Genomic DNA, 72,089 nt, shown 5'->3' with positions numbered 1-72,089 from the left:
TTTTTGAGCCTTGTCTGGCAAATTAAAACTATGTGAACTTAAATTATTATCTGAGATTGAAGGAATTGGAATAACATTATTATTACACTGCTCATTTTTTCCAATATATCCAGAAATAGACAAAACACTACAATCCTGGGTAACCGAAGGTACCTGATTTGAACATTGGCATTTGTTACTTAATGATTCAAAACGGGCCATATTGTATGTACCTAAGGCTAACAACTCTTCAGCCGCTATGATCTGATCATGGATCTGACTTTGAGACAACTCATATTTAGCAGTTATTTCCTGCAAGGAATTTTCCATTTGATTTAATTCATACTGTAAAATTTGTGTTTCATTTTCATATTTTTCCCTGGAATTTTCAAGTAAAGAACAGTAAGTGTTAACTTTTTTTATTAATAGTGACCGTTCTTTTCTTAAAGCCAGGTTTTGTTTATTTGTGCTATGAAATTTAATTAGTTTTTGAGTCTTTTTGATTATTTTTTTAATTTTAATATATTTTTTAATTTTATTGTGGCTATTAAAGAAAGTATGTCTAGATTGTGGCATAGCTGAAGTTTTGGTTGCACATGGGCTGTCACAAGTCAGATCAATGCAAAGCATTGGCGCCGGGACTGATGTGGAAGAGGCAAGCAGTTCATTATACAGATTGTTTGTATTTTGTGTTTCAAAATGTTGTAATTGTGACTGAAGGTCATTAATCGTTTACCGTACATGTTGTTCTACATCCTTCCTTATCTTTAATTGAAAAACCATTCAAATCGATTCAAGCGGATCGGACATTACCTCATACAAACAGACAGGCAAACAAAAGGAACAAAAATTAAAAAAAAAGAATCTGTCAGTTATCGGAGGTATTTGTGCAATTATTTGTAAACTATGATATCTGTAATTTATTATATTTCAATAACAAGACCACAAGACCCTTCAAACTCCAGTATTTCATCTTAGAATTGGAGATTCAGTGAACTGATATATTTTAATCAAACTAAATCTAACCTTACCGTTCAACATCTTACTCAATTTATACTTCGGGTAAGTTAAAATTGTGTAATTTCAAGTACGGAGGCCGTGGAGCAAGTTTGGTCTCTGGACGGCGCAGTAATTACGTTATCGCAGCGCCCCTCTAGTATTGATCATTCCACGTCACTTATTACAGACAAACTTACTTGTTTCCACCAACCAGCTGCTCGGAGGAGAGACGCTACAAGCAATTTTCAAAGTATAAGACCATTTGGTCAGAATAAATAATCATTATCCGGAAGAAGATGTGATGACAATATTTGATCAACAAACTATGTGATTTCCGTTTCAAAGGTTTTAGGCCTTCAGTTACTGGATGGCGTGATAATTACGTTTCATAACGACCTTCCTGTAGTAATAATTTTATTACGAATAAACTTATTTGTTGCCGCTAATAAGTCACTTAGGCGAGAGAAGTTAAGTGCAATGTACAGATGATGATCATATTATTTAGTCATTATAAAAAAAAAACATTTAATTAAAAGAATACTTATGACTTAGTTTGTCTAAAAAGCAAGACCATCAGAGAAATCTTTTTATGTATTGTCATTAACACTGTGTTTGTGTGTAAGTATGTTTGTTCCTCCTTTACGTTACGGCTAATAAAGCGATTTGGCTGAAATTTGGAGTGGAAATAGAATTTACTCAGGATTAATACAAAGGCTACTTTTTAAGGAAAAGTCCATGTTTCCTGTGGAATTTGTGAAAGACTTAATTTCAGTCGGACGAAGTCGCGGGCGTCCGCTAATATTGTATAAATAAAGACTGAAGTAATATTAAAAAACTGATTTTTCAAGAATAACTTTATATCAAAATAAAAAAGCTCTGAGGTACGCGATATTTTGAAAAATATAGTGGTAGAAGCAAAAACTGTATAATATATCTCAAACATTTCAACTTCCTTTCTTAAAACATGATGATTAATTTTTAAAAGTCAACTCTTTGTAGTGTTACTCGACGTTTGCCTCGAACCCCTATACATTTGTATAACTTTATTAAGATTTTAGAGACTTTCATGGAACTTTGTTTTATTAATTCCTTCAGTTCAAACATTTTAAGAAGATTAAAAGAACTTTTGGTAGGCTTGATAGAAGCTGGCGTTACTCTTCCTACCCATTATATTATTAATAAATATTATTTATTATTATTGTTATTTAGAAGTCTGATTTCTTCCTATTATCATGTTTCTACTATTAGGCTCATATTGTGTGCTATGAAAGCCCAGTGGATATAACCTTCGATTCGGAGGGCGTAGTTTCTAATCTGGTTCGAGGCATGCACCTTGTACTTTTCAGTTTTGTGCATTTTAACAAATAAAATCTCACGTGTCCTAAATGGTGAAGGAAAAACATCGTGAAGAAACGTGCATACCTAAGAAGTTTCTTAATTATTTAGCATGTAAAGTATGTTATTCCGTATTGGGACTATTAGCCTAACTCCTCTTATTCTGAGAGGAGACTCGTGATCAACAGTGAGCCGAATATGGGTTGCTAATTATGATAATGGCCACTCAAATACAATGGGATGTTAAGTAGCTTAATCCTACAAAGCAGCTGCAAATGTGATCAATTAACTATTATTACATTTAGGAAAGTACTTATAAAAATATAATAGTAGTCTTTATTATTATAAAAGAAGTATTTAATTATAAAATTAATCTTAAAGTTAAACAGAGAACTTAACAAACAATATACACAGAGTTTCTCTCGCATTTATAACATTACTACGGATTAATACTATTATTAACTTATTAACAACTTGAAACGTGGGTTTGGTAGGATTTTCGAGTTACGGGAGTAAAATCCAAACTTTTCGAAGCTCAGTATTCTAATAACGCTTAAGACATTGTTTACTTAATTCCCTTAGTACACGCTGACTTTTGTTATTAATAGATTAGACAGATTAAATATAGGATTAACCTTGAAGGTTGTTAATTTTAAGTTTGGAACAATACCTTGAAGGTAAAGTTGTATCAAGTCACTTAACCTTTCGGTTTAGTGTCGTATTGAATCAAATTTACATTTGAAACCTTAAAGTACATAGAGCTACCATAACTCAAAAATCCGTTTTGTATATTCGTAGTGAGTTATATAACTACTGTATCTTTCTGCTAGTACCTATTACAGCCAGCTGAAAATTATGTCAAGTGATCGGAAAAGTTTTCTCCATCTGACCGCCAAACTTCAGTTTGAAGATGGCACCTGATGATGATGATGACCTACAATATTTTTTTGAATTTCTTTCAAAACTTTTTATCGTTGAATCAACAAGATTTTTGGTTGATGAATGAAACCAAAACGGTAAAAAAAAATTGTATGATACACAATCGCTGCTTTAGTACAAAAATACATAAAATCTTTAACTATCCAAGAACAGACGATGGGAAAATTGTGCTATATTGAACTAGGTGTATTAAGCAATTTTTTTTTTCATCACATTCTCAAATACCGTACCGCAGCGTGTCTTGTACCACGGCGTAGCTCGTCGTAGCACCGCGTAGCGGAACGTAGTAAAGTGTAGCGAAGTGTAGTAAAGTGTAGCGAAGCGTAGTACCACGTCGTCGTCATCAACCCATATTCGGCTCACTGCTGAGCTCGAGTCTCCTCTCAGAATGAGAGGGGTTAGGCCAATAGTCTACCACGCTGGCCCAATGCGGATTGGCAGACTTTCACACACGCAGAGAATTAAGATAATTCTCTGGTATGCAGGTTTCCTCACGATGTTTTCCTTCACCGATTGAGACACGTGATATTTAATTTCTTAGTACCACGTAGTGAATCGTAATACCACGTAGCGTATTTTCGAGATTAGAGGTAATTATTTTCCTCTTTTCCCACTAGGAGATGTCCTGTTAGAGGTAATTATTTTACTTATTTTCCTAATAACATTAAATGAGACACTGAGGTATCATATAAATAATAACTAACTTAAACTAATTAAAATTATTCGGAGGCTCTTTGACATTGTTAGCAGAAAATTCTGCTATAACTTACTTTATATTAATTTTCTCCGGATATAACATTCTTTATTTAATTAATAACTAAATTAAAGCTGTTGTAAGAGAAACAAAAGTCAGCAGTAAAAATAACTTTGGTCTGCTGCAAATTCCGACAGTAAACTAAGGAAGTATGGAAGAGCAAGCGGCTATTAAGTCGTTCAAACTTTGCGGGAATCTTTGCCAACTTTTGCTAGCCTCATATTGGCAAGATTTGATCTAACACTTTGCAATTTATTACTCTTCAATTATAAAAAAGTTACATTTTTATTAAAATGAATGGTTCCTAATAAATTGACTTTGACGTCATGCGACTCGTTCTGTATCTTTTTTTTTTTTATTCTTTACAAGTTAGCCTTTGATTACAATCTCACCTGATGGTAAGTGATGATGCAGTCTAAGATGGAAGCGGACTAACTTGTTAGGAGGAGGATGAAAATCAACACCCCTTTCGGTTTCTACACGGCATCGTACCGGAACGCTAAATCGCTTGGCGGTACGTCTTTGCCGGTAGGGTGGTAACTAGCCACGGCCGAAGCCTCCCACCAGCCAGACCTGGACAAATTAAGAAAATCTCAATCTGCCCAGCCGGGGATCGAACCCAGGACCTCCGTTTTGTAAATCCCGCGCATACCACTGCGCCACGGAGGCCGTCAAAACATCGCTCTACAGTTCATGCGCTGTAGCATGGCGCGGGTGACAGTTCTCTGTATGACGTTCATAATATGTACGAATATCGTGAACCGCGGCAACTTTCAAGAGTGAAACGAAATGTCAACCGCACCATGCTACATTGTGTTTATACCAAGTATATGATTGTAATTTAAACAGCTTCAAAGCAAGAGTAAGCATTTTCTAAGTAAGCGCGCTCCAACTTAGACCGCATCAGGCTAAATTGTAGTCAAGCGTAAGCCTATATCGCATAAAAAATGTATAGCTCTATTCTGTATCGATATTTTTACAGCTTTAACGCGTCAGTGTCGAATTTTTCTCTTTCTATCACAGTCTAACGTGAAATAGAGAGAGATAAATATAGATATAATAGCGTCATTAGTTACATTCCTTTACGTTTATGAGTTGTGACGCATAAACAACTGAGCGGTGCCGCTCCAATGTCGCAACGTATTCACCCCTCCCCGCCTCGTCTCGGTGGTTGCAAGTCCGGTGCGACGCCGGAACTTACTTACTACCTTACTACAATATATAAAGACAAACCGTCAAAGTCAAACTTAAAATTCATGGCATATTATACATGTATCTTTGAAACGTCTGGTTATGTTATGAACTTAAAGTCAAAGAGATTTTACTGATTATTGGAAATGCGCCATGGTCCGAGAAGAGTCAACAAACTCAGGGTTATTTTTTTTTATCATTTCACAATGTTTTTTTAAAACTAAGTAAAGTAACCAAACATAAAATAGTGCATTACATTTCTAAGCTTTTTTATCGTATATATGATAATAAACACTTTAATAAGAATATTTTCAACATTTTCTGGGAATTAATGCAAAGTCATAAAAGTACTATAACAGCTTTTAATCACACTTATTTGCTATAGGTATTTTTACATATTGTAAAGAAGTGTGGGAGTTTATAGTAAATAGATATAATTATATACTTAAAAAGGGTGCAAACTTTCCTTTCCTCATATCAATAACTAGTAGACACCGCGCGGTTTCACCCGCGTGGTTCCCGATCCCGTAGGAATACGGGGATAAAATATAGCCTATAGCCTTTCTCAATATTTTTTTTTTTTTAAAAGAATATTTGCCATATTTTTTATAATATGACCAACATTCCCATTCCCCTCCAACTAGTCGGGAAAGACTGTGCTAAGAGTGGGTACGACAATAGACCAACGGGGCGGGGATCGAACCACCACCCCTCGGTGATGAGTCCGACCGCTCTTACCGTTAAGCTATTGAGGCTTAATGGGCTATCTATCACTGAAAGTATTTTTAAAATCGGACCAGTAGTTCCTGAGATTAGCGCATTTAATCAAACAAACAAAAAACAAACAAACAAACTCTTCAGCTTTATAATATTAGTATAGATGTATTCGGTCTTGTAGTAAATTCGTTCAATAAGTTAACAGTATAGTCTTGCGGGTAGCTAATATTCCCTTATTTTCGAAAACAGATGGTCCAATTTACAATTGTTTAGGCGTCCACGTGGTTTTCATTATCTACCCGCATTGGCCTACCGCCAACCGCTCGCTTGAGTGCAGTATACTGTAGAATGTACTCCAAAACATATTATTAGCAAGTGTTGCCAGATGACACTTGGAAACGCAATATTGTATTCAGATATTCAAGAAAACGAGCTATATCGTTATCTTTGTGTGTTCGAAAGTAAATATTTCGCTATACTATAGTTTTAAGATTCAAAAATTCTAAATTCTAAATTATTTTTTTCAAGTAGGCTCAGTTTACAAGCACTTTTGAAACGTCAGTTAACTATTTTGTAAAGATTCTACCACCAGTTCGGAAGGCAGGTTATGTTGAGAAGAATCGGCGGTATTATAATTTACAATTGATAACAACATTACAATTTCTTATACTTTTACTTCCTGCTTGTAGGTGGAAGCTGACCCAATGGCCTCCAAGCACCTTTATTATTAAGGTGTAGTAACCTCGACTAAGAAAATGTTTTTAACACATTGCTTTAAGATGTGCATTGGCAGGTCCATCACAGTCTTGGAGATCTTGTTATAGAAGAGCACACCCAAACCTACAAAAGATTTTTTTACTCTTTGGAGACGATATAAAAATTTAACAAATACCCTGTATTTTTTAAATTTTAATGATGCGTATCTACAAGAGTGGGCCTGAAATGGACCATCTTCTTTATATTTAAATCCAAGTTTTTGTTACCAGGTCGTCCAGGACCAACAGTAATATGGCTGATCGACGGGACACCGGCACCACAGTACTTAGGCGAAAAGACAGACACACACGTCGTGGTGAACAAGCTGGACATACCACACGTCAAGCGAAGCCATCTCAACACCACCTTCAAGTGTCGCGCCTCCAACACGAACCTCGTCAGTCCACAAGAAAAGAGCGTTAGATTGGAAATGAATTGTACGTATGTATTATTATCAATTTTTTATGCACCTCTATCTTTCTCATTCTATAATTTCGTGTTAGACAGAGAGAGGTAGAGGTGAATTCGAAAGTCGCACTAGTGATTTATAAAACCATCGTTATGGAATACGACGGTACATTACGACAGTTGCGCACCGTCGTAATAGTACGTCAAACGTTGACGCGGCGTCGATGTTTTTTCCATTTATTTAAAACCAGCCCGTCCCATACCGATTATAAACTAATGATTTTAAACTTATTTCGTGGTTGTTCATTATGAATGTTATTTAAACGGGTACATACCACGATAAAACGACGAGATTTTTATTGTCGATATTTCGACCCAGTTGAATGGATCGTGGTCACGACGGGACTGAAGTTGCGAGATGAGAAGTGAAGTCAGCTGTTAGGGGCAGAATCGATCTACCCTCTTTCTTGTTCTTTTTCTTTTTGCCCCGTCAGCCCGTCCCGTTCCCATTCCCGAAGGAATACGGGTGATACTAGATAGCCTTTAGCCTTCCTCAATAAATGGGCTATCTAACACTGAAAGAATTTTTCAAATCGGACCAGTAGTTTCTGAGATTAGCGCTTTCAAGCAAACATGTCACATGTATAGATAACGCTAACTGACGCCGCGCGGTTTCACCCGCGTGGTTTCCGGTTCCGTAAGAATACGGGGATAATATATACACTATAACCTTCCTCGATAAATGGGCTATCTAACACTAAAATAATTTTTCAAATTGAACCTGTAGTTTCTAATATTAGCGCGTTCAACCAAACAAACTCTTCAGCTTTATAATATTAGTATAGATGCATGATTGATGACACAAGAAAGCGTTGCCTCGTCACAGTGACGTTTTAATCATTAATTGTTGAGACTGACTGTGTGCGTGCATCGTTCGTTGTTGCTCACAGAACAGAGATCGCTAAAAGCTAACGCTTTTAGCAATAGAAGTAGCATAGGGGCGTGGCCCGCTTACACCCGGGTGTGCGGAGCTTCGCAAGCCTATCCGCGCATGTACTAGCAGTCTTGTTTCGTTAAGTGACACGTTACGTCCTGCGGTTGTCAAATTCGGTAATTGAAAATAATTAAAAACGATTAGAAAAATGCTGTATTGTGCCGTTTTGGAATACCAAAATGATAGCCGCCACAAACATTTATCAAATTATGGTGTTTTGTACCATCGTTAAGACGTATTTTATTATATTTTCATTAAAATATGAAAAAATAATTTTACTCAAAGTCACAAACTAAAATGAACTTTACGTGAATAGTACTAAAGTTTACTTTATTTTAATACAAGTTCGATTTTCTCGAAGATTCTGTTGACACCAGTGGGCATACATTTACTGCGTCAACAACAACAACAAAACTATCATAAATCAAAAATTTACAAAAATGATTTTATTGCAATAATTCTTCTATTCCTAATTAAATGTATTAATTATTATTAATATTAATAATCCTTGTTATTTTATATTTAACGAAAACACCCATTAATTTTGCATAAAATTAAAAACAAGAAATTGTAACCATTTTAATGTTGAATTTTCATTGTTAACGTGCGAAATATAATCTAAACTGCTATATTCCGAGTTGCGCGTTGTCAGTCGAAAATTAATCACAAAATAATCTGTGTTACTTTTTAATTATATAAAAATATTTAGGAATGCTCCAGATTTAAATAAAGGATCATCATGTGAATTTTTAAATGAAAGTACCTTTTTATATTATTTAAAAACTGGTTGTTAGGCATATAAAATGTACCTAAACGAACATTTTCTTTTAACAATTTTAAGGTCAAAATAAACTCAAGAGACAGAGTGTTCGTTTTGCCTTTAGGTTCTTTAATTGAATTTCTCTGTCGGTCCCTCATGACTGACAATCGGTACTACCTTGGCGAGTCATCTTTCGATAAACAATGCTCCTCCATCGAGTACGGATACAGACCATCTAGATGGCACTATAAAATGTGTGGGCACCTGTTTCTATGAAAAGATCCGACCATCGGATTGGTGATCTACCTCGTGGCCGTTTTCCTTCAAAATACCACCACGATTCCACTGTTATGCCAGAGTTGTGAATTAATAAAAAAAAGACAGAAATGTAAGCGTCGAATACTTACGTGTACGTGTACATCACCGCAGTATAAAATAAATAAATAAAAAAACACAAGCGACGAAGGGGAATGTTTATTGATTTGAGACAGTGAAACAAGATTAATACGATCATTTTATTGTCTGCAATCAACAAATATACGATTATTTTATTGATTTCAAAGCCAAAGGTTTCAATTGAAAAGCAGCATATTTTATGCTTTTATTATCTCCTCTAGCATTCAGTTTATCAGAAAACTGCAAAACATTTTAAAAATATGATTTCAATGTATATATTATATTATGCTTTATATAAAATAAGAGGAAAAATAGACCAAAAAATAGTTATTATTTTTCTTGTTTTAGTTCTCCTGAAAAAAGTGTAATTGTGATTTATGTTAGTTTTGAATTTAAGCAGCTGCCATATGTCATTTAGCTATTCATTTAGCGATGTCGATAATAATATATCGATATTTTATATCTACTACTATTATATTATGATGACACGATAATGATGAAATTTTGGAAAACATTTTTTAAGAATCCGGAGAGGAAAAAAATTAATCGAGGCGACTAGGAAGCAAAATTTGTTTTATGCAAAACCGCATTCTAATTTGTTCCAAACATTTTACGCAGTCAGACGTTAATGTAAAGTGGAAACAGAAGATATTTAGTAGTCACGGCAGTGCCAAACAAAAAGATTTTTTTTTTCTAAAAGTCGTATTCGTGTCTTTTAGGATACAAATAAAATGACGTACTTAAAGTGTTAGGAACGTCAAGTCTGAGTATTTGTAATTGACCTATTGACTACTAACGGGTTGGAAAATAATCTACTGGTAACATTCATCATGAAACTCATTATAGTTAAATAGGAAATAATTGAGTTATTTTCTGCAAAAACCGACGAATTAAAAAAATATATACTATCGTGTTTTTTATATATTTAGGAATTAAGTTTACGAAATACTTAGAGCAGCTGGTCATGTGTTTCTCAAAACTTAAACGAACGAATTTCGACATTGCAATAATGTGTCATTGTGGTGTTTTTCTGATGATATCTAAAGTTGTCAGATAGGCATAACAATACTTGCAGTTTGGTCTATATTGTATTGGCAAATATTGTACAGTATACAAAAGAATAGTCATGTGAAAGATACGACGACACTGTACTATACAGTGTTTTATTTTTTATTATTTGTTTTTATATCACTTTCATTTGTTAGTGAAATTGTCCTGAGAAATTTGTGAAACATTGTTTAACATTGTTTATCATTGTGAAACATTGTTTAACATCCAAATCTGAGAGAGAATGTTTAAGACTATCGTTATTGCACATCCCTAGACAACATTAATAAAACAAAGTTAGGATCATTTTGAATCTTATTTATAAGGTAATAAAGCTTATATATAGAGACAACTAGTGACGAGTAGCGGTACTATAGATTTCATTCATGAATTTTCATTCAAGAATTTTCATTTGTTCTGAGACAACAGTAATAAATAATTTTTAACTCTAAAATAAGGGTAATATATTTCTTTTTTCACTAAATATTAAACAGCCAATTAAGTGAAGAGTTTATCAGTGTGATAAGTATTATTACACTATAAATGTGTTTGTAAGGCCACGCCCCCGGGTACGCTGGTTTCAATACAAACAGTTGGCACTTTATAAATCTAGTTACTTCTTATATCTGTGTTGTTGCTACATAGATGTGGTATAGAATGCGTTGGTCCGTTGCAGCGACGTAATTCAACGAACTAATGAGGCATACACACTATGTTGAGTATGTACAATCTCTTTATAACTCTATACCCACAGAATAAAGAACACAGAATGAGTATTTACAAGCCGCGCGGTGAGGCCGATGAAACCCATAAAAAAACATCGTCGTCTCCTTGACATCCGCATATTGAAACCTTTTTATATAATTTGTATTTCAAGATATAACACAAACAACAATTACGTAAATTGATATTATAATATACTAATAATCAATAATTACATATAAAAATACTCCATATTGTTTTTTTTCCTTTTGTGAACAGTTCTTAAAATAGTTAAAAACATGTGATGCCATTTTTAACCGACTTCAAAAATGGAGGAGGTTCTCAATTCGACTGTATATATTTTTTTCTTGAATAATATGATAAATTACTGATGCGACGCTTTATGTCGTACTGACTCGAGAATGTATTAGTTTTTGAGTTTGTATTTGGAACGGCTGTATCACTGCCGTGTTCTGTGCGCTCTATCTGCCTATTATTCTTTAATCTGTGTCTATACCAAAAAGATATGCAACTAACTCACACAAGCGGCACCAAAATGTTCCACATTTGTTCCAGTGAAACCAACACTAGTGCAGATACAGAGCAAGCCCGTGACGTTATCGTCGGAGCAACACGTCAGCCTGTCGTGTGTGTCGGAGGGGAGCCGCCCCCCCGCGCACCTCACCTGGTTCAAGGACAATAGGAAATTCAAGAGGGGAAAAGTTTGTACCGTTTATTTTATTTTAGGCTTAGAGCACACATGACGTTTTTTAAACGACGTTTTGCATACGATTAAAACACGCAAGAAACGAAAGACTATCGGCTCGTTGTAACATGCCATGACAACATATACGCAAGCAACGCTCAGTGAAAGCGCTCATCAAAAACGCTTATAGATAGGTTCTTTAAAAAACGTCAGAAAAAGTTAAAAGGGCTCAGAGACTGCGTTCATACTTCGTTTCTGTATTAACTTAATAGATCAAACACTCGTACAAAGCTAATTACGAGTATTGAAAATTCGAAATCCCCTAAGCATATTATTATGATTTTTTTATTAGCCTGTTTTTGATGGTATGGTATACCAAGATTCCCGCCTTTTCAAGCCAAGCCTGCAATTTGAATATACCTACCTAAGGCTCAATACCCTTTTAGGTAAATCCAATTTCAAAGAGGTGAGCTTCGGAAACTATAGGCATTAGTCGGCAGTCTTTGCAACATCTTTTCTTACTAAATTTTAAGAAAAAAGTCTTAGAGCCGATAGCAACCTCTTAATTCTATAAACGCGTGTTATCAAAGCGCGCGCTTCAAAACGCCTAATATGTACTTGCTCTTAGAGTCGTAAACTATCTTTAGCGACAACAATGTTAATGATAAGGATTAGGAAAAACATCTTGCCATACCCACTGAGGCACGAAAAATTACACCACCACCTGAATACTGTTTAGAAGTTCTTGGAATAAATCCCAAATACGGAATCGAACCCAGGACCTCAGATACAGTTACACAGACCCATGAGGATTCGTAACCTAATTACGCAATATTATATTAATAAGGAATATTAACTCCTTTTATATAGAGCAGTAGATTCATTTAGTGAATCACCAAAGGAAATGAAAAGGAACTTATTTCGTATAAACGGCGAAGCTTTTGGCAACTATAATTAAGCTCGGGACCGTAATCTTCTGCGGACGTTCTCAGTAAAGAAATTGAAATACGTTCGTATGAAATTAGGAGCTTTTATGTTTTAGGCCTTTGAATATCTTTTGTATAGGAATGGAAATTGCCTAACAACTGTGAACGTTTTCGTTCTTTGATAAGTTAAAAATAAGGTGTTTGCTCGTTCTTAAACTATATATGACATTTTATTTACCTTACCTTAACTAGCTTACAATAACCGGGAAAACGTTAAAGTGACTTTAAATACTGTCATCATCACCATCATCATATCAGCCGATGGACGTCCACTGCAGGACATAGACCTTTTTATAGGGACTTTCACACATCACGATCCTGAGCTTCTTGCATCCAGTGAATCCCTACGACTCGCTTGATGTCGTCAGTCCAGCTAGTGGGGGTCGACCTGCGTTTTCTAGTGCGGGTCGTGCCATTCTAGCACTTTGGAACCATCTAACGTCCATCGGCTCTCACGTGCCCCGCCTATTTCCAAGTCAGCTTCTCGACTTGTTGAGCGAAGTCGATGACTAGGTTGTGCTATGTTGGTCAAATATCTCGATGATCATCATTATTATCATTCATTGGACGTCCATTGCTAGACAATAGACATAGACCTCTTATGAGAGCTTCCAAACACCAGGGTCTTCAACCGTATGCATCCTGCGACTCTCTGTTACCTGTTTAGAGTCGTCGCTCCATCTAGATTTCCTCTAAGATATCAACCTTACTACCTCAAAAAGAAGCTGCAGTGATAGCCTGTACTATACTGGACTGGACTGAACTTTAGCAGCTAGATAGCGATTTACTTTTTTTTTTGTTTTCAGTTATTTTATACTTTGTGCTGTCGGGTTTTTTTATTTGTTTAATTAATTTATTTATTTCACACTTTTTAGTTACGATAGATGGTTAATTTCGGATTTATTTATTACGTTTATTACAAAGTACGATAATTTATACGTCCAACCGAAGTTAAGCAACTATTCAAAAAATTCTACGGAAAGCTCGGTGGGCAAATCTGACTCGCACTTAGCCGATTTTTGTTTTTTCTAATTGTAGTTTTTTTTTTAACATGGCCATGGTACACCATTTTAGAATCCTCACAAAAAGTTCTTGAATTTGACACCCATATTGCAATATTAGAAAAAAAAAATTTTTTCACCTCGAGTCTATAGCGTCTCACAGTCGTCTTGCTATTTTTTTTTAGTTTTACCTATATAAGAACACTTGGGTTATTGAGACAAATCTAAGGATAACCTAATTACGTAAATCCGTTCAGTGGTTTGGAAGATATGAGGTAATAAAAAATATTACATACATACATACATACAAGATACGCGCGAAAAACATTACCCTTCTTGCAGTCGGGTAAAAAATAAGGGAACTAATATTTTTTCTTCTTTTTAATTAGATAACAGATGCCATGAACGACACATGGGTCAGCAGCACTATACATTTCACGCCTTTGCCTGAAGATGATGGCGTCCAGATCAAGTGTCAAGCAGACAACAATGCGTTGCCCGGACAGAGTATAGAAGACTCCTTCAAGTTGGATGTTGTTTGTAAGTAAAAATTACTTAAACATTTCAAATGCTGAGACGTATCTAGTATTATACCCATGTACTCCTTTTATATTAGTTCGATAAAAATATCATCGCTAAAATGTTCAAAAATTTACCTATCATCGATATTTTAATTCCAATGATTAGTATTTCGAAACTTTAAACTACAGACAAATAGCTTAGCATTCCATGGATTCACCATGCGGTTTGGCAATTCTATCGTGTGGTAGATAGAAAAACTCCGAGAACAAGCCTTGTGATAAAAGGGTGCATAGTTAGAGCTTGTTCACAATCGATCTTCCCTTTTTTTTTATTCTTTACAAGTTAGCCCTTGACTACAATCTCACCTGATGGTAAGTGATGATGCAGTCTAAGATGGGAGCGGGCTAACTTGTTAGGAGGAGGATGAAAATCCACACTCCTTTCGGTTTCTACACGACATAGTACCGGAACGCTAAATCGCTTGGCGGTACGTCTTTGCCGGTAGGGTGGTAACTAGCCACGGCCGAAGCCTCCCACCAGCCAAAGCCTTCTACGCCCGTGTTGTTCTCATCAATTTGTCAAATTTGGTAAGATCGTACTAGGCCAGATTTTGATAGCCCTTCTAATATAGTAATAGCTATACTAACGGATTTAGGCAGGTAATAGAGATTCATAAAAACATCGTAACAGAATAGCTTAGCTACAGGTAACCCGCAAGCTCATCTGCTCGCTATACTAGTGATGAAAAAAAAAAACGAAAACATGTGCGTCTAGAAAGGAAAGCCAGGCAAAGTAACGCGCCGAACGCGTTACGTTATGAAGCAGTTTCCCTCCCATTAAGTCAAAGTCAAAGTCAAAATTCATTTATTTAGTTTACAAGCTCTTTCGAAAAGTCAGGTAATAATATTATAAACTTAAGATTAATCGAATCGAAAACTTAAAATTATAGTTACGAGGGTTCCAAACGCGCCTTGGTCCGAGAAGAGCCCACAACAAACTCAGCCAGGTTTATCCTTTTTTAGTTTATCACCATTTAACAATAGGTATATAAGTAGCCTGTCATGTAATACATTTCATTTCCAAGCAATTTTGTCATTTACGTAATCATTCATTAGAAATTATGACTTCGAAAAAAAATCCATTTTCTTTTTTGAGACTATCCCGTAAAATTGCAACCATGTGGCGACACCAAACGTCGCTAACGTTTGTCTTGTAAACAGGTGGGGCGAACAAATTGGGTCGGGGCTCGAGTTTCGCGTTTTGGAGGGGATTGTTTACGACTTTTCATATTTTGGATGATGTGGAAGAAAATATACGACTTACGTCGGCTTACCGCCCCACTCGCTGAATTGACGATAATGTGCGGCGTATTTCTTTGATGTTTATTTACTTCATAGTACAGTTCACTTCATCGTGAGGAAACCTGCATACCAGAGAATTTTCTTAATTCTCTGCGCGTGTGAAGTCTGCCAATCCGCATTTGGCCAGCGTGGTGGACTATTGGCCTAACCCTTCTCATTCTGAGAGAAGTCTCGAGCTCATCAGTGAGCCGAATATGGGTTGATAATGGTGAAAACAATTTAACACCCCAGACTTAAGTATAAGAATATCCGTCCATTGTGGGACCGTTCACCGTTTGAGACATGTGATATTTTTTTTAATGCATACAACTGAAACTTTGTAGGTGCATGCCCGGACCGGATTCGAACCCACACCCTAAGGAATTGGAGGCAGAGGTCATATCTACTGGGTTATCACGGCTATTAATTTCAATTTCATTCTTTTCAATTTCGTTTATAAATCGTGCGATTTTGCTCACAGAATTATGTTTATGTTAATTATACGAGTACATTCTTATTTCAAGTGAAAAGCAGCATTTCACTAAACATAGACATTATATACTTAAATATCTTACGATAACATTAAATACATAAGCGACGCGTCTGAATAGAATCAAGCAATTCAGGTGCTTCAAGGTATTTTGAAGATGGGCAACGAAGTTCCAAGCAATCGTCTTACTACATTACACATTAAAGTAAACACAATAAGATCTAGACAAGTCGTATGGAAGACAAATTTAATTAAGCCCCAGGCGGAGCGCTTCTGTTTATTGTTATGTCTATAATTGTACGCGTTTACTCCGAGTTTAACAAGTCCCAAGATTCTAGGCGTGAACGTTTGCGACGTCAGAACTCATACATTCCTGAGTGTAATGAACGATACTTCATTTTACTGTGTGTCTAACTTACGGGTAAAGATGAAATAATTAGTATTATTTTCTTAGCTGACGCCGCGCGGTTTCACCCGCGTGGTTTCCGTTCCCGTAGGAATATGGGGATAATATATAACTTATAGCCTTCCTCAATAAATGGGCTATCTAACACTGAAAGAATTTTTCAAATCGGACCAGTAGTTCCTGAGATTAGCGCGTTCAATCATTCAAACAAACTCTTCAGCTTTATAATATTAGTATACATTAAAGCTATAGCTCGTATAAAAGCTTCGTAAGTCCAGTGGTTAGCCTGTTAAAGATCATGAGGTCATTGTTTCATCTGAGATACTGCCCAATTCCTTTGAGATATAAGAAAACTTTTTAGATTTACAAATGGGTGGGATAGTTATTTTTTTTAGATCTACAAATGTATGGGATATACACACATACACTATAAGGAATACGTGTTTATTGCAAAGTTTGTAACGGTAATAGTGTTATAAACAACAATAGCAGAACGATAAGTTATTAAAACCAATATAACATACCTTTACATTATTTAATTACTATGTTATATTTGAATACATTTTAATGAACAAATATATCCAAAATGTTTGCACACAGCTGTCGTCTAAGTGCTCCGGGTTGGCTTATATAGATCACAGACGTATTACACACACTAAAGAATACGTGAATTAGTACAAAGTTAATAACGATAATAGTCTATTATGCAAAAATAACAAAACAATTAGTTATAAAACAATAAGTAATATAACAAACCTTTACAATATTTAATTTATGTCTTATATTTAAATACATTTTAATGAATAAATGTTTATCCAAGATTATACATTTAATTTTACACACAACCGTCATCTAAGTGCTCCGGGTTGACTTATAAAGACCACAGACATACACACACACACACTTTTAATAGAGGATTTCGCCTAGAGTGCATAAATGTCATATAATAAGTTATAAAAACCAATATAACAAACCTTTACATTATTTGATTTCCATCTTATATTTGAATACATTTTAATGAACAAATATATCCAAGATGTTTGCACACAGCCGTCGTCTAAGTGCTTCGGGTTGGTTTATATAGATCACAGACGTATCGCACACAGTAAAGAATACGTGAATTAGTACAAAGTTATTAACGATGATAGTCTATTAAACAAAAATAACAAAACCAATATAACAACCCCTTACATTATTTAATTTTCGTCTTATATTTGAATACATTTTAATGAACAAATGTTTATACAAGATTATACATTTTAATGAACAAATGTTTATTCAAGATTATACATAGTTATAAAAACCAATATAACAAACCGTTACATTATTTAATTTCCATCTTATATTTGAATACATTTTAATGAACAAATATATCCAAGATGTTTGCACACAGCCGTCGTCTAAGTGCTCCGGGTTGGCATATAAAGATCACAGGAGTATCGCACACACTCAAGAGAATACGTGCAGAGTTCATAAGTGGTAATGATAATTAAAATTAACACAGTTACGAGATGTGCAAACTGGTTGAGGGGAGCTCCTTAATTGCTTATTTTGCAGCAATATACGTTTAGCGAGTGTCTCGCAAAATTGAGAAGGAAATAGCAAGATATTATTGTTCTTATATTATACTAGCTGATGCCGCCTGGTTTCACCCGCGTTCCCGTAGGGGTATGTGGATAATATATAGCCTATGTCCTTCTTCGATAGATGGGCTGTCTTATACTGAAAATATTTTCAAATCAGACCAGTAGTTCCTGAGATTAGCGCGTTCAATCAAACAAACAAACTCTTCAGCTTTATATATTAGTATAGAGTATAGACTAGCAGACGCCATGCGGTTTCATCTGCGTTGTTTCTATTCCGTTGGGAATACGGTGATAAAATTAAGCCTATCTTCTTCAGAGATAAGATGAGAATTAGATTTTTTAAATGGGTCCATTAATTTCAGAGCCTATTAAGTAAGTGCAAACAAACAAACAATCAAATCTGTCTCAAGTAACTTAATAGAACCGTGATAGCCCAGTGGATATGACTTCTGCCTCCGATTCCGGAGGGTGTGGGTTCAATTCCGGTCCGGGGCATACACCTACAACTTTTCAGTTATGTGTATTTTAAGAAATTAAATATAAACTGTGAAGGAAAAACATCGTGAGGAAACCTGCATATCAGAGAAAATTGTTAATTTTCTGCGTCTGTGAAGTCTGCCAATCCGCATCAGGCCAGTGTTCTGGACTTTGGCTTAACCCCTCTCATTCTGAAAGGAAACTCGATCTCAGCAGTGAACCGAATACGGGTCGATAATGATGACTATGTAATCGATACTGAAGCCAAAATAGTTGTATTGTTTTTTGTTTTCGTCAATCTTGTATTTTATTCAAATTTAATACATGTATTCAAATGTAGTCACAAATTTTATTTAATTGCACCGCAGTTAGTGACGGGTTAAATCTTAAAATACTTATAGTACTGCGTAGTATTAATATTATAATTCCAGTTCAAGCCAGTCAGTTAGCTAGCAAAATCCGACTATGATTTGTGGTCCAATGTGCTCTTAGCTAATGATTGGCAAATTCGTGAATATTATGAGCGCGGCGATGACCTCGATTTACCTGCCAATATCCTACATTTCAATGGAGGTGACACATTCGTCGATTGCATTACTTAATAGCTCTATTTTGATCTCTCCATCTAGTTTCTATTTTGATGATCATACTCTGCGAAAGCTCTGGAGCCGTAATAGCCCAATCGATATGACTTCTGCCTCTGATTCTGAAGGGCGTAGGTTCGAATCCGGTCCGGGGCATGCACTTCCAACTTTTCAGTTGTGTGCATTTTAAGAAATTAAATATCACGTGTCTCAAACAACGAACCGACGACGACAACGACCGGGATCGCGAGCGCCGCACAATTATTTCGCCTCGCGAAGGATAGAGACGAGTTCAAGAATCTGACTGCCAACCTTCGCTAGTCGGAGAGGCACTTTAAGAAGAAGAAGAAACAACGAAGGAAAACATCGTGAGGAAACCTGCATACCTGAGAATTTTCTTAATGCTCTGCGTGTGTGAAGTCTGCCAATCTGCATTGGGCCAGCGTGGTGGACTACTGGCCTAACCCCTCTAATCCTGGAAGGAGACTCGAGCTCCGAATATCTCTTATAACTTCAAGGTGTGACTTACAAGAGCCGACATTTTTTGCTTATATCTTAAAAAAAAAACTTTTTACGTTTTCAAAAAAAACTGTAAAATTTTTACTTTAGAAAAGATAAAACTAACAAAAATCGGTTGTCTGTAAAGTCGGTTTACTGACTATGTGTATATAGTTGAACGTGACAACGTCTTAAGAATTAAATAAATAAAATACTGTTCGTTTTCTAAAATACTGTTTAATAATCTTCATAGACTAGAATATACTTTATTTCTTGTAAAAAAAGTTGGCAACCCTAGAGCGAGGGAACGACGCATGACGTCATTTTTTTTTAATTTTACAGCCGTCTTCGTCGAATTATACGACGTTGTCACGTCAAATAAACGATTTTTTTTTCACGTGCAAACATTATACAAAATAGCAAGTTGAAAACATCATACCATATAGAAAGCATTTTTTCTGAGAATTCGTTACCCTTTATTTGCCCCCCACCCCCCTCCCCCAACTAATTTTGATACAGGGCAAGGCTCAAGGCAACCCTCCAAGGCACGCTACGCCACTGACATGTGGTAACATACCAAAGACATTCTATGTAAATATAGAATGTCTTTGAATGCACTGCGTAAACTAGTTAGCAACTCTACACACATACACCCAGAAGACTACTTCGAAACGATTTATCGTATGTTTATTCTTGCATGTAAAGTTTGCAAACGATACTACATTTTACTTGCGCAATGAAGAATTATTGACTCAAGTTTCCCTCGGCTTAAAATCGGAGTGTGAACTATGAAAGCTGTATATTATCTTTATTTTAAGTGTTTAAGTTTTAAATTTACGATGTAAGATTCAATAAAAATACTTTCCTACTTACTAGAAAAAGGCTTCATTAAATAACGAAACTTACATAAAAAGGTTGTCATGTATCTCATTTTTCTGTCTAAATATATTTCCCTGAAATATGCATTTATATAATAAAAATCCCTTCAAATCGTAAATCAGAATCTTGTATAAATAGGTAAGTACTTTTAAAGAAAATTATAAGCATACAACATACATCTATACGAGATGAATAGCAGCTTTTTGCAAAGTAATTAAAATAATAACATAAGACATTAAAATGAATAAAAAACTATAACGTGATTGAATTGGCTTTACAATAACCAATAACCATTTATCTTTGCTCATCCATTAAAAAAAATATCAGCAAAGGTCTTACATAATCAGAAGTCATAAATATAACCTCAACAGACTCTAAAAAGTATGTCGTGTCCGTTACAAACTAGGAGTTCGAGGATTTGGAATTAAACACCTGGTGACTCGTATAAGATTTTATTCCACTCCTTAATCCAGGTATCAATACACACTTAAAAACGTAAGCAATTCTAAAATCGTAGCTGAGGTCGCTATTGTTCACCTGTATCGCTGGTAACACTTGATGTTCACTGCACTTCGTTTCGAAGTAAACTCCGTCGCGTATTAAGTCCACATTTGTTCGCTATACTAATATTATAAAGCTGAAGAGTTTGTTTGTTTGTTTAAACGCGCTAATCTCAGGAACTACTGGTCCGATTTGAAAAATTCTTTTAGTGTTAGATAGCCCATTTATCAAGAAAAGCTACATATATTATCCCCGTATCCCTACAGGAACGGAAACCACGGGTGAAACCGCACGGCGTCAGCTAGTAGTGTGTAGACTCTAAAAACTTTATCGTATCCGTACATATAAATAGTGAATGCATCGGGCCAGACAGTTCCAAATTAGACCGAAGTTGTTCCAACTCCGTTGTGGTGACCGTTTATCCAGTATAAACTGTTCGGTAATTTCCATACTGTACACTACACGTTCGTGTCCATTTAACTATCTACATACATATTATATGTAAACGTACAATATACATATACAACTTATTTTTTTTTTTTTATTCTTTACAATTTAGCCCTTGACTACAATCTCACCTGATGGTAAGTGATGATGCAGTCTAAGATGGAAGCGGGCTAACTTATTAGGAGGAGGATGAAAATCCACACCCCTTTCGGTTTCTACACGGCATCGTACCGGAACGCTAAATCGCTTGGCGGTACGTCTTTGCTGGTTATACAAATCCTACTAATACTATGAACGCAAAAGTTTGTATGTTTGTTTGTTGTGGTACTGATCCGATTTGGCTGAAATTTTGAATGGAAATGGACTTTTCATCCCGGAAAAATCCATGGATCCCGAGGGATTTGTGAAAAACTGAATTCCACGTGGACGAAGTCCCAGGCGTCCGCTAGTAATCGATATACTTATATATTTAAAATTGAAATGTCTCTCTATGATTACAAAATGCTTCCAGGTATTTATATGATACTAAAAATTCAAATGAGTTTTGTTTTATTTTTTGTCCGTCTGTTTATCCGGCCTAATCTTTGAAATGGCTGGGTCGATTTTTTTGAGAATTTCATTAGAAGAATTTCATGTGGATAAAGTTTCGGGCCTCCATATAGGATAGTATAGGTTCTGAACTGAACCCATAAACGTAGACCCTGCCAAAGTATCTATGGAGCAAATCATTAACATCGTTATTAGCCAATAATCTGGCCTTAAAAATTTTGTAGGAGAGAGAGCTTAGGATTTTAATGACAATATTCGGGAACAGCGGCTTAACATGCTCTTAGGGGCACGGGTTAAAGAAAACACCAAAAACTTCCTTAAATTCAACCTGAGAATTGGTACTGAAAAATTCTTCAAAGAAAGACAAGATCATTATACTAGTCATCTTCAGTATAATTTTCGATTCAGATTTTTACCCAGAAATTTCAAATAAGGCTTTAATTACAACCCACCGAAAGCCTATGTATCGTTTATTATCAAAGTCTTTGATATTGTAGCTCCAACGTTACACATGAGTAACTTTATCGCTAAATCGCTTTTAGAACATTGATTTAGCATACTGGTTGTATACTACGGCCTTGTTTGTTTTGGGACTATTGGCCTACTTATAATTTACTATGATCCGATAAATTACGTATGTATAATTTACATAGTAAACTGTACCATAGAGTCACAGAACATATTGGTTTTATTTAAATCAGAGTTCCCCAAACTTTTTTGTGTCGTAGACCCCTTGCCACGTTTTTCCGTGTTGGGTAAAACTTACCTGATATTGATTTTTTGCAAATTTATGACTGTAGTGAAGTTTAGTGTTCAAAAGTTAAAGTAAAGGTTATCTTTTCTCAGGTTTTTACAAGTTCAAAATGTATTGCGACCATAAAGCGAATACCAACTACAACTTACACAATTTTATAAACATATATAATATTTTTTTTACTTCATAAGTACTTTTATAAATAATGTATATGTTTTAATATTATAAGATAATATGATGTAAGTAAATAGGTACTATCAGTGTATGTGTTAAGATCCACTATCGTGGACCCCCATTTTTATTTCATGGACCCCTAAATTTTTTTTCGCTGACGTAGACCCCTTGCAGGTTGTCATAGACCCCTTGGGGTCGATATAGACCACTTTGGCAATCACTTATTTAGATAATAATTGGATTGCTTTTGCCAAAAATGCACTACACCTTATGCAGCTGGTTTTATTTTAATAATTTTATTGCTTACTAAAACTCTCGGTTTATATGCACTAATTGATTATGAAACACGGCTAAAACTCACGTGATATTAGGTCGGAGTATGCCCGACTAGTAATCAATTAATGTAAATAACACTCACGATAGTTTAAATTCTAAAATATATGCACTAACTTCATCCCTACCCCTATCCTACACCTAGCTATTATATATATTATAGTATTTCAAAATTTTAAAAAAATATTGATCCTTTTTTCAGATCTATTCACGCTACACCTCTGCTTCTAAGTTATGAGAAGTAATATGTGTACTAAATATTACATTAATTGTCCATGATTCGGAGAAAATTGACTGTGACATGCGGACATTCGGACACACGAGTGATCTTATAAGGGTTTCGGTTTTGTACCGTACGTTTGGAACCCTAAAAGTGATAATAATGAAAAAAAAAGCAATTAATTTCAATTTTTTAAACCAATGTTTCAAATCAATGTTTCAAAAGCTCTACCACAGACTGTAACAAGCGTATCAAAGAGGCTCGTTATTACCCGTCGTATGAGGTTCCGTTTTTGTACATGCGGGTTACGTTATGTACGTTTGGAACCCTAAAAGTGATAATGATAAAAAAAGCAATTAATTTCAAACTTTAAAGCATTAAAAAGTTAATTACAAATCAATGTTTCAAAAGCCCTACCACAGACTGTAACAAGCGTATCAAAGAGGCTCGTTATTACCCGTCGTATGAACAGGGCGTGCGGTGTGTAATTAAACCCTTGTTAGTGTTTTTGGGTCAGCGTTTGGCTAAAAACTAATTCGGTGCGCTTACATTTTGTCCTGTTACGGGGTTGGAGTGACACTCCGGGGATTAAACCGCACTTTGCACGACGTTTGCTTCGTGAAAGGCTAGTTTTGGATGGGATTGGAAAGATTTGAAAGTTTGGTCAACGTTTTCAAATTTTGGTTTAGGTGATACATTCGAATTTTGGTATATTTGGTATTTTATTATTCGGTGTTTTATTTTGATTTAATAATTGAGTAGTCGGGCATTTGTTGATGCTTTTTTTAAGAATTTTAGCTATGGTGAGTAGTTTCCATAATATTGGAATAGATAATCGACTAATTAATTATTATTTTAGCGTCTATAACTAAAAGAGTTCAAATTTTTTAAAAGCAGTTTCTGCTTTAGTTTATTTTTCGACTTTGGCTACTACTGGGGTTTATTTATGAATTCGATTTGATAATTTATTGATTAAGGTGATTATTGTTCGAGTTTGCCCGACTAGTTTCATCTTACAATTTCGTTCTGTTACGGGTTTGGAGTGACTAGGCTAGTTTTGGGTGAGATTGGAAAGATTTGAAAGTTTGGTCAACGTTTTCAAATTTTGGTTTAGGTGATATACTCGTATTTTGGTGTAAAATCTGAGCGACTGAGCATTATTCGGTGTTTTATTTTGGTTTAATAATTAGGTAGTCTAATAGTAATATTTTCCATCATCATCATAACCTTACCCTTATTCCACTTAAGTGGGGTCGGAAAAATATGTCAATCTTTTCCATTCGTCTCTATTACTCGTCAACTCATCATCCACTCCTTTTACACACATGTCCTCTTTCACACAATCTAACCATCTCTTCTTTGGCCTCCCTCTCCTCCTATGTCCTTCCACTTGCACATTCAACATTTTTCTAGTAATATGACTTTCCTCCTTACGCATTACATGTCCATACCAAGCTAACCTTCTACTCCTCAACTTTTCTGTCACTGGCGCCACCTTCAGACTTCCTCTTATATACTCTTATTTTCCATAATATTGGAATAGACAAACGACTAACTGAGGTGATTATTGTTCGAGTTTCGACTGTAAGTCGAGAGTCTGACTAATTTCACCTTACAATTTTGTCATGTTACGGTTTTCGAGTAGTGACACTGTGGGGATTAAATCGCACTTTGCATGACGTTTGAAAGGCTAGTTATGGATGGGATTGGAAAGATTTTAAATTTTAGTCAACATTTTCAAATTTTGGTTTAGGTGATCAGCTTTTCACCTAATCCAAAGATTTTTTGTTTTAAAATCTGACGTTGTTTTGAAATCGACGTTTGCTTCGTGATGGCTAGTTTTGGAAGGGTTTGAAAAGATTCTAATTTTATTAACGTTTTAAAATTTTTGGTTAAACTATAGTCTCATAAATTCTCAACTTTATATTGTTTACGATTTCAAATTGAGGAAAACTATTGTTTAAAACAATACATTGCAGGCATAATGTGCTGTGCTATTATATGTATCTGACAACTTAAAAACCAAAATGACAAAATAAATTTACCTGAAATTACACCGGCAAATACCCTCCAAAATCATGGAGCATTGCAGTATTGTATTTAGCTGGTAAGTAGGTATGCTGTAAAAATACATGATGAGTACTTCCCCGGAAAAGCCTTGGAAATAAATTGTTTGATAAGAAATTTTGAAAAAATGTTACTAAAGCAAGTGGATGAGAAACGCATCTACTAAATTATGGCAATGGAAAATGATGTTCCAAATACGAATAAAGTAATCTATTGCTTGGCCAAGCATAAAGCATTTGGGCCGGGGAGAATTTCCAAGCTTCCGACTCGAATTTTTGTTTGGGAATAATTTAATGAAGAAATCGTAAATGTTTATTTTTGGGGACAACTCTCCCCGGGGCAACATCGTTATGGGGATTTAATGCCCGACAAAATGTCGACGCTTTCGACGCCAGCTCGACAAGCCAGATGTTTGCTTCATTTTGATGCTTAAAAATTGAATCGAATATTTTTACACATTTGATTGTAATGGTTTTTTGTTGTTTGTCCTGGATAACGTGAGCCGATTGGTAATGAGACTGTTTATAATAACTTTAAGGCTTGGTCTTGAAATTAACCACCCATAATATTTTAATCCTGAAGAATAAATAATAATAAATAAAATATATAAAATATATATAAATAAAATATACCTGCACTTGTATATTTAACATGTAGTACTGAGTGATTATACTCCCAATTATGCACTGAAAACTGAAATTATTTTATGTAGCTATAGAAATTCCAGAAACAGAGTTAAAATTAAAAGAATTAATCTAATAATTATACTAGTTTTAGCGAATAAAATATCATTTTCGTTTGAAACTCGTTTAAATATTGCTTATAATACCTTTTGTTGGTAGGTATTCGTTTAAATAGCATGGTTTGACTAATTAAATATTTTTGAAGGTACCAGCTTTATTTTGAAACTTTGGATATTTTAAATTATTTTTATCTATACACAAACATTTACTAATTTTGATTCGATTAACATTTTGTAATATGAAAACAGTGACACCATTATTGAAACGATTTCATGGATTTGAATAACTTTTTAAACAAAGATTGATTACTTTATATTTATACCTAGTCTATAATAGCACAACCGATTATCAGCCGATGGACTTCCACGGCTGGACATAGGTCTCTTGCATGGACCTCCAAGCACAACGGTATCGCGCCGCCAGCATTCAGCGGCTTCCTGCAATCCGCTTGATGTCCAGTGGGGGGTCAGTCAACACTGTGCTTTACGGTGTGGGGTCGCCATTCCAGCACCTTGGGACCCCAACGTCCATTGCCTCTTTGAACTATGTGGCCCAATGCCACTTCAGCTTCGCGACTCGCTGAGCTATGTCATGACTTTGGTTCGTCAGCGGATCTCCTCATTTCTGATTCGATTCAGAGAAACTCCAAGCATAGCTCGCACGGGTAGAATTTAAGCTTAGATATTAATAAATAAATAACACTCAATAGATAAATCGCAGACTCCATCATCAAGGGGGGTAATTATTACCCAAACACAAATAAATTCCGTTTTCTCTAACTAACCGCATATTATCTTACTTAGAGGGGGAAGTTTCCCCATCTCGAATCGTTTGTGTAACAATTTAACGAAGAAATCGTAAATGTTTATATTGAGGACGATTCGCGCCGCAAGGCGACATCGTTATGGGTCTTTAATGACCAATAAAGCGGCGCCGGCTCACTGTGGGGCTGTTATTTATCTCGACAACCCGGTTGCTAACAGTTTTCTTCATTAAAAGATTTCATAAATAACAATCTCAGATAAGCCCAAAGACCTTAGGAAGTTTGATCTTTTTGACACTGTTTATAGATAAACTAATCAGTTTATGCGTGATCGAATCAATAATGAGGAAATCCGCAGAAGAACTAAAGTCACCGACAAAGCTCAACGTGACGAGCTGAAGTGACAATGGGCGGGGCACATAGTTCGAAGAGCCGATGGCCGTTGGCGTCCCAAGGTGCTGGAATGGCGACCCCGCACCAAAAAGCGCAGTGTTGGTCGACCCTCCACCAGGTGGACTGACGACATCAAGCGAGTCACAGGTATTCGCTGGATGCAAGTGGCTCAGTATCGTGATGTTTGGAAGTCCCTACAAAAGGCCTATGTCCTGCAGTGGACATCCATTGGCTGACATGATGATGATGATGATTAATTAGTTAAGACCATGGAAATAGATTTGGGCCAAAGTCACATTGTAATAGTTTAAATTTAATGCATACAAGACAAAGTCTATATGTTTGCTAACTATTTATAACTCTATATTCGTTATTGGTCTTTGAAGAACGATATATCACTGTGGGGCTGTAATTTATCAACCGGTTGCTAGGATAGGATCTTACCAAATTTGGCTAGTCAGGGAGAACAACACGAGCAGAGAACGGGGAGTGTTGATCGATCGTCAAGGAATTCCTTAACCCTACATCCAGTAGTCACAAGTTCAGGACTCTGCTCGGAGTTTTTCTCTCTACCACGCGATGGACCCGGCACCCGCACGGTGAATCCTTGGAATGCTAAGATATTCGTCTTTCTCTCCGCATCATCATCATCATCATCATCAACCCATATTCGGCTCACTGCTGAGCTCGAGTCTCCTCTCAGAATGAGAAGGGTTAGGCCAATAGTTCACCACACTGGCCCAATGCGGATTGGCAAACTTCACACACGCAGAGAATTAAGAAAATTCTCTGGTGTACAGGTTCCCTCACGATGTTTTCCTTCACCGTTTGAGACACGTGATATTTAATTTCTTAAAGTGCACACAACTGAAAAGTTGGGGGTGACAAACTGAGCATTATAAAGTTAATTTTATAACATTGTATTCATTATAACAAGAAAGGAGACTCACTTACTCTAACGAGTAAGGGGGAAATTAATTTCGAAACATAAATAAGTTATATTTATTTCCGCGTAACGAACCGTTCCTCATTTCGAGCGTGCAGAATTCCTCTGCTGCTATCTCGAATCATTCTTGTAATATAATAACGATAATTATGAGAAATTGTATAACTAACCGACTTGGAAAAGAATTATGTGTGTATGTTTTTGGCTAGTGGCTTTGGCCGTGGCTAGTTACCCTATCGGCAAGACGTACCGCGAAGTGATTTAGCGTTCCGGTACGATGTCAAGTAGAACCGAAAGGGGTGTGGATATTCATCCTACTTCTTACTAGTTAGCCCGCTTACATCTTTGATTGCATCATCATTTACCATCAGGTGAGATTGTAGTCAAGAGCTAACTTGTAAAGTATATAAAAAAAAACTTCTAATAATGAAAAAGTCACATTGAACTTAAGAAAGCTATAAATATATCTATGACATTTCATCTAATCTACTTAAACTAATATTATAAAGAGGTAAAGTTTGTGGTGCTGTAGTATTCTCTAGATTTAGAAAATTCTTTTACCACTAGAAAGCGACGTTATTTGTGAGTGTCATAGGCTTTATTTTATTCGTGCATTCTCACAGGAACGATAATTATGCGAGTGTCAGCTACTTTCATTATATTGCTGTTGATTTTTTAATTTTTTCGTCATCAACCCATATTCGGCTCACTGCTGAGCTCGAGTCTCCTCTCAGAATGAGAGGGGTTAGGCCAATAGTCCACCACGCTGGCCCAATGCGGATTGGCAGACTTCACACACGCAGAGAATTAAGAAAATTCTCTGGTATGCAGGTTTCCTCACGATGTTTTCCTTCACCGATTGAGACACGTGATATTTAATTTCTTAAAATGCACACAACTGAAAAGTTGGAGGTGCATGCCCGGGACCGGATTCGAACCCACACCCTCCGGAATCGGAGGCAGAGGTCATATCCACTAGGCTATCACTGCTCTTTAATTTTTTTACTGCTTTTTAATTTTTTAACCTTATTTATTTACAAACACCCAGGCAATGTTTGTGGCGAACGAACTCTTTCGTTCGCCCACTTTAGGTTAGGCCATCTACATTCACATTCTAGATTTATTTCATATTTAGAATTCCCTCGACCGTGCATGCGTGGATATATTGTTTCGCCCATCCATTACATCTTTACCGTTTCTCCATTCCACACCGCATGTTTGTTTTTTAATGTATGAATAATTTTAAATGCAATTAATTTATCTGAGTCTCTTAAAAATCAGTTTATAATATTCAATGGTAGTCAAATAGAGAACCTCAATAGCTCAACGGTAAGAGCGGTCGGACTCATCACCAAGGGGTGGTGGTTCGATCCCCACCCCGTTAGTCTATTGTCGTTCCCACTCCTAATACAGTCTTTTCCAACAAGTTGGAGAGGAATGGGGAAGGGGAATAAGAAGATATGGCAAATATTCTAAAAATATATTACAGGTATTTTAAATGGGTGCAAAAACGTGATCCCTACGTAATAATCGTTGCTATAACGGCACCCTGTCAGCATCTGGTCTGTCAAGGCGTAGGGTGGCACCCAAGCTGAGCGTCTCCATTTTATTGCCCATTAAGCACCCATAACGACGCCACCCGTGGGACGACTTTAGAGTAAACAGTCGCAATATTTTTGTTATAATGCGGCCTTCCAATTAACTATAATAATCTAATGACGCAAATATTATAAAGGCAACGTTTATGTCTATGTATAGTATGTTTGTTAATATTTTACGCCGCAACTACTGAGCCGATTTGGCTGAAACTTTGATATGACATAGAATTTACTTATTATACTTATTTATTTTATTTTATTTATTTATTATTCCACAAAAACACATTTCAATTAAGCCTAACCATAGTGCAACACAAATCACAACTTAAAATTTAATTGAATATGCAATTTCAAAAAGTCCACATTCTGTACATACATCTCACAAAAATACAAAATATCTAATAACATGATTTGATTAGGTAATTTTAAAATAAATAATTTTAGTAATTTTCGTAAATCAGTAATTTAAACACAATAATTAGGTACTCTTAGAAATTATATACTGGTTTGGAAAATAATTTTTTTTTTTAAATTCTTGGACATTTAAAATTTTCAGATATATTATGCCCTTCTCGAAATTGCGTCAATTATTAGTTAACCTTATTTACCCGAATTTCTCATAAAAATCAATATATTGGAACCTTATCCTTATCCTTATCCTTATTATTACCTAAAATAATAATAATAATAATAGGCTAGCATATTAGCCTAGAAGAGCTAAAAGCTGAATGCGAATAATTTTCAACTTATCAGAATCGATTATCATCAGATGATACTGATATTATCTGGAACTGCCGGCGTAACGTGCTCCGAACAGATTACCAGCCATATGATACATACGTAATAATGGCGAAATCGCCATAATCTGACCGTTCTCAGATGAATTTTAATGAACACATCGAACAATTCAACTTGAATATGGTAATTCAAAACCGCATATATGATATTTCGCTTTGCTTCAAGTATGCAGATTTGGTGAAAATCAGTGTATGTTGTGGGGTAATTTCATAGTTTGTTTACGTAGCCATACCTTTTACCATATATTTTAATCGCAATGAAGTATATTCCGTGTTAAATGTTTAATCATCATGACTAACAACTTTTAGCAGACTCAGAAGTGATTACAAAAATAAGAAAGCTAATGTCGAATAAAGGTGAATGATTCACAACATTTGTCAGGACATCTTAATTAACAAATCAAATTGTAATCAAAATAAGACCCTAGAATGGCAGAGAATGATCTTGAGTAAAGTCACGCACTTGTGAACGATGTGTGTAGGGTTTAAGGCGCCTTTGACTGTTAACAAACACTCCCCTTTTCCACTCAAGTCACTCTCCCCGCCTATCCCAAGTAACCCATAAAGAATTACACAACAAGAGATATGGATGGCTCGAACGAGCACATTGAAGCCGTCCGTACCGCAAGTCGTTGCAACGTGGCGATAACAAACTCATATTCGACTCACTGATGAGCACAAGTCTCCTCTCATAATGAGAGGGGTTAGGCTAATAATCCACCAATGTGAATTTGTAGACTTCACACATTTAGAGAATGAAAAAAATTTTTAAGATAAACATGTTTTCTCACGATTTTTCACCGTTTGAGGCACGTGATATTAAATTTCACCATTATCATACAACCATGTTATTGTCTATACGGTTATTATAAATAGGAAAGATTTGATTGTTTGTTTGCATGTATTGAATAGGCTCTGGAACTACTGAACCGATTTGAAAAATTATTTCACTATTGGGAAGCTACACTATCCTGGGGTGCTCTATGCTATTATTATCCCTATTTTCCAACGGGAACGGGAAACACGCGGGTGAAACCGTGCGGTGTCTTCTAGTTTTTCTAATAAAACCGTTTAGGTCATCGGTTGGGTAGATTCAAAGTCTGTAACGAATATAGGTAGTAACAACTTTTGTTTCTTAAATACATTGATAGTTAAGCTGTCTGTCTATTTATTTATATTCAAGATACTTTGTAAAAAGGTTAATAAAAAACCTTATTCAAATGTATCATTAATATAAATATAAAAACTTATTATGTTAGGTGTTGACTTGTACTATGTACATAAAACCATGGCAATTTTAAAAGAAGGTGTGATTGCAATAACATTAATGTCAGAAATAAAAATAAAACTGTTGCACGCCACACTAGGTTACAAAAACTTAGCAATTCTTTTAAGGGCAATTGCATACGTTTTTATAATAAACTACCACATGAAGCCACTGCAATGTCTCTCAAAAAGTTCAAAGTGTTTATTAAACGCGAACTTTTAGTAAAGTCTTATTATAGTGTTAATGATTATATAAGTGATAAAAAAGCTTGGTGTTAAACTGTATTATACGACTGTGTGCTTAGTTTTAAATAAGTTTGTGGTAAACAAAAAAAATAAACCTTGGCTGAGTTTGTTTTGAGTTTGGAACCCTCGTAACTTAAATTTTAAGTTTTTGACTATCATTACCACCATTAGATTAAATTAAATTATGACATAATCCTGACATTTCAAAAGTGCTTGTAAACTAAGCCTAATTTAAATAAATTAATTTTGAATTTTTTTTTGACTGTTGGTTGCATCTTTAAGAAAAAGCCCATAGCTGGCACACAAGTTCAAAATCATAAAGAAAAAGTATTACCATAATATTATATTTATTCATTCGTGTTTTATCGAATAGAAATTGAATTTAGAACGAGATTTTCTGCCATTTGTTATTAGAAGAGATGCTCTGAAAGCCCTAAGCGTAATATCACTTAAGTAATTTCTGTGTAATGGGATTCCAACGTACTCTAAGTTTGCCTGAAAGGGGAGAGGAGCCCCCGAGTTTTAATGGCTTAAGTAGAATCCTGAATGGGATTGCCTTATTGACATTTTTGAAATATTATTAATAAACTTGTTTGACGTTCAATGAAGTAATTAATAATCTCGGCCGGCTTGTAAATTTTGGAGTTATTTTATTTCAACTTTGATAAATTGGTTCCTGATTTTATTTGATGGTTCAATGAGCTCATCTAAATGGATCGAAATGTCGTTGAAAGTTGAATATTAGACGTTGAAAATACTCTAAAATTCTATGACTGGGAAGGGCTTAATGACAAAAAGCTTAAACTGCTTTTAAAACGGAAAACCATTGCCTATACCTATGCAACTCTTTGCAGGGTATATAATTATTTTTTACAATTGTAATATACCTTTAAGTTTTATAAACAAAGGTTCTCTCCTCAAGGACTCTCAAAACCATTATATGAAATTCGTACATAAAAACAAAAAACAAAAAGGGTCCTTGTATTACCAGTAGATATAAAAAGATATAACCCTAAAACAAGTCCTAGCTTTTCATCTTTAGTTAATTAACACTAACACCTGAAGAAAATCTCGACTGAAAAGAAAGTTAATTAAAGTTCAAGTTAATTGCCCAGCTAGCCAAACCTCAAGGAGCACTTAAGCACTTCGCTGTATTTTGATTTGAAATTCGTTGGTTGAAACATTACAATATTTTGCAAAAATTAACTTAAAGCTGCTCTAATAGGATATTACCAAATTTGGCTAGCTAGGGAGAACAACACGAGCAGAGAAGAGGAGTGTTAACCGATTGTCAAGAAATTCCTTAACCCTATACATTGTTCACAAGTCCAGGACTCTGCCCGGAGGTTTTCTTTCTGTCACGCGATGGACCCGGCACCCGCACGGGTTATCCATGGGTTGCTAAGATATCCGTCTCAAGATCATAATAAAAATTTCGAAATAAAAATAACACTCAAATAAAATTGCAATGTCTAAATATTTTAAAATTTTTCTATGCAATGATAACACTTTTGGCAAGAATAGTTAGTTCAATTATTAGATTCATTTAATAACTCATAATAACACATAAAAACACTAACTCAATTAACTACTTAAAAGCTATTATAAAAATAACACTTTTATTTACACCTAAATGAAGCCATATTTTCAAACGACAAATTGACATGGCAACATAAATAGGGTTCCTTGTTGACTAAGGAACCCTAAAAACTAGATTTTAAGTGTTTCAGCTGCCAAAATGATGGATTTTGTTCCAGACCCACCAGTGGTGTCGCTATCTCTAGGCAGCACACTGAACCCGCATGACATCAAAGAAGGAGACGACGTTTACTTCGAGTGCTCAGTACGAGCTAACCCTAAGGAACATCGGATATCGTGGTACCATAATGTGAGTATAATAGTCATCATAATCAACCCATATTCGTCTCACTGCTGAGCTCGAGTCTCCTCTCAGAATGAGAGGGGTTAGGCCAATAGTCCACCATGCTGGCCCAATGCGGATTGGCAGACTTCACACACGCAGAGAATTAAGATAATTCTCTGCGTGGGCCAGCGTGGTGGACTATTGGCCTAACCCCTCTCATTCTGAGAGGAGACTCGAGCTCAGCAGTGAGCCGTATATGGGTTGATAACGACGAATGATACTTGGTGGCAGAGGAAGGCAGTAGTTCTTTCCGAACGAGCTCTTTCATAAAAAAAACTCTAATACTGTGTGGGTCAATGATTTTATACTGTTAGATATGGTACTAGCACGTCGAATCTGAGGCGAACCTATCATCTAATTGGCTTAACTTAATCGCACACTAAGCAACTAAAGTTATTTGAGCATTATAATATCTAAATGTTGTCTATGATGTCAAATAATGTGTTCAGGAAGTGTAAAACTATACCTAGATATACAGATAAATGTAGGTATAAACACAAAATTGTACATGTGTGCGCCCAGTGAAACAGATGAATACTTTGTGCAGTGATTTTGTTGGCACGTAACGTAATAGTAATAAAATCATTGAGGTGTATGATGTTTATATATGTAACATGTAACACAGACCCCGAATGGTCTGATTTGTCAATGCATCAAAATGTAAGTAATTAAACCATGTATCACCAACGAAGTCTATTATTCAAAATGTCAATTCAAAAATACGTATTCAAATGAGTTACATTTTCGTCATTTTATGGAAGTGAAATTGTTCGCTACAAAATATATTAAATAGTCACATTTCTGAAAACAGGAATATCGGAATTTCGCGACTCGCTAAGGCCGTGAAAATCCGAGTGATATGAGAATTTGTAATAAGTCGATTTGTGAAATATGTCTCTAACGGTCCGCGAAATTACGACTCAAAACGGCATTTAGGCGATTGCAAATGTTGAGAAAAATATTTTCATATTTTTTACTCGATGACACATAAGTTAGCTATAGTCATATCATCAACATCAATATCATCATTATCATCATATATCGAACATCGATGTATTTATTTTTTGTTATTATGCAATAAAGAAAGATGTATTCTTTATTTTATATCTATCTATCGTATAACAAGTTTGAAGGCCATTATACATTCTGTAATGTACCTACCTATATTTTAACAATTTTTTATATCACTTACTTAATTTGTTTGCAGCTTAGAAATGTGTTTTTCTCTGTTTATTACTGATATTTACTGGTGATGCTTAACTTAACTCAAGCAAGATTTGCCAGAGTCGAGGACTAGAAAGAAGTAAGAATGAATAAATAAATATAATATAGACAAATTGTGATGTGCAGCATACACTTCACAATTTACTCAGGACAATGCTTTGCACTGAAAGGATAACCTCATGCATAAAAAAAAAAGTTACGAAACATCTATCTCGAGCTTACTATCAGACTTGGACCTCAGCTTATAGGGGCGATTGGAAATGGGAAATTCAAGACACCCAACACGGCTTTCAATAGAAAGCGTCTACAAAATATGGCTTAAAAGTCGAAGCGTTAAGATATTTTCTTCTTCTTTCATAGGACAAGCTGGTTCTACACAACGTGGTGTCAGGTGTGATAGTCAGCACCAAGTCGCTCGTGCTTCAGAAGGTGACGCGCGACCACAGCGGCGACTACTCGTGTCGCGCGACCAACTCGCTGGGCGAGACCGCCAGCCAGGCAACGCATTTACGGATACAATGTAAGATTTATTACCATGTACTGCTTATTGCATTATCCAAGTCGCTGCTATAGTCTGGCAAGAGTGATGACACTCCCGTGATATGCGGGTGACGAGGGGAAAGACTGCGCGGATACGAACTCGTGCGTGCGGGAAAGTATCAGTCGTGGGTTTTTCATTCATCGCTACATGCCTCCCGGTCCGCGCGGGCTATCGGGGGTGTTACGAATGAAGTTGCCAAGCTATACGGAAGTTAACGCGAGAACCTCGGCGACTACTCGACCAACTTATGTATGTACGTAAGAATGAATACTAAGATCTTCCTGGAATATAATCATTACAATATTTTTTTTTCTCTGTTGAAAAGTACCTATTTGGTACTTCATATGATTACGATCTAGTTTACTTATGTAACTAATTAATAATTTACCTTTTACCTAACCTAATATAATAATTTTTATACTGTTAATATCCAATTAATTAATCTTTGTCTTTAAACTATTACTTTAGGTCACTTTGTTCACGTGATCTTCCATGTAGCACATAAACTTAACACTACACTATCACTAGTCACTAAACACAACAAACCTAACAAGGGTTATTTCTATAATGTATAAAATATTACCATTTACCAAAATCATTGTCCTCAAACTATAATATCTTCAATGGCCGAAGCTGATGAAATTCAGTATAGCACTGTTTGAGAAAATCGCAAACAAAACATACACAACAATAACCTACTTGAAATACAATGGCCTTTTAATCTGGATCTTGGAAAGAAACCAAGTGGAATGATCAAAAAAAAATTTAAAAAATAAAATATTCTCAATTACCAAGGCGCTGTCGAGGCGGGAATCTATAATCAATTTGGGAATATCAATCATTTTTCCGTAGCCGCTCCCCGAAGATCGCGATGTAGATTTGTTACAGTCGAATGCATGAAACCTATCAGACGCCTGAGCAATTTGCTTTTTTTTGTTTATCAGCTCCCATGTTGGAAGAGATGAAAGTATCGTACCTTTTTCGAGATGTATTAGTGTCCTTGCAGTTAGGGTTGCCAATTTGAAATATCTTCATTTGCAGTTACATATAATAAGCTAATCGACACTTTTTTTAAATGGTCTTAAATACTCGTAGTCCATTGTCGTTCTACTAGATTGCATTTTTTTTTCGTATTTTTTTTGAGACGTGATTAAATGATTATTTTAGTTTTAAATATGTTTTTGACAAAACGAGCCAAAACGCCTGTCGACCATGATGGTCATGATATTTCAACTGTTTCATGACAGGAATGATTTAATTAGTTTGACATCAAGTAACATTGTGACCCTTATTTATTATGATTTTTTATTTTATTTAAATCAACCATTTATTCTAAGAAATAGTGTATTAAAGCATTGTGTTATCTTTTTGGGTCACTTTCATTCTGTGATCTACTATTTACCCTATCGATCATCTTAAATACAAAAATAATATATAAACTTTATGTAAAATACCTAATGATGCGTCCATTACCTTTTAAAAAGCCTTAGAAATTCACTGAATTGGCCCTAAAAAGGTAAAAGATAAACAGAGCTATCGCACTTATCTTTGCTAATATTATAAAGCTAAAGAGTTTGTTTGTCTATTTAAACACGTTAATCTCAGGAACTGGTCCGATTTGAAAAATTCTTTCAGAGTTAGATAGCCAATTTATCGAGGAAGGCTATAAGCTATATATTATCCCCGTATTCCCACGGGAAAGGAAACCATGCGGGTGAAAAACCGCAAGGCGTCAGGTAGTAGAGAATATTATTAATAAGCATTTCCAATTTTTTAGAACTTTCCTAAAGTTGGCTTACATTTGCCCAGCGGTGGAGTGAAGCTTAATCGCTAAGTAGCGACAACGTATTTAAGTAAATTTAATTAAATAATATTTGTACCATACAATAATTAGTGACAACCCTACTGAAAATGTAGGCGTCAGATCAAAGGAATGATATTGATATTTGTCCTAAATTCTTTACAGTAGCTCAATACATTTGTATAACAACAGATCGGGGTCTATTGAGAGCTATTGGGGCTCAAGTCAATCAAAGTCATTTATACGTAACTAGAATACGTAGATAAAATATTTTCGAAATTCTATTCAGTAGATCCAAAAATTACCACTTACAACCTCACAAACTCACACAAATCACCTCTACAATATTAGTAAAGGTAGATGTCATTAATTATTATTGATTGTCTGATTTATTAGCACGATTGATATCGGATGATTTTAATGTTGTGATTGTGGCATTATCTTTCCTTCAATTACAAGCCCTTTTTGATTATAGTTCACTTTGATTTCAGTTTAATTTAGGTAAGACAATCTCAAGCAATAGTTGACAAATAAGAGAACAAAGAAAAGAAATACAGACGTCAATTGAATTTGAGAGGTAATAACACAGATACAAACTTGTAAATACGAAGTTGACGTTTGTCACACATAAAAAACATTATTAACTTAAACAACTACTTTGCTTTGATCCAATGGTTATTTATACGACTTCGCATTATGATTTCCCAAAAACACCAAGGCACGATTATGTATAATATTATCTGAGAGATATTTAGTTAAAAAGCACCCTAACCCGTATCTACCACGATTTATTTACCCCAATAACGAATAATCAATACGGGATTGGGGTGGCGCGTGACTATTGGGTGTGAATTTGACATATCTAATCAATCATAGTATCGTTTGCCGAAAGGGGAAGTTGTATAGGCGGTGTGCGCCAACCCTATTAATGTTCCCTTTTCATACATACATGTACTTGTATATGTATATATGAAAAGGGAACAATATGTATATGTATACATATTATTATATATTATATTGGAAAAAATAAATGTATATTATATTATTATTATACATAGACCATACACATCACTATTTAGCCCCAAAGTAAGCTTACAGAGCAGCTTGTTTATATATTATTATTCATATAAATATATATACTACATAAAATACTTATATAATGTATAAATACACACAGACACTGGAAAAAACCCATGTTCATCACATATTTTCCATTGTGGGAATCGAACCCACGACCGTGGATGCAGAAGGCAGGGTCTCTACCCACTGCGCCACGCGGCCATCTTACATATCACCAAAAAATAAACGTGTTTTCACGGAACCCTCAATACAAACATCTGAGATCCCGATTTCAGGGGCTGCCTGTAAGGAATTACTTAGATTAATTAGATATTACTGTCTTTGCGCACCAATTTATTCTAATCTGAAACTGAAACACTTCATTCATTATCAACTCTTATTGGGCTCACTGCTGAGCTCAAGTCTCGTCTCAGAATGAAAGGGGTTAGGCCAATAATCCACCACGAGAGGTCATATCCACTGGGCTATCACGGACTTATGTCAGATGATCACATAAATAAACATACTGTGGTAGACGATGTAAGAGCAACCGAATACGGGTTGATAATGATAATAAATTATGATGATCTTCTAATATGAAAATACAATGAAAAACGATAATGTTACTCATTATTTGAATGGTACACCAAGATACATATTTTTATTAATAGCAATCGCTAAAAGTCACACAATATAAAAGTCACTCTAAGTCCCCAAACCGGAACAGAGTGATGAGTTAAAGCTCCATATTCTCTCACTTATTAAGATAGCTAACCCTGTAGTTAAAATATACAATATTGCATGTATATAAAGCACTTTATTTGGTCCCGGCCTATATAAAGTAATAAAAACAGTGTTATAATTAACTTGGAAAGCTAAAAGAGACGTTGAATTCGGTTCGTTAAATCATAACTGAAGTCGGGCGATATATAAATTGTATTGCGAGCTCTGGGCCGTAGCTAGGGGCTAGCAATAGGTGTATCCAAAAAACAGTCGAGCTTTATTTCGCTCCAAACTTCATTATTCATTTAAATGTTAGTTAGAGGAGATTATTTTCATTAATATCAAACATAATATTAGGTTATTATGATGTTATTTAGTACGTATATTAGATATTAAATTAATTTGGATAGCAAGCTTGCTAAATATTGTGTTATAATAATTATTTATTGAATGCTTTTTGTTTCACTGAGCAAAATTTCATGAGGATTGAATGATGATGATGACGATGAATGAATTAAGGCGAACCATGAATTTAAAAAAAATACCTCGCCTTTCTTCCAGTGAACGACTTTAAATATATACTGGTTCTGCCATTCCAGAGATTAGCCCAGACACACAGACAGACATAAATGTTAAAAAAATTTGGTTTGTGTTTTAGTATCGTACCTTACCGTACCTTACTATTTATTACCAAGTATTCATAAGAAAACATATTTTAAAATCATAGCCAGATTTTATAAATTGATAGTAAAACATATTAAAGATAATGTTACGAGCCTACAAAATCACTGCAAAAAGAGATGTGAATCTAGCGACTCAAATGTGTAACTTGACATTGTAGACAATATTTTGGTATTAAATGTTTAAACAACTTTCATTGTTTAATAAGCGACTAAATGAAATTAAGACAATTATGCACATTTGTCCGCCTCAGTTTTGATGTGCCAGTGCCCTATCTTTAGTATAAAATATCGTTACCCTGTTGCGTATAAGTTTAAGTCTTAAGTTTTAAGTTTAATATTACCTGACGTTTCGAAAGAGCTTGTAAACTAAGCCTACTTGAAATAAATGAATTTTGACTTTGACTTTGACTTATATATTGGCCTGAATGCGCCCCTGTAGAAAACTCCCCCGGTCGGGCGCAGTACTGGGATTCATTAAGGTGCTTATGAAATTGCGCTTTTCGGTTCTGCTTTACATTTTCATTAAAGACTTCAATATTTGCTCGCATAATACGAAACCTTACGAAGGATTGAGATTTTGAAAATAAATAAACTCTAATTCGAGTTTTATGTGTACGTACGAGTGTATTGAATTTATTATACTTTGACTCTGACTTTGACTTTATTTAACTTAGAAATTATCCATCATCCATAACGAAATGTACCTAAAAAGCTGAAATTTGGCAGGGAGGTAGTGTATAGTTTGCGATAGGGCCGGATTAAAGAGTTCTAAGGGCGGCCTAAATCGCGGGCGTCCGCTAGTCTTGTAAACGTACAATAGGCCCATTCCAGCTTAATATAATACAGAGAGTTCAAAAGTTTTGAGTAGTTTATAGGTTTCATTTGAGTTATTTGAAGTTCTGTTGTTATTTGAAGTTATTTGTAATTTTTGAAAATTTTGACTTTCATTATTTCGTCTCCCAAAGAATTTTTTTTCATCAGTTATTATATTTTATGCAGTCGGGTTTTTAATTTTTTTATTATAATAATAAGATGCTGGTTTTCTGATATAATACGTTTACTTAAGATTTATTTCTTCTATATTTCCTATTTTCAATTCACGTTTCTATTTTTAGTATAAAGTTCTATGTAACGTGACAGATACCTTTAACCTGCTGCCGTATGCGTGAGAGAAAGGGAAGCTAGACAGAGTGGTGCCGTAATGCGTTACGTTACGAAGTCATTTTCCTCCCCCATAACAAATTATCACTTTAAAAAGACACTCTGAGCTATGACTACACTATTTGTGTTCAGGGTTAAAAAAGGCGTTAAATATATCAAGTCACATAACCTATCATAAATCGATTAGCTTCCAAACCGACGGAGTCTCATAATAATTAGCCATCAAAAACCCATCGATCATCGCCTAACGAACCGATAATGTGCTCTACTGGGATTTTAGGAGCTTCGATAAATACACCAACTTACCTTATAAAGAACTAGACAACGCCTCACGGTTTCACGCTCGTAGTTTCCGTTCCCGCGAGTATAAGGGAATAAAATACAGCGTGTAACATTCACAAATAACGTGGCGTTTTAGTGGTAAAAGAATTTTCAAAATCGGCTCAGTAGATCCGGAGATTACCATGAGCTAATCTGACCCACTGATTAAAAAAGCCGTGATAGCAAAGTGGTAATGACCTCTGCCTCAGATCCCGGAGGGTGTGGCTTCGAATCTGGCCCGGGTCATGCACCTCCAACTTTTCAGTTGTGCGCAAAAATTCAATATCATGTGTCTCAAACGGTGAAGGAAAAACATTGTGAGGAAACCTGCGTATCAGAGAATTTTCTTAATTATTTGCGTGTGTGAAATTGGAAGTCTGCCAATCCGCATTGGGCCAGCCTGGTGTACTATTGGCCTAACCCCTCTCATTGAGATGAGACTCAAACTCAGCAGTGAGCCGAAGTGAGTTGAATGATGAATCTAACCCACAACACCACAAACTTTACCTTATAATATTAGTATAGATTATTCTAACATGTAACTTGCCTCGTTGGTCTAATGGTTAATTTGTTCAGATAAAGATCAAGAAGTGCTGAGTTTGACTTAACGGTCGGGCTATGAAGATATGACGATCTCTCTGAGGCAGTGGTAATGCCTTGGTTCTAAATAGAGGTCCGTCATTCCATTCTCTGTTTAGGTCAATTTAGGTTTTATTTATTTCTATTTGGCCCATCGCTTTGTAAAGTCCCCCAAAGTAAGCAGCTTGTTTTACTACTAAGGTAACTGATAATTGGGTAATTTAATACTGATGATGATAAATCAATTAGTAAACAGCTTACCATTTTTATTTTTAACCTCTAAACCCTTGTCACTTTTAGCGTTTTCTATGTTCTCTGGCTAAACCGATCTTGAAGCTTGCGTGCGTGATAATATCAATTTAAATCTGAACTATCTATATCTTGTAAAGAAAAAAGACGCTGTCGACCAATAGCGACGGAGTTAATATCCTCAATAAAATCAGCCTTCCGAAACCAATGTTTCAAAAATGTTTGTAAACTATAAACTGAGTCTATTTGAAATTATTGTATTTTTTTTCTTTGTATCAAAAAGAGATCGATATTTTCGATTCACCACTATTGGTCGAAATAATCCTGTATTTGTCTCGTCTTGATGTCATGGTATCTTATATCATGATATCTCAGGCCTACTGGGGCGAACAGTGAAACACTTTTCATCCCTTCAAACAATTCCTGCGTGATTTCTAAAAAGGCTTAATAAAGCACGCGGACAAAAAAGCGAGCATCTTCTAGTATACAATCAGCTTAAATTATAATTTACTCTCTTTTATGAATGTTATTTAAACGAGACGAGATTTTTAATGTCGATATTTCGACCCAGTTTCATGGATCGTGGTCACGACGGGACTGAAGTTGCGAGATGAGAAGTGAAGTCGGCTGTTCAGAATCGATCTACTCCCTTCTTGTTCTTTTTCTTTTTTCTTCAACAACCTCGCGTTTAAATAACATTTATAATAAACAACCACGAAATAAGTATAAAATCATTACTCTCTTTTATCTAACACCTTTTCTATTCCATGCGCAGCTTTTTTCTTCAGCAAAAGCAATTAAAACACCTACGGATATGCAATTTCCCAATCTAGGTTGTTCTAACAATTCCGCATACCGTACTGAGAGTGTAGATGATTTAAGAGTTCATTTTAAACACGAACCGGCGCTTCTAGGCAAACTAACTGAAATATTATACCACCGTTCCCACTATACGAAACCGAGTATTTATAAGGATTTTTCGTTAGAAAAACTCTTTTTTAACCGACTTAAAAAAATGGAGGAGGTTCTCAATTTGACGCGTATGTATTTTTTGTTTTTGTTTTTTATATTTGTTACCGCATAACTTTGTCATTAATTCTTATCCAATTTAAAAAAAAAAAAATTTGTTTGAAAGAGACTACTTCCAGATTGGTCCTACTTAATCTATACTAATATTATAAAGCTGAAGAGTTTGTTTGCTTGTTTGTTTGATTGAACGCGCTAATCTCAGAAACTACTGGTCCGATTTGAAAAATTATTTTAGTGTTAGATAGTCCATTTATCGAGGAAGGCTATAGGCTATATATTATCCCGGTATTCCCACGGGAACGGGAAACACGCGGGTGAAAACGCGCGGCATCAGCTAGTTTTTTTAATAAAAATTGTGTGCATTTAATAATAATAATAATAATAATATAGCCTTTATTCAGACGTAGGTACATATTTTACAATTTATTTAATTTAAGGTGACACCAACAACTTTGTCTGTTTGCCCAACTTTGGCAAAGGCCTCCTCCATTTCCTTCCATTTGGGTCGGTCCAACGCCTTCCTTGTCCATGCCTCCCCTGCTACCGCCTTTAACTCGTCTTCCCATCTTCGGAACTGTCTGCCTCGATTCCTTTTGCTATTTCTTGGATACCAATATACAATAGTTTTATTCCATTTTTCTGTTCCTCTTATTATATGGCCTGTCCATTTCCACTTAAGTTTCCTTATCCTTGTTATGACATTCTCTATTTTCGTGTGTTTTCTTATTGTCATATTGTTTATTCGGTCTGATCTTCTTATATTTAGCATGCTCCTCTCCATTGCTGTCTGGCATGTCTCTAATTTCTTATTTTGCGCTTTAGTGAGTGCCCAAGTTTGACAACCATAGGTCAAGATTGGTAACACACAGGTGTTGTATAGCTTGGACTTAAGAGACATCTTGGTTTCTGTGTTTTTCATGATTTCTTTTAATCCCCAGTAACACTTCCATGCATTACCAATTCTGGTGTCTATTTCCTTTGACATAACATCGGTATTCGAGATCAGTTGGCCCAGATACGAATATTCCTTTACATACTCAATCGGCTCACCATAGATAGAGATATAGTCCTCAGATGAGTTTGTTATGGCTTTGGTTTTAGAGGTGTTTATTGTAAGACCTACCAAGCTACTTTCTTTTTCTAAGTCTACGAGCATGTTCTGTAGGTGGACTGTTGTTGTAGCGAATATTATGATATCGTCAGCGAATCGTAGATGAGATAATTTTTCACCATTTATGTTAAGCCCATATTGATCCCATCTTAGATTACGAAAGATTTCTTCTAAAACAGCTGTGAATAGTTTTGGGGAAAGTGGATCTCCTTGGCGTACGCCTCTATTTATTTTTATTTCTTTGCCCACTTTTTCTAACTTTATCTTAGCTGTACTATTGGTGTATATATTCTTTATGATTCTTATATATTTATGTTCTACTCCTTGGTTCTTAAGAGACAACCAAATGGCTTCGTGCTCTATTGAGTCAAAAGCTTTGTTATAGTCTATAAAACAGCAGTAGAATGGTACCTTAAATTCCTTGTTTTTTTCAAAGACTTGTCTTACAACGTGTATGTGGTCTAATGTAGAGTATCCTGCCCTGAAGCCGGCTTGCTCTCTGGGCTGATTCTCGTCTAACGGTCCAGTTATTCGACGGAGAATTACTTTCGCGAAAACTTTGTAGATATTAGACATTAGACTAATAGGTCTATAGTTATTCATAACGTCTTTGTCGCCTTTTTTGTGAAGCAAGGTTATTGTTGATGTAGTCCATTGTGTTGGAATGTTTTCCGTCAATAGTATGTCATTGAAAATGTTTTTTAATAATGGTTTAATGTAGTTTTTGCAGTCTAAAAGTAGTTCGTTATTAATTTCATCAGGACCAGGGGCTCTATCTCTTTTTTGAGTTTGGATTGCTTTATCAATTTCTTCTGATAATATCGGTGGTATATTATCATTATTGTTTAAAACTATATTGTTTAATTGTATCTTTTTAGAGTACAATTCTTTGTAAAAATTTGTGGCAATTGATAGAATGTCTGGCCTTCTAGTATTTGTGTTATGGTGGCAGTGTTTTATTTTAGGGATCCAATTTGTTTTATCTGATAAAAACTTGAGGGCTTTTTTAATACCTCCTGTTTTTACTATGTGTTTTTCAAAAGTATCGAGTCTAAAATGTTTTTTGTCTTTTCTCAATTGTTTTTTAATTTCTTTACTTAATTTTGCTATTTGTGCCCTGATAGCTTTCGTTTTATTTTTAGTATTAATTAGGTCGGACCTCTGGTTTAGGAGTTCGTATGTTTTTTTTGATATGTGTCCTTTATCTTTTGGTTTGCTCTCGGTGTTCTCCGGTCTTTCTGTAAGTATTTCATGTAAGATATTGTATTTTTCTTGGGTAGTCAAGTATTGCAGGGATGCTTCTGTAACAGAGTTGAGATTTGTTTCGATGACAGCTATTCTTGCTTTGTTGTTTGGCATTGCAGGTTTTACTTTGAATGGTCGACCTTTTTTGGCTAACGGTGCGTTCAAACGAGCTCTAATCATTCTATGGTTACTATTAAAATTTAAGTTTGTGATGGTTCCACAATCCTCAAATAAATTGGGTTTATTCGTTAAGAAGTAGTCTATTTCGTTTTTATACCGGCCATCTGGCGATATCCATGTCCATCTCCTGGAAGTTCGTTTTTTAAATTGACTGTTAAGTATTGTCATATTGTTTTCGAAAGCCATTTCCATTAGTTTCTGTCCATTTCTTGTTCTTTTGCCGTAACTGTAAGGGCCTAGAACGATGTCTTCACCATTTCTTGGAGTTCCAACTTGTGCATTAAAATCGCCCATTATTATACAGTTTTTGTGAGTGTGCTCTTTAATTGCGATATTGAGGGACGAGTAGAATGTATCAATTTCTGTTTTTGTGGATTGTTCAGTTGGTGAGTATATCTGCACAATAGACCATACTTCTTTGCTTGACGGGATTTTCGTGTTCAATATGGCAATTCTTTCAGATATTCCAATCATTTCAATAATAAGGTTTTTGAGTTCTTTCTTAATTAAGAATCCCACACCATGTCTTCCCGGCGTTTCACCTTTGTAGTATAGTATGAATTGACCATACTCCACAATAGCTTCACCATTTCTTCTTACTTCACTCAATCCAATAATGTCCCACTTGATGTCTTGTAAGGAGTATATAAGTTCTTGTAAGTTTTCTTCGGACCGTAGAGAAAGTGTATTGTATGTTGCAATATGGATGTTTTTGTTATTTTGCTGTTTTTTATCTTTCAAAGTATTCGTTTGGCGTTTAGGGGTAATGTTAGGAGGGTAGTGGTCGCTTTCCCCCGCGGTGACCAGCCGTCTTGGGGTGTTGGTTGTTTCGTTGGGTAAATAGTTTTTGTTTTTATGTTTGGTTTTCCTGTTGCCGGTGTCTATAGGGTGTTTTTTGCGCTTGAAGGTAGTGACAATGACGCGGATCTGCCTCGTGTTATGTAGTCTAGCATGTTTGTCCTATTATTCTTCTTTTTTGGGACTGACGTGGTTGGTTCCATTGGCAGTTTTTCTGGTGAATCACTGCGGTATCTTTTCCTTTTGTCGATTTTATCTTCTTTTGGCTCTTTTGTAACTATCTTATCTTTGACAAAATAACAGATTTTTCCCTTTGCCCTTTCTTCCTTTAGTTGTGGCAGAAGCTGTTTCCTCATTTCTAAAGTTTCTTTGCTGAGATCTTCTTTGACATAAGTGCCCAAGCCTAGTTTCTTTTTGTTCTTGAGGACTTCGTTTCTTCTCCAAAATGTAGTAAAGGTTACAAGAATAGGACGAGGAGTATTATTTTCCTTCTTGCCTAACCGATAAGCGTTATTGATTTCAGTTGAGTTGATATGAATATTCATATTTTTTCCAAGCAAGTTTATAATAGTTTCCATTGGAGACTCGCGGTGTTGTTCCTCTTTTATCCCAAAGAAGATAATATTGTTTCTTCTTTTCTGTTCATCCATTAACTTAATTTTATCATCTAGGGACTGAACTTGCAACTTTAGGTTTTTATTTTCTTCTATAAGGGTTGATAATTTTTCGTTGATACTTTCTGAAACGTTTTTAGTGACTGCTATGGTTATCTCCCTTGTTTGCGCTGCCATTTCTTCTTTCATTGTTTGCCAAAAGTTTGCAATTAATTCTTTATCCATCTTAGAGTAGTATGTGTGAAGTAAATTTTATTAAATTCGTGATGTGAAAAACCACTTTCAAAGTTTGTCGGAACGTCTAAAGGATGCTTTATGCTTCTTCGTATTGTGTTGGCTATCTGTGGTTACGGCAGTTGGTAGCAGTAACAAAACTTTTATTGTATGTCGCCAGTACGTGAAATGAAACGTTTAACTGCCTTTGTTATCACAGACCACAAATGAAGTTTGTTATGTTGGTAGCACGTTCGACTGTCAACTCGTGTGTAGCTAACTTCGTGTTTGTTTATAGTTTTGAAAGTATGTACGTACGGTTACTGGATGACTTTTCAGTTTGATATCTTGAAATCCGCCAAAATGTGTTTATTTACTTCTGGATAACTTGTCACAGTGTGTGTTTTGAGGCGTATTTTCGTAATTTGCACTTGAGTTCTTCGTTTATGCAGTGATTGTAGCTTCCCAAAACAGTGTTTGTTGCTATTTTTCCGAGTTACTAAATTAATTATCCCGAGAGGTTTAATTATACGTCTGGTGCCGTAGACAACCGGAACCGGAAAAAAAATGTGTGCATTTAATAAAAATTAAATGCACACACTAAAAACAGAAAAATAAAATCTTTTTAGGCGGTGCAAAGCCAATTACGTATTAAATAAACACGTTTCAGAAAGAACCACGGGATAAAACTGTCTTTAAATCCTAAAAGTTAATGATTTAATCGGCTTTAGTTAATGCATCACTGTGTTGGCACCGCCTTCAAAATGATCAGAAGGTAGCTCATACGATGTTATTTTTCGCTTTTTAGTTTATTTTTGTGATTTTGAAGTCGGTTCAATTTTTTTGTTAAAAAGATTTTTTATTGAAAAATACACTATGGAACTTGATCTAAATTATCCTAGGAAACTAAGTTGATATTTAAAAAAAAAAACTTAAAGTAGAAACAGTGTATTTACGAATATTACGTTCCAAAATACAGTACAGGACAACCTTGCGTCGTTTCCGTTTCGGTTTAAAACGCACCAAAACAATAACTTTCCAAAAAGGCGACCTTATCAGTAATAGTGATATCTTCCAGGCAAGTTATCTAAATATTGTATGAGACGATAAATATACTGTTACGGAGAACCCTATTACTACCGACATAGGGTTCATAATCGCTCGCCCTTTCGAGTTGTTCGAGTCGTATAGTGTATATTCGTATGTTTTTTTTTTAAATATATTTTTGTCCCCAGATGCACCAGTGTGTACGCACTCGTCGCCGCAAGTACTAGGCGCGCAGCTAGACGAGGTGTTACACGTTCGATGCTCGGTGACGGCCAACCCGCCTGACGTCACGTTCTTCTGGCAGTTCAACAACAGTGGCGAGAGTCTCGACGTATCGCCGGCGAAGTTTGGTTGGTTTTTTACTTTTTTCTTAAAACTGTTGCACATAATCGAGAAACTTCCATACGAGAATATATAATATAGCTTATTACTTAGCTTACTACTTTAGTCTAAAACCAAAGTCTGAATACAAACTCGAAGCAAATCAGATTGTTCCAAAGACGTACAGTTCGCATTCGGAGCACGTCACACGTCCTCTGAAGCCTGAACTTGTATAAGAGGAAAGAATTCCAGATTAATAAGTTGTACGGTTGCGTCGGAGTTCCATGACGTTTTAGAAATAGACGGAGCACGGAGACATTTTGACAGGAACTTTTAATTTTAAGTTCTTCTATTTTTTTTAATAATCGATTTTTTTAACTTATTAAAAAAAATCTTGTAAACTTCCCCGTTTAGATATATGCACCACCGATTTCCTAATTCGACGTTGCTATTTAGATATTGTTGAACGAAATAATATTTTTTTTACAACCCAGTGGCCTAACTGCAAATAATGAGATAATCTCGTAAAAATACAGACAAAATTCAACTAATGGCGGCCAAACGGAAATACCGCTATCTGAACTGAGACAACTCCGGTGCCATTGGATGAAATTTATGTCTAGATTTCTCTTCTTTGGTTAGCACCTTAAGAATCACTGTGCAGCTTGATATATGACTCAAAAAAAGTAAAGCATTAATGCAAATATAATGCTCTCGATCAATGAAATTTTATTTATAAAATGCAGTTTTTCGGATTAAAAGGTAGCCTAATGGATAATCCAGGATATAATACTCCATTCCTAACATATGCCGAATCGGTTTAGTGACTGCGACGTGTACAACAAACATACACAATTACACACTGACACACTTACTCACAAACACTCGCTTCTAGAAACATAGTGTGTGCATCTATACATTTCAAAATATCTGAGGCAGCAGCTGAAACTTGTGCAAACTTGTATATATACAATGTGCTATCGGATCATATACAACGTTTTTGAGTCTGTGCCAAAGGTTTTCTATTTGAGTTAATACCCTAAAGGTGCACTTTCATGATACATCTTCATCTTTATGAAATTTAAATAAATATAGTTCTGCCCGCAATTCGTGATCTCAGAAACGGTTAAGAGGCCGGTATTTTTATTCGTATTCGTATGTTATACTCTTTATTTGTATTTTGTATTTGTATTTGTTATGGTACCACCCTCGAAACATCTCCTTTCTAACAAAAAAAGGTCCGTAAAAGACGAAGTTATGCGCGAACACACATACAAATCAAAAAAAGGGTCAAATTGAGAAACCTCCTTCTTTTTTTTTTGAAGTCGGTTAAAAATTATAAAGCACCTAATAAAATAACACACTTAGTATCTACCTAAAAATTGTCAATACTATGAAGAAATAAAAGGCTTATTTTATTTTAAAAGGACTTAATAGAAAGTTTAAAATTGGTTGATAAATGACCCACAGACGTAAAAAAAAGTGTGTTTCAGCTCCGACGCACGAATGGAGTTTACTCTTTACGACTGTCTAAATAAGTGTATGTTGCCCCCCAGCATACACTATATACGTCTCAACACCTACGCCTGTAAAGTAAAAAGGTGCGCAGCCGAGGAGCAGCAGGCCGGCAGGTTTCAAAAAACGTAACGCTGTGTTCATTTAATTTTACTGCCCATATTTTTTCATACCGAGGGCTATATATAAAAAATCTATTTTTTAGGAGTAAACTCGAAAAATAAAACGAACTTAAGGAGTCAAAATTTTATCAGTCGTGTCAAAACCTTTGAGGTTTCTTGTCTTCCATACATACAAACCTCATATAGGATCGGCCCAACTCGAAACGTATGTCGTGGTAGCGTGGCCAGCCTTCTGGCACATCGCCAACCCGAGCCTTGCGATAGTCATAAATTATTTTCAACGAAATGCATTACAGTTTAAATGCAGCGCTTATTTGTATGGAAAGAGTATTATAAAATCGGGGAAATTTCGTGTTTTATTTTTCCGTAGCAACATTATAATGTTTTAAATTTATCCGACCGCATTTTCATAATGAGCTCGTTATTCTTACGTTGGAATTAATACGTCAAAAGTTTTTGGGGGTTTCCATTGTTTGGACGGTTATGTGAGATGCGAATTATTGATTGTGCTGGTTATAAAATATGTATGACCAAAGGTGGCCCGCTACTTCTGTTTTTCACAAATCCCACGGGAACTATGGATTTTTCCGGGATGAAAAGTAGCTTATGTGTTAATCTATTTGTATTCCAAATTTCAGCCAAATCGCTTCAGTAGCCGCAGCGTAAAAGAGAAAAAAAACTTACACACTTACACACTTTCCCACTTATACACTTACACACAAACTTTCGCCTTTATTATATTAGTTTTGAAAATTATTTTTTTTAGCTCTCATGAAAATCGGTTAAGTAATTTTGTGCTAAAATTATAATAACTGTAATACGTCTTTATTGTCTGTTTCATTTTTGTGTTAAAAATATTATATAAAGCCTTTATGAAATAGGTTATGTCAGGTTAGCAGGCTCTAAGTGCATTTAGTAATGTTGAGTCTATAGTCGGCAATAATATGAATGTCCGGGTTAGTTAGATCAACTTTGTTTTACTTTATGGTCAATATGGTCTTAGCTTGATTACAATTATGCCTGATGAAAAGCAATGATGATGTCTAAGATGGGACTCGCTTGCCTAGAAAGTGTCAATTAACTCTTGTATTGGAGGTGTATCACACTTTAGATGTTCGGATAAGAAACGTTAAAGCGAAATTTTCGGTTCATGTCGCCTGGTTGTCAATTACGTAAAGGCGGATTTACATTTGTCTGACTTGACGTGTCGTGACGCATCAGAACAGAATCGGTATCATACATTTTGTATGGCAACGTTTATACTTATGTGTTGACACATGTCGTGATGGCTTTTGATGCGATGCATACAAAATGTATGATACCGATTCTGTTCTGATGCGTCACAACACGACACGTCAGACAAATGTAAACCCGGCTAAAGGATGTCACCCATCACGGAGTTTTCAGTATTTTCCTCGAAAAATCCCAATAAGTAAGATTTTGTTGCCCTGGCTGTACTCGAACTTGGACTTTATAATTCTTAGCTGAGTAAGCTAACCATTGCACGAATGAGTCTGTTCAGTTTATTGACTCGTAACTTTACCAACATGATCAATAGATTGGCTCTAGTTAGCTTACAAATCTCGATCGTTTCGTTAACTAACCTGGTTATGGCCAAGTTAGTTAATGCCAGTTAAGGCCAGTTACATGTTTCATTCTCAGAGTTTAGGGTTATGTTCGGTGTATTGATGGGTCTACACACATAATAGGCCAAATTAGGCTAGCTACACTTGCAATACGGTAAAATAAGATTGCCTAAACTTACGAGTTTAGGCAATCTTATTTTACCTCATTTTTTCATCCTTATTTTTTCATCTTTTTCACGATGTAAATCCTTTAATTTTTATGACTTTTATTGGAGTTACCGTTGGATTAAAAAATGTACTCTAATTAATTGTAAAAAATGCATGAGCAGAAAAACTTAGTTAAATAAAAATAAAAAAGCCATTTATTTCCAGTACATATAAACAATTTTGTAAGAATTACCTACTTTTTAAAATTACTATGTAACTATTTTTATGGTATTTATTTAAAAATCTATATTTTGCTGGAACCCCCCTCAGATAATGGCCAAAAGATTTCCATTCCCTTCCATTTCATTCCACGGTCTTTATTGATTTGTAGAATAAAAATAGAGTATCATTATCAAATTGATGAGTCCTTGAGATCCAAAAAACTAAATTACTCTCAGCCGAAATTTCAAGTGGTGTATTATACTGGATAGGTAAGCATCTTTTTCAATACAAATGTTCAATAATTTAGTTATACCTTTTTCTGTTTGTACGCATTTAGGTACAGCCAACGGCAGCACCAGTCAACTGAGCTACAAGCCGCAGAGTGACCGCGACTACGGCGCGCTCAGCTGTCGCGGCACCAACGCCGTCGGCCGCCAGCTCGAGCCCTGCGTCTTCCAGATCGTGCCCGCCTGTGAGTTACATGACTCTGTACCTAGATACAGCCAACGACAGCACCAGTAAACTGAGCTACAAGCCGCGACTGTACTGCCCAAATTTTCCAGATCATTCCTGCGTCTCAATAATCTACAGAAATATAATGTACTAGCGGACGTCTGCGACTTCGTCCGCGTGGAAATCAATGTAAACTTTCAAACCCTATTACACCACTTTAGGGGTTGAATTTTAAAAATTTTTGAATTACATTATTTTTCGTATTTTTTTATGATTTATGAACAAATTTTTATAACTCTAAAAATGAAGGACTTTCTATACAAACTTTCAACCCCTATTTCCCGCCCTTCTTATTTTATTTTCGCAATAAAAAATCATTTAGTAGTTTCTGCGTGATGCCCGAATAATAATAAAAAACACGGACAGACAGACAAAAAATTTAAAGAAAATATTTTTAGCTTCAGTATCGATTATATAATGGCCCCCAACAAAAATTTAAAAAAATTATCATCAATGTACAAAATGTACAGAATTCGTATTATAAGTATTCTAGATGGTGCTGTCGTCCGTTATGCCACGCTAACGTTTGTTGTTACAAATGATATAAGTATGATCTCAAATTGCGAATAAATGTATAGAATTCGGCCAGTTTTATTGTAAGTATAGATAGATGCATTGCAGTATCCTGCACCAATAAACCTGAGGTGGTAAACAAATATTTTAGAATTATGATCACTAGCCATCATACCTTTATAATAAATACGTTGTACTCCTGTCCAAATTAAGTTCTTTATATTAAAATTATTTAAATAGTTTTAACAACACCATTATTCTGTTTAAGTTCTGTAACATAAACACTACTTAAAACTCCGTTTTACCTTTCTTCACTCTGTCTATACCATTACGTTGTCACCTGTTTGTCTCGTGTGACAGTCTGCAATTAACTTAACGGGGCGACTAGGATTCCTAACTGTACTTAGCGGAAACTTGCCGATGGCCGCCAGAGCAATAAGCTATTATATTTTAGTATCGATTAGCTCGAGTTTCTTATCGCTCCTATCGCAGTAAATTCAGAGACCGGTGAACATTAGGTTTTTATCGTTTCCAATAATGGCTTCGTTACACTGTGCCAGCTACTGACATGACCGTAGTATAGTTACTATACTACAGTCACGTGGCATGACCGTATAGTTCGACATCGTACCTTTCAAATATTATTTAAACGGGTACATACCACGATAAAACGACGAGATTTTTAATGTCGATATTTCGACCCAGTTGCATGGATCGTGGTCACGACGGGACTGAAATTTGCGAGATGTGAAGTTGACAGCAGCTGTTAGGAACAGAACCGATCTACGCTTGTTTCCTGGTGTTTTTTTTTTTTTTCTTTTTTCAACAACCTCACGTTTTTGGCTGTTTCGGCAAAACACACTCACGACATCACTTTTGCTATTCAGTTTTTCGCAACGCCCTCTTGGAAATAAAGACTTTAGGCTCACCTAAATGACATTTCTTATGGGAAGAAAAGTTCTGTAGTTGTAGTAAGTTCATAGTAGTGACATAAATTTAGCTCAATATTCGAATCCAGTACCTCAAGATCCAATGCCACATACCTAGACTTACTGGACCAAAGAAGTAATTCACGTAGTACTATTATTACTAGGTACTAAATAGTGAACTCGCTGTTCCAACCGCGTCGTATAAATAGGCCATTAGTATCGCCGTATCCAATAACTTCCAAAAGTCTATTAGGAAACTTTTGTATACCTTTTACCCAACCTACTTTATTGGGGTAATTTTTCAGATAGTTTCATGCTTCGTGGGAAGTTATTGTTATCGGTATAACTTTTGTGAGTTAATTTAAATAATGTCCAGATAACGGGTGATCTAGGATTAAAGTTAGCAGATTTTTGATGCATTTTTTTTATTCTTTACAAGTTAGCACTTTAACTACAATCTAACGTGATGGTAAGTGATGATTCAATCTAAAATAAAAGCGGATTATCTTGTTAGGCGTAGGATGAAAATCCACACCCATTTCGGTTTCTACACGACGACGTACCGGATAGCTAAATCACTTTGTGGTGAGTCTTTGCCGGTAGGGTGGTATCTAGCCACGGCCGAAGACTCCCACCAGCGAGATCTGGATCTATAAAAAAAACCTGAGCAATCGAACCCAGGACTTCCATCTTGTAAATCCACCGAGCACCACTGCGCCACGAAGGCCGTCAAAATGCATTGATTAATATGGCTGTCTTGTCTTAAGTAAGTTATCTTTGAGGTTCTTTTCTGACCAAGGCGCGTTTGGATCCGCATAGTTTACTCGCTGGTATGGTAGCTTGCCATTAATGAAAGAATTTTTAAAATCGGTCCAGTGTTTTCGGAGCCTATTCCTTACAAACACACTTTTAGGTCTATATCTTTTCTCTTTATAATATTAGTTTAGTTTTTAGAAAGTTTCATGACACCTAAATATCATGATAATCCTAAATAATAAATGATAATAATGATATTTAGTTTTAAGTACAACTATCCAGAGAGTGGTAAAAACTACTCTGTAGAAAAGCTCTACTTCCCTTAAACAAATATCAAATCACGACTCAAAGCAAATTATCAGAATATTATCACTGACATCTGGTACTATTACAATTGAATATTATTCAAATTAACATTAACTTGAACAATAGTTAGTCTATTGAATTATACGTCTCAGTAATTCCCGAGTTTAGAATAAGGCAGTGTTCACATGTAACGCATAAGCCGTTCACATGAGAACAAACGATGGTTTCCTATGCAATTTAGCTTTTGCAATTGCAATTATTGCAATACTTTTTTTTTTCGTTATTATAGCTTCAATAGGTCAACGGTAAAACGGCCAGGCTCATCACCTATACTACAGCCTTTCTTGATGAATACTGTTTAGCAACAAAGAAATTTGAAATGAAGGTAGAAAACGCATGTCATTTCATAACTTATTTATTTTAAATTTTGTATGGTTTGCTTATAAAATGTTATAGAAAAAATATATTAACCATATCTAATTGTTCCAAGCTTATTAATCAATTTTATCTTCATTATTTAACAAGTTAATTATACTTATTATTAGGTGTGAAATGACTAGTGATACCCTCATTTTTAATTTGTTTGTTGGTAAACAGTACTTATCAAGAAAGGCTGTAGTATAGTTGCAGTAGTTTATGAAATGTTCCCGTGACTCTGTCATCAGGCGGCGAGTCGGAATACCTATGCGGTTAAATAAAAAAGCGGCGTCTAGTTAAATACAACTCTGCGGTGTCAACGTACCCTAATACATGTAGACACTGTCTCTCATACACTACAACCGCAATGTTTAATATCACGGGATAGTATAACATATTATAGCTTACACTGCTGGTGTCAACTTATATGTTGAAATGGGATATTAAATTACTGTGTTAGATCCATATACTTGTAAGATAACAGGTATAAACTTACATTTATATATTACTAACGGAGGCCCGCGACTTCGTCCGCGTGGATTTTAGTCTTTCACAAATCCCTCGGGAAACGTGAATTTTCCGTGACAAAAAGTAGCCTATGTGTTAATCCATGCTATTATATATCTCATTACCAAATTTCAGCTAATTCGGTTCAGTAGTCGAGGCGTGAAAGAGTAACAAACATTCATATCATAAAAATCATCAGTTTTCGCAAGTCTCGGGAAACCGTGGATTTTTTCGGGATTAAAAGTAGCATATATGTTAATCCCGAGTAAAATTTATTTCCATTCCAAATTTCAGCCAAATCGCTTCAGTAGTAGCGGTGTTAAAGAGTAACAAACATCCAAACATCCATACAAACTTTCTTTTATAATAATAGTAAGAAGATTCTCGTGTAACAGTTTTATGGTAGGCGTCCACTGATCCGCATCATGCGTATCGGACGTATCGCATCAAACGGATTATTAATTTTACGATAGGTACAATCCGTAGAATGTCATACTTTCTATACAAAGAAGACTTCTTCTTAATCGTGCACTCTTGGCAGAGTGGTCGTGATTGCAGTGATGAGCGACGCCTTCTGTGCAATGCTCCTCCACTTTTGGCGGTTGGCTGCATTTTGAGTACACTCCGCCAAAGATGAGTGTGTAGCAGCCTTAACTAAATCCGTCCAGCGGGTTGGAGATCGGCCTCTGGATCTTTTGCCTTGGACTTACCCTTGCACTACCAACCGTTCTATAGAATCATGATTTCTGAAGATGTGGCCAAAGAACTTTGACCACATCTCCAGAACTTTGGCCACATCTACTTTGGCCAAAGAACAAAGAAGACTAAAATACGTTTAATGCGATGCGTCGAAAGCGTATGTACGTAAGCGATTCATACGATCTGTGGACGCCTACCGTTTGTGTGCTTGTGTGTGTGTTTATGCCGTTCTCCTCTGAAATAGCTTGACCAATTTGGCGAAAACGGGGAAAAATGGCGGTACTAAAAGGGATCCTTGTTGACTACGGAACCACCACCAATCCGCCCAGCCGGGGATCGAACACAGGACATCCGTCTTGTAAATCCACCGCGCATACCACTGCGCCACGGAGGCCGTCAAACGGAATTACAGACAGAAGTGTCAGCTAAAAATAATTTATATACACACGGAGGATTCTAATTATTATTAAATTGCGAGGCATCAAGAGACTAATTTTGCAAATTGTGTAATTGAATCCTTACTTGGTAACAAGGCTTGTACAATGTACCGACTACGTCATTAGCTAAATGGAGATTCGGGATTATGCGGCGCGTTAATTATCTACAGCCGGTGTTCCGTACATGTTACGTTACGCACAAACATATATTATGATATTTAAATAATCACTTGTGTTATTAGACGAAAACAAATTTTCTTTTTAGTCCTATAACCCTCTGTATTTACCATCATCTGAGTCTCCTCTCAGAATGAGAGGGGTTAAGTATTAGTCCACCTCGCTGGCCCATTGCGGATTGACAGACTTCACACACGCAGAGAATTGAGAAAATTCTCTGGTATGCAGGTTTCCACACGATGGTTTTCCTTATTAAACCAGAGTTGATTCCAGCTCAACATTAAAATATGTTTTTTTCTTTTCTAAAGAAAAAAATGCTGCATACTTAAAATAAATAAATAATTACATAACTTGATAAAAAATACTCTGCAATAGCTTTACCACAGCAGTCTCCGAGTGCCACACTATTTTTTTTTCGGCAATTTTTATACAAAAACTAGCGGACGCCCGCGACTTCGTCCGCGTGAAAGCGATGTAAACTTTCAACTACCTCTACCCTGCCCCCTCCCCTACCCTACCCCTACCCCTACCCTACCCCTACCCTACCCTACCCCTACCCTACCCTACCCCTACCCTACCCACAATTAGGGGTATAAAAAATAGATGCTGGCCTATTCTCATAGATACCGGATAAGCACAAAAAAATTCATCAAAATCGGTCAAGCCGTTTCGGAGGAGTATGGCAACGAAAACTGTGACACGAGAATTTTATATATTAGATCTTTTCTTCCAACAGCCCGGCCTGCGCCTCCAAGAAATTGCTCCCTCCACACCGGCACCAACAGTACAGAAGGAGTCAGTTGGCTCATCATACGCTGTGTCGCCGGCTACGACGGTGGTCTGCCGCAGAGCTTCGTGCTTGAGGCCTTAGACCCCGTCACCGGGAAGACGAAGTTTAACAGCAGTGTCAATGAGACAGGTAAGTTATAGTCCCGTGTACAAATTTTACCTGAACATAGTAAATAAATTTCTCACGGTCAAATTATAGGGGTCAGGTAAATTATATCAGGACAGGTAAAAACCTGTCCTGATATAATTTACTATGTTTTCATAGTCATCATCATCAATCATGATTCATTGACAACTTATTTTCGGCTAACTGTTGTGTCTTCTCTCAGAGTGGGTTAGGCTAATAGTCCACCAGTTAGGCAAACAGGCTTTACACACGCAAAGAATTAAGACATTTCTCAGAAATGCACGTTTCCTCACGATGTTTTTCCTTCAACATTTGAATTATATACCCTCATGTAAATTCTTCTTCCAAACCTTTAATAGAGCCAGACGTGTAAACTCTGACGACACGTCATTCGGCAAAGCTCTTGGAAACAACCTATAGAATATCGTCAAGATACGGTCACGATATCGTTTCTATAATGCAATGTGTGATGCCATATATTGTGTTGTAATAGCAGCGATCCTGAGTCTGCCTTCTGCTCTAGCCATGTTACATAATAATATATCGATTCTATAATATGAAAACAAAATGAATGTGGTTCATTATCGATAGGTCACGTCATCAACCTATCATACTTAAAGTTACATTTTTTTATTTAAGTGGTAGCGAGGCAACTATTAGGTAAAACTCATTAAAATTAAGCTTTACAGAAAAAAATGTCCAGAGTAGGTTTCATCATCATCATCATCATCATCAGTCGATCGATGTCCATCTAATCAAAATAGGCCTCTTGTACGTATAGACTTCCAAATAACTCAGTGTGGGGTCGTCATTCCAACACTTTGGGACCCCTACGTCTATCGGCTCTTCGTACTATGTGGCCTGCCCATTGCCACTTCAGCTTCGCAACTCGCTGAGCGATGTCAGTGATTTTGGTTCTTATGCGGATATCCGCATTTCTGATTCGACCACACAGAAAAACTAACTCGCTAGAGTAAGTTACATGTATATATTATACAAGTAAGTTAAGATAAGTATAATTGAGTTACAAAAATAGCTGCACAAATCCTTTCAGACAAGACGTTCCACAAAAACACTTGAAACATCACACCGACAAAAATACTTGTATTAATTAACTACATTCCAAGGAAAGTAGCAGTCTGGCGCTCCAGCAAATAGGAATATTCATTGTTTGCAGATGCTGAAGTTTGCATTTTAAATGCTATTCACGATTCCGGCCGCGCGCGCCCGCCGGACATCCTATTGTTTAATTAATGAACCCCAGTTTAGAATACTTTCTAAATTGGCAGTCGTCTGGTCATTTCCTTTACTTTTTTATTTTTAGATTAGAACGATATTAGAAGAGGTTTTCTAACTCAATTGTTACCGAGACCATTCTCGGTCTAAGTAAATGCCATAGATGTTGTATCAAAGACATAGATGTTGAAGCATAGACTTGTGTTGTATGACTTGTATCTTAAGCTGAACGCAATATTCAGCAGATTTAAAGCCTCAATAGCTCTATGGTAAGAGCGGTTGGACTCATCAACGAGGGGTGGAGGTTCGATCCCCGCCCCGTTGGTCTATTGTCGTACCCACTCCTCTTTTCTTTTTGTACTGAGTTTTGGATTTAAATTTCAGATTAATCACCCTAATATTATAAGGTGCTTGTGTATATAATTTTTTACGCTGCAACTAGTAATTTATTTGTGAAAATGAGAATTTAACGCAAGCACAGTTCAAAGCGTCCGCTAGAAAAAAAGTCAAATTCAAATCAATATTATTTATTTAGAGCACAAAAATGGAATCGCAATCGACTAAACTTCAAGAATTTTCTAGCCTATATTTAAGCTATAAGGGGCTGGTTAAAATATATACTTTGAGTAGCCAACTTTCCTGAATTAACAACAAAATAATAATAGTTAGATTAAAATAGATTCATTAATTATCCAGTTAAACTTTTATTAACAAAAATATACTCGTAGATCCCAGATCTTTGTTAAATACTGTTATATATTTACTCGTGAATCAATAAACAATTTATTTATTTATTTAAGTATTTAAGTTTGTACAATAACAAAGAAATAAATAAAACAGAAATATAGTACGAAAGAGGTAGAATACACAAGGCGGTCTTATCGCTAATAGCGATCTCAGCCGGGCAATAGGATTAGGAACGGCTTAGGAACATTTACTTAACCATTTTATTTGTTACCCATGTTGTTTGAGTATAATAATAGAACATTTTTAAAACTTGAACCCAACTATGGATAAAGGAAAACAAACTATATAACATAGGATAAATAGTTATAATAAAGTAACAGAAGTTATGCACTCCCGCATTACAGCTGCTTTGTGGGTCTAAGCTCTATTTGATAGCCTCCGTGGCGTAGTGGTATGCGCGGTGAATTTAGAAGACGGAGGTCCTGGATTCGAACCCCGGCTCGGCCGGTTCTACCTACGTCATCTTACCTACCGTCAAGTGATTTAGCGTTCCGATATGATGTAGTGTAGAAAATAGAAAATCCACAGTTCTTTCGGTTTCTACACGACATCGTACCGGAACGCTAAATCGCTTGGTGGCACGTCTTTGCCGGTAGGGTAACTAGCCACGGCAGAAGCCTCCCACCAGGCAGACCTGGACCACTTAAGAAAACCTCAATCTAAGCCGGGGATCGAACCCAGGACCTCTGTCTTGTATACCACTGCACCACGGAGGCCATCACGTTCGCTCATTCGTTCATGTATCGCTACCCTAACCATGGAGTAGTTATGTAGGCTTAATTTTTGTTTGTTCTAGATGGCTTGGCAACCTTCAAGCTGGATCTGGCTCAGCTATCCGCGGGCAGTGCAGAGGGCGCCACCTTCAACCTGCTCATCTATGCGAAGAATCTCAAGGGAGATTCAGAGAAAACCTTGCTTGAGAATATTGCCTTCAATGACGCCGCCAGGAGAACGGGTATATTTTTTCAATCCATAATAATGGTCTTTATTTAGAACTTGTCTCTTGTCCTTTAGGACGTTTCTGGAGTTTGGAAGTTGATAATGTTGCACTCTCGTGCCTTGAGCACGTTAAGCCATCAGTTTTAGCAATTGTTAAACATTATCTCCCTAAGCTAGAAAGCCCGCATCGGAGCAGTGTGGTTTTATATCCTAAGGAGGAAGGCTTTGCCTTATAATGACTGTTTACATAGACTGATAATGATTAAGATGAATAATATTATTATTTCTATAAAACAGATGGCAAAACAACAATGGGAGGCATAACCCTCGGCGTAGTAGTGGCCGTGGCCCTAGGAGCCGCGCTTGCCCTTGGCGGCATAGCCTTCGCGGCTCTCTGTGCGCGGCGGAAGAGGTCGCTGCCCAACCACAAGCATCCACCAGGAGACATGCTGGAGCTGAGCGACGGCTGCAGGAGATACGTCGTTGCTTACACCATCAAACCGTCTCCGGAGTCCAAGACGCCGGATCCACAGCCGGACATTTTAAATGCACCAGGTATAGCAACCACAAGCATCTGCATAGAGTCACTCAGCCAGATACGGCGTGGCTTACATCATCAAGCCGTCTCCCGAGTCCAAGACGCCGGATCCACAGCCGGACATTTTAAATGCACCAGACTTACCAACTACAGGTTTCTGCATAGAACCGCTCAGCCAGATACGTCGTGGTTTACACTATCAAATCGTCTCCGGTGTCCAAGATGCCGGATCTACAGACGGACATTTTAAAAGCACCAGGTAGGTATACCAATCACTAGCATCTCCCCGGAGACATGCTGCAGCTGAGTGACGACGAGGTTACGTCGTGGCTTACATCATCAAACCGTCTCCGGAGTCCAAGACGCCAGAACCACAACCCGACATTTTAAAAGCACCAGGTAGGTATACTAACCACAGGCATCCACCAGGAGACATGCTGGAGCTGAGTGACGGTTGCAGGAGATACGTCGTAGCTTACACCATCAAGCCGTCTCCAGAGTTCAAGACGCCGGATCCACAGACCGACACGTTTTAAAAGCACCAGGTAGGTATACCAACCACTAGCATCTCCCCAGAGACAGGAGCTGAGTTGCGGCTGCCGGAGATACGTCGTGGCTATAAAAAATACTTAAAAGTGTAGTAAACTAGACACTCTTAGATAAACTTGTAGCTGGCACCATGTTTTAAACAAACTACATGTATTTTACGTGACACTGTACCAGTTGACATCGATTCGGAGGAATAATAAGACGCCTATTTTTTTTTAATTTAGGTTGTTTATAATTTATACACAAAGTTAAATAGTTTTTGGACTTTTAAGAACCCGTGTAAATGTATATTTTGATATGAAAAAAAAGTAATAAATGTGATCTTTGTGTGTTTCTTCTAAAAAAGAAATAATTAAATGTGACTTCACCTTTCTAAAAATATCAGAGCAAAAGCTGTTAGCAAGATAACTGTGTGAGTAACAGGCAGGTGGCAGTTCGTTAATGAATTTCGGCAACAAAGTAAAAATATATTTTTCCTAAAGATTTGCTGTTTCTAAAAAAAATATTTTTACATGAAAGCTAATTATGCTTTGAAAACATTACCGCGGTCAATTCGCGGCGCCAAAAACAAAAAAAAAAGAGTTTTTGTTTTGTGGTTGGTACAAATGGACTTTTTATCTTAAGTAGGAAAATTCCGTTGGAAAACAAACCCAAGGGAAAGTACCTACCAGCCTGTATTACCGTCCCTTATATTTTTCGCCTTTTTCCCACCGCCATTTGCATTACCGCGCCTACTTTGTTTGTCCGGGGAAAATCAAATTCCTACTTTTGTTATTTGATATTTTGGTAGCCGCATTGGTATGATAAAATTGTGAAACTTTGGCTAACTACTTGTCTTATCCGATCGATTTTATCTTCTTTTTTTATACTCTACAAGTTAGCCCTTGACTACAATCTCACCTGATGTTAAGTGAGGATGCAATCTAAGATGGAAGCGGGCTAACTTGTTAGGAGTAGGGTGAAATCTACCTCCTTTCGGTTTCTACACGAAATCGTACCTAAATCGCTTGGTGGCACGTCTTTGTCGGTAGGGTGGTAACTGGCGGCCACGGCCGAAGCCTCCCACCAGCCAACCTGGACCAATTAAGAGAACCTCAATCGACCCAGCCGGGAATCGAACCCAGGACCTCCGCCTTGTAAAACCACCGCGCATACCACGGAGGCCGTCAAAATATATTTGTCTTATATATTCTGTTTACATGTGTATATACAGGGTGCTCGGGAGTATTTCCCATAACTTCATGGTATTGACGAGTCCAGTTATAGGAGCCGAACTGCATAACTAATATTTATTTGAACTTAAAAATAAAAACTTCCATCATACATAACTACACGCCCCCCGGCCCGCGCGTAACATTGGAAGTTTTACGAGCGAAGTTCATCATCATCATCATCATATCAGCTGATGGACGTCCACTGCAGGACATGGGCCTTTTGTAGGGACTTCCAAACATCACGATACTGAGCCACCTGCATCCAGCGCATCCCTGAGACTCGCTTGATGTCGTCAGTCCACCTGGTGGAGGGTCGACCAACAGTGCGCTTTCTAGTGCGGGGTCGCCATTCCAGCACTTTAGGACCCCAACGGCCATCGGCTTTTCGAACTATGTGCCCCGCCCATTGCCACTTCAGCTTCGCAACTTCGCAACTCGAACGAAGTTGCCTAGCTATAATAATATGCTTCATGATTCTGGATTCAGGTTATTATACAATTCATAACTAATTTTATGTAATTTATTTATAGATGGTGAAAATCAAAAAATACCACCAGCAACCAGCGAAGCAGACGAATGGCCTAGCATAAAGGAGCTAAGAGGTACCATAAAGAATTATTTATTCCTTGACTGATCAAAGCCTAGTTTGATAAGGATAGTGGTTTGATGTCTGGGAATGATGACTTATTTTTGATTTTATTATGTTGTTGTTTGTTTAGAGATGAGGAAACGCATAAATACCAATTGTTCTATTTTCCGGATGTTTCCCAGGTGATTGGAGTAAAAGTGGAGCTGTTTTTTCAGCAGAAGACCTCGCTCTATTGGACTCCACGGCAACTCACTGCACATCACGCCTGCAAGAGGTACATTAACCCATTAATTCTAATTCACATTAACACGTTCGCTGCGGTACGAGGTCAACTGACCTCGTAAGTCCTGCATCTTCAAGAGTTACGAGGTCGATGGACCTCGTACCACACCACATGAAGTTTTAGTACGATGTTAAAAAAACCTCGTAACGTACCAGAGTAAAGTACAGAAAAAACAGTGCCGCAGCGAACATGTTGAATCCAATTAAATTAAAGCTTATTTTATGCATAATTTAATTTAACTGTAATACGTTGCCTTTGATCTAGTTCATGGTTTCCTAGATTTTGTATGAAAAATGTGTCTGCAATGCAATTTAACTAGGCAATCTATTTGTAACTTGCTAAATTACAATATTATATATTGTAGGAAATAGTAGTCTGAGACGGATATCACTTCAAGTGGCGCGACTTGTTTCCGTAAAGAGTGGGGAGTTAGAGAGGGGTACCGATCGGTTGGCGGGAACAACTTGCGATATATGGCGCTCGTAGTGCGGCCGGCTTCAGAATACTCGTGGCGTTAGAGCCGTCCACATTTCTTGTTGTGTAATTCTTTAAGGATTGCTTAGGATAGGCGGGGAGAGTGGCCTGAGTGGAAAAGGGGATTGTTGGTTAACTGTTGAAGGCGCCTTTTCCCCTACACACAACGTTCACAAGTGCGTGACTCCATTCTGTCATTCTAGGGTCTTATTTTGGTTACAAATTCTGACAAATGTTGTGAATCATAACCTTTCTTATTTTTGTAATCCACTTCTGAGTGTGTTATCATTTATTTCTTATCAATAATAAATAACAGATGAGGGTATACATTTCTAATGCCGGATCTTAGACTATAATACTAATGTATCACTAACTCCATCCAACAGCTAACACCGGGCAGCGACATGATACCCAGCAGTAGGCAAGAGGACGTTATCAACCAAAATTTAACGAACAACTTCAGACCAAACTTCGTCGTAACTAATAGTCCGACTTTAGGCAGTCCGAACTTCGTCTGTCCTAACGGCAACGTTGGATCACCGTTCGGAAGTCAGAGCCTAGTTCTTAGTGGTCCAACTTTGAGCTCTGGCAGCTTGGCTACATCGACGTTACATCGGAAAGGCAAAGGCAATGGTAACGTACGGAGAAGGGAGCACGTTTTAGCCGAAAACTTACCCGGTCCCGAAAGCTGTGTGTAAGCTCCAAATGCAATACTATTCTCTAAACTTTGATCATAGTTTAATTATATTTGGCAAACTCTAGTCTATTAAAGATTTAGTCTGATAAATTTGTTTCCAATTGATTAATATTATCTATCATACGAGTATTAATTCGTCCATTTATTTTTAAATTTTAATTTCATTAGTTCATTCTGTTTGATATTTTTAATTAATAATAATGAATCAATAAGAATTATGTCATCTTAATCGATGATAACTATTGCAGTATGGAATCGTAGACTTAATTCACTTCTTCAAAGTAAATTATGTAAGTTTAATTTCTATTTCGACCCGACAGTTCTATTACTATTACTAATAGTAATAGCCAAAGTGGCGATTCCCTAACTATATTAATTACCTGATTTTTACTAGATTTTCGTTGTTCTCTGTATTCTTGAAGTTTTTCCCAAATTTTCTGGATTGTAAATAAAACTAAAAACAAATTATATAAATAACAGTCAACCCATGCTCGAGTTTTAGCTTAAATTCTTATTACTGTGCAAAAACGACATGAGACAAGGTGTCTATTAATCGTATCGAACGCAAAATTATCGACGAACTCGATGGTTTAGAGAATAGTATGTGTAAAGTAGAAAATAGTCTTTATTTAAGATTTTAGACTGAGAGCTTATAAACGATTCATTTTTTACAAATTCAAAACTATTTATTAAAAAAATATAATATATAAAATCTACGTTTAAGGACATACTGCTTTTTTATTTGTAGTACATAAGGCTAAGTTACATTTTATCGTTGAAACTGTCGCTCAAATTCAATAAACTCTTGTGTAACTTAGCCTTTATTAAAAAAAAAGTGTGTGTCAGCTCCGACGCAAAAATGGAGTTTACTCTTTCAGATTGACTGTCTAAATATGTGTATGTTGCCCCGAAGCATACACTATGTAAGTCCTAATACTAACGCCTGAAAAGTGAAAGGTGCGCAACCGAGGAGCAGCAGGCCGCGGCGTGCGCAGAATAGGTTGCGCGCAAAAAACGTAACGCTGTCATTCGTTCATCGAATTTTACTGTCGTATTTTTTTCATAATCGATTCTTAAGAAGTAAACTCCAAAAATATTTTGATGTAAAACTTGATCCCGTACAAAATATTTCAAAATTATTATCCTAATAGATCGTATGATTGCACATTACAAGTAACTAATCACTTGCGCCTTTTTATATACTGAATAAACGACTACAGTATCGTAAATTTTTCGGTTCTGAAAACGCGTGTGCGGTTTTTCTCGTAATGTGCGATCAACTTTATACATCATCGCTAAAACTGAGACTTAGTTTATACCTTTTTAGAATTTGTATTCAGAATGATAAGAAGGTAGAAAATAAATAGAAATAATAAAACTTTTGAATTAAGAACTAGTATTTAACTGTACATTTGCTCCTGTATTCGTTGCCGATAGGTTTCTTAACGACATTTTTGTTTGTCAAATACTGTTAGATATTTTACAAGGTTTCTAAGTCGCACGACATAATTTGGCGAAAATAAGAAGAGCAGTTGTGACTCTCCTTCCACGTTGCCGTGTGCTTATACTCGTAACATAGACTTATATAATAAGCAGACGGTATCTCGCTGTCAAACATTTGAAGCACCATAATGGCGCCGAATATCTATGCGTGAGTGTGAATTGTATTGCCAAATACAAGAAATGGAAAAAGCGATCAGTCAGGTCAGTCATCATGATTTATGCATCTGTGTGCGTGTCGGCGTGTAAGTCCATGCGAAATGGCATAATTGGGGTGCGTCACTTTTTACTCAAAAGACAGTGTCTGGACTTTATATTACATCTATGGCTCAGAAGCTGTAAGACAAACAGTATCTAAACTAAAGAGTAATTTAAAGGAGTAAGATTTGTTGTTTTTGTTTGCTTGTAAGTAAAAATTTAATTCAAAAACCATTAAACCGATTTTAGAAATTCTTTCACCATTAGAAAGTTACATGTCCAACGAGTAACATAAGCTACATATATTATGTTATCCCCGCATGTTTACAAGAACGGTAACTATGCGAGTGAAACCGCGAAGCGTATGCTAGTTTCTTATATAGTTTGGTAAAGTCAAACTTTGCAAGTGAATTATAAATCAGTTGACCAACCGGCTGAGTAAATATTTTATTTATACATGCGTACAATTTTGACGAAAATCTATGGTTGAGTAGATGACGTCATTCTAAGCCCAATAAGGTGGAATAATGTCATCTTTACTAAGTGTAAGGTCCCTTGTCCTTACCGTAATAGCATTAAGTCACCGTCTCACCACTACACTATAATGGCCAGCTGCACACGTCCGCCTCCTCTCGATGCCAGCCATAGACTGGCCGCTCTCGCCCACTACCGGTGTATATATACACGAACACTACCCCACTACCGGTGTATATATACACGAACACTACACTAAGGATTTTAAATGTTAATTTACTACTCTGTTTTTAGGTGATAGCGAAAATTTTGTATTTGCAATTGAATTGCTTAATAAAGTTCAAATTCATTGCAGTTGTTATAATAACTCTCAACGTGATTGTGTAAAGACAAAATGACAATACTTAATTTCCTAATTGTATAAATTGTTGATGTCATGACTGGATACATAATTTTTGTTTTGTTTCGGTAAACTATAAACCTCTTCATTGTTCTAAATTGACAACAAATTGTTAACAATTTTACACAGAATTTTAATTTTAGAACAATGTTAATTTTTATTGTTTTTTCACATCAAATATATGTTATTAGGATAAATTATTGAAATTAATATTTTGATTGTAAAAATTTTGCATACTGTAATAATCAGTTGAATGTAGGTGACTCAATAATTTTAAGACCAAAACATGTACCACATTCTAGCAAATAAATGATTTGATTGATTGATTGATTTGATTGAACAAAACGTAGTACCTAATAAAAGTGGTAGGTTTTCATTGATTTTAATTTTAAAATTAACTTCTAATTTAATTTTTTTTTTTTTTTTTCATTTTTAATTTCATTCTTATATTTTGTTCATGTACCCAGTCATATTAAATGTATAGCTGTTTATTTGCTCAAGTCAAGTGTGTTTCTAAATAATGTTGTAGACATACGGTTATTCTAACCTCATAGAAAAGACTTCCATACAAATTTCCTGTCCCATTTCTCCCCCTTGAAGTTGTAGTTCAATGACCCTTTGTAAATTTTTAAGTCACAAAAAAATGTAACTACTGTTCGAATTTCAGTAAGCTAGCAGTAAGTTAGTTTAGGCTGAGTGTGAATAAGTCAGTCAGTTATCCTTTTACATATAAATAACAAAATACTAACTATTTTCAAGACTGTATAAAATTGTATATATTATTAAGTGTAGTTATGCTTAGATGTATGATTAAATGTGGCTAAAGTCTAGTATATACTAAACGTTATGATGTATTTAGATCTCGACATCGCATTATCGTTAAAAACCCATCTTAATGGCTCACTAAAGTTTAAAAACCATTGCTATTCAAATAATGAGTTTCAACATTTTTCAACATATTTTCGTATATGCAATCATCTAACATCGTGTTTTCAACGAAATGACATAAGTATCTTTCGTATCGTAATTTTACTTAAAGTGGCGGTAATATGGATGTGGTAGTAGGAAGTTGTAAGATTATTTCAACGACAAATCGTTATTTACGTAATTTCGTTGAAATAATCATGTTAGATGAAAAAAACATTATTGCCATTTGATGTAATATGACGTAGTTAAGATCGTTTCGTTGAAATAATCATGTTAGATGAAAAAAACATTATTGCCATTTGATGTAAAATGACGTAGTTAAGATCGTTTCGTTGAAATAATTATGTTAGATGATCACTATTCCGAAACGATGAAAAACGATGTAGTGACTTATTACTTGAATGGTACACCGAGTTACATAATAACCCTGCAGATTTGAAGTTCACCACGTTTCTTCAACGTGGTTAGGTGGGTTCCACAGCATCTACGTGATGTCCTGCTTTGTATTTCAGAAGAAACATCAGTATGTTCGGGTTGTTACTTATAGAAGCTTGTAGATTATTTTACCTGTAGATTATACTTTGTATATATAGATTGGTACATTGGTTGTGTGGGTGTATTGTATATTTAATAATATTTTAAGCAAGAAAATTTGTATTAAAGTATATACCTACCTAAATATTACCATAATAATTATAATGCGGTTTAGGTTTAGCGTTTATTAACTATACTTTTCTACACATTATTAATGATTATTCGTGTCAAAACATTGTAATATTATCAGTAGTTATTCAGTTAATTAATGTTAAATGTGTTTCACTAATTAGATGAAATGATTTAGACAATTCAAAAGCAAGCATAATGATGTGTGATTAAAAATATATTTTATTTTATAATAGTCTTATGACGAATTGACTAACATTATTTAGAATATAAACGGCCTGATGGTTATTTATTTAATGTATGCTTGTTGAAATATTTCTTTATATAAGATTCTACGAATTATTATAAAAATAACATTCTTCTTCGGTGTAATTCTCGAGAAAATTTATACAAAATGAAATCAAAAGGGTGTACGCTTGAGTTAAGGTAGAGCGCACACGGTATAATTTACATTTTGGCGGCAAATTCATCGCTGGGGAATTTATATTAATATTAATATCAAAGACACGTGTTCTTTGAATTATTTTCTAAATATATGCTTGAAATAAAATGTGTATTAAAACGAGATTTTTTTATACTTATAATGTAATAAAAATGGATTCAATGCATAATTGATTTTTGTATTAATAGTAATTTTTTAATGCGATATTATGTTGTGGATTTTTATTTTAATTTAAACATATTTTGCACTGTGTACTGTTTTGTTATATTATTTAAATGTGAATTTATTTAATAACAAAATGGTATTGATTGTGTTTTATGTACTTTTTTTGCTAGATATTGAAAGACTTATGGAGCTGTTTTCTAGTGATTTTAATGTGTAGATAATCTTGGAGATTTACGAGTAGATTGTTTCATAGACATCAGATGTAGGAAAAAAGTTATGAAGTCTCAAAAAGTTTTGAAGTTATTAGTTCAATTAAGCCAATCGTGTGCGTTTGGTTTTACGAAAACATTAATTACAGTATAAATTAAAAATTCTTAATTTATATTAAAGTATAAATTATGTATTTCTTGTCATTTATATTAAAATATTTTGCATTGATAATTGTGTCAATGTTGTATAGTTAGAATAAAAAGCTTTATTTGTGAATTTCTTTATGAAATGTAAATATTTGTTACCTAAATTAGGTAGTGCCATTTTGTAATGATAATAATAATTGCTGAATGTTCCCGAGTTTATGTTGATTTTATTGTACAGAGTTTAATATGAAGTGTAGATCAAAATGTACATGCTTTTTGATGGTACTTATGAGTTCCACATTTCCCTCGGAAATGCCTACGTGAAATTGTTTTTTGTTAAGTTTTCACAATTTAACAACTCAACAACATGATAAGTTTAGAAGTTACCATGGCTAGAGAAAATGAAATGTCATAAAGGTAGCTTTTATATAGCGATAAAAAACTTTTATATAGCGATAAAAAACTTACATGACGTGTCGGTTTTATGGAAATGATAGAAAAAAATTCATTTCCAACTGCCGATTGAAGTTTTTAAATTTTTTGAAACTGTTTCTTTCACGCGATTAAATGAAATACCGTCACCTTTTGACTCACAGTAATCGATACGTTTACAAATAGAAAGAAAAAAATATGAAAAATGTTTTTATTACGTCTTGTATGTGGCATGTATGTTTCTAAAATATACCAGATACGCGATTTTTTGCGACAATATTGTCGCTTTTATGCTGCGACTATCGCGTATGCGGTGAGCGTTTCAATAAAATAAGATGTCGGGTTTACTTGTTGTAGCTGTCAGTATCAATTTCTGGTCCTAACGATCTGATATGATGATTTTATATTAAATTAAATTATTAAAAATTTATA

At 35.7% G+C, this 72,089-nt stretch overlaps 1 protein-coding gene across 1 annotated transcript; it reads left to right on the top strand.

Annotated features, from left to right (window-relative positions):
- The first annotated feature begins 14,065 nt into the window (after positions 1-14,065).
- On the top strand, positions 14,066-66,355 carry LOC112057866 (uncharacterized). The gene is made up of 11 exons (XM_024098429.2): positions 14,066-14,210; positions 34,007-34,137; positions 35,758-35,917; positions 48,940-49,101; positions 53,002-53,136; positions 58,655-58,837; positions 61,614-61,772; positions 62,054-62,311; positions 64,588-64,659; positions 64,829-64,920; positions 65,790-66,355. Exons 1-11 carry the CDS (start codon positions 14,072-14,074, stop codon positions 66,099-66,101), a joined length of 1,803 nt encoding a protein of 600 aa, XP_023954197.2. The 5' UTR covers positions 14,066-14,071; the 3' UTR covers positions 66,102-66,355.
- The last annotated feature ends 5,734 nt before the right edge of the window (positions 66,356-72,089 follow it).

This window comes from Bicyclus anynana, chromosome 21 (genome assembly GCF_947172395.1).
Source record: "Bicyclus anynana chromosome 21, ilBicAnyn1.1, whole genome shotgun sequence".
Taxonomy (NCBI): Eukaryota; Metazoa; Arthropoda; class Insecta; order Lepidoptera; family Nymphalidae; genus Bicyclus; species Bicyclus anynana.
This window is presented reverse-complemented; position numbering and strand designations above follow the sequence as displayed.

Coding starts and splice junctions, on each gene's coding strand:
- LOC112057866 (XM_024098429.2), top strand. CDS start 14,072: ATGAACGACACATGGGTCAGCAGCACTATACATTTCACGCCTTTGCCT. Junction 49,102..53,001: donor CGTATCGCCGGCGAAGTTTG/GTTGGTTTTTTA, acceptor GTACGCATTTAG/GTACAGCCAACGGCAGCACC. Junction 64,660..64,828: donor TAGCATAAAGGAGCTAAGAG/GTACCATAAAGA, acceptor GATGTTTCCCAG/GTGATTGGAGTAAAAGTGGA.